Consider the following 72089-nt stretch of genomic DNA (forward strand, 5'->3'; position numbering starts at 1 on the left):
CTGATGACAATGCTTTGAGAGCCAGAATAGACTTGAATAGACAGAATAGACAGAATAGACATTGGAGGAGGCCACTCTACCTATCATGTTGTACAGAAATATAATATTATAATATAAAACAAAGCATCTCATCTCCTCTCCACCTTGTGCATAAAGACCCCAGGTGTTCCCTTTCTCCCATATAGCGCTTTTATTGACTATTTCCCAGGTCAACTTCTGTTCCAGAATGTCTGGCATCACCTGCTACAGCTACAACACACATCCCCTTTAAGAGGTGCAGACTGGTTTAAATAGTGCATGCTGACCTTAACTGCTGCTAGCCACTCATGAAATTGTTCATCAACCCCCACCCCAACCACCTGCTGAGGTGAAAAGCCAATCAACAGCTTCTTTTGCACTGACTGCATGTTGAAATCATTATAATGAGCAGGCAGCATGAATTTGCTGCATCAGCTCAAATGGGCATGTGTTAATCTGGCAGTATGATCCTCGTGCCTGTTTTCAGTGGCTATTGGATTTAACCTTTAAAGTTTTCTTGAATCTACTGTAAAGATTGATGTGATATAATGTTTAACAATAAAAATGTAGATAGCTGTTGACTAAATGTGCTAACCAACAAAAGGATGATAATGGCCTCTATAAAAGGTTATTTGTTTTAAATTCTAGAGATTGCCTGGAGTCATTGTGAAATAATTTCTATAATAATTTGATTGTAACATTGGTGATAGCTAAAAGAAGCATATCTTGCAATGAAAAAGTAACACTTGTTAACTGAAACCAGAAAAAGAATTACAATCTTTTTTCTTCAAAAACCTGAGCGTTATGTTGTTGTTTCTGCAGCAAGGTTCAGTAATTCTCTTGGAGTCAGCAATGATTCGAGCACACTCAAAAATTGGTGACAAATGTGATAGAGAAAAGAACTGAAAGAAGGTAAACTTTGGGGCTGCTAAACTCAATAGTCCCTGTAAACAGACATGGGGATCACAATTCAGATAAAGTTGTGCTTCTCCTGCAGCCATCATTTCTAGCTCTGCGTGCTCATTCATTAACATGATTGTTGAGTGGCTGCACACTTCAGCAGGGAGCCCAAAACTGTGAAAGGCAAAATGCACTTAAAACTAACTGACATAACTTAAACCCATTCTCCCCCTCTTAAAGGGGGATTGTATAGCAGCAAGAGAGTTTGCAACATACTGAAGTCCAGGCTCCTTGCCTCATTAAGGAAATTGGAAATTTTCTCCTTGATCACCATGGGTAGATATCTCTGCCTGCTGGGAGTTCTTCTGTCTTCTACCTGCTTGCCCTTTGTTGCCTCTCCTCATTCTCTTACTCATGCAGTTTTGCAAAGGCGAAGCTTACCAATCCATCCATATCCCAGAGTATGTGGTCTGTGCAGAAATACTTTCCGTATCTAGCATGGAATACAAAGTTCACAAAGTCCCTGTGGACTTGAGCAATTTTACAGAACTTTAGAAAGCAGTAAACACTTGTAACTTCACAACAACAATTCAACAGAGACTGCAAGTGCTGGGATCTAGAGGAAAAAACAAACTGCTGGGGGAACTCAGCAGGTCAGGCAGCATCTATGGAGGCAAAGGGGTAGTTGACGTTTCATATCGAGACCCTGAATCAAGTCAATAGAAACTAGTTAGAGACTAACCTGAAATAGCACTGGAATGATGTCCTGTAGCTTCTGAATATGTATTCAGAGAGGGTGTTAGGCCCAACATTGCAGTGGTGGTATTAAGTCGATCTTGTGCAATGATTGACGTCATTGTCTGATCTGCATAGTGCTTGCAAGCATCATCTGTGTGCGCTCATGTCCTTGCTAATATGGGTTCAGTGAAACCCAGGGTATAAATTTAAGTGTTAGCATCAATCAACTAAATGAGATTGGCACCCCTAACAAACAGAAACTTGGTGCAGCAGATCCAAATTTTCTGCCCTGCCTGGCACCTTCTAAGGTATTTTGTTCCCTCAAAATCGTTCCTTCCTCATATTGACATTTCTCAAAAAGACCTCACCAAAGCTGAGACTGTGCACATCGAAGGTATCAATGCTCAGTCCAATATCAATCCAACCAAAATACAGAGGATGAATTTTATAATTAGGAATGGGAAGCAGGGATGCTGAGAAATCTATCAGATTACCTGAGGTGAGTTAGCTAAACACAGACTAGTGAATGAGTGTAGGATTTCCAGATTATACATGGCATAGTTTTGCTTGAAATAATACAAATGGATAAATGAAATGTAAATCACTTCTTTCCTATTTACAAAATATCCTACATCTTACTCATAGTTGTTTTATTCATTAGAAATACTCCTACCCAGTTTGAATGGCTACCTAACATGAGGAGGATTGTTGTTCTGAAAAATCTAAGCATCAAACTCTGCAAGGTCATTTCCATGGGTGCCAAGGAACTGACATTGGATGTTACTTTGTGACTACCATGTACTCACTATTGCCTCTATTTCCTTATCCTACCCAGGCTATTATAGATAGCCTTGTGTCAAACTCTTTGTCGGACACATCCCTTGTTCATGCAAATCGCTTAGCAACTGTAATTCCCAGGAATTACTGCATTGGTTTCCCTCATGACATATCCTTTGTCAACTAACAACTCACACTTGCAAATAAAATATGAGAAAATCTCCTCATCTGACTCTGAAATGTGAGCCTGCCAGCTACTGGAAATGTATCTTGGCTAAAACTGAATTTCATATGATTACCCTGCCAATATGATCTGCAGTGACAAGCAACTCACCCACATATGAGAACTCAAATACATTGTCCCTTTTACTGGAGCCAGTAATTCTGGTATAGTATTATCATTGCTATGAACAACTTATCTCTGTACAATGCCAAAGCTATAAGCAGAGAGAATTATAGCTCACCTTTGCAATTGCACTGCAGCTAATGTGAAAGCTGGTACTTTGGATTCAGAGAGCTGTCAGGGACTTATGGTTAGTTGTGATAGTGAACCTATGAATGCAAAGATAGTCAGGGAACCTTTTATACCCAAATGTTAGGGACTGTTCTTCTCCTCCCATTTGAAGATAGTTGAGCCTTTTGGCACTGACAGCGTGAGATGCAAATATAATAGGTCTCTCTTCTCTATTAGCTGGCAAATTATAGATTACTGCTCCAATAATATTTGAAGATACAACACATACAAATTTCAATTTTTTTGATGTGTCAATGTGCACAAGAATAAGACCCTGTACAAGCTGACTTGAATGTTTTGTTGGAATCATTCATCCAATTCTGTGAACCTTCCTTCCTAAAAAGCTCATTCAATGAATGTAACAATATTACTAAATTTGATATGAATTTACTAAGCACATAAAGGAGCTTGAAAAGGCTAAAGTCTAAAGATGTTCTTGAGTACAGCACATTCTTGATTGTCTCAATTTTTGTCTTGGTATGATGTTAACCATCCTCATTTACTCCAGGATCCAAATATTCTATGGGCCTCTGAAACATCTTTTATTTCTCTACTTTAATAACACATTATCTCTTTGACTCCTTACAAAATTTAGTTCACTGCATCTTGAAGAAAGGAGAAACTTAAAATGGAAGGCTAGTAAGTTGAAAAAAGACTCAGGAGTGTATTGATGGTTAACTAGGACCAAGATTCTTCATCTAAGTTAAGTTGAATGTGGGTGTGTGTCAGATTTAGTTATAAATAGATCCAGTTTCCTGTCAAACTTATGAACAAATCTCACATTTGGTAAGTATCAAGTGGATTACATTCAAGAACTTTATCAACATTTGTTTTATAATCACTACATTATCTTAACATTACCATCTGACTTTGGCACTACAGCTGTGGGTGCAGCCCAATGACTTTCTTCAACCTTGAAATAATGTTCTCAGACTCAGTTCTTGTGCAACCTTCCCTCTGAGAGAATAGGTATTGGATATGGTTTACAAGAATCAGTGTTGCATTCCTCTCAACTCTCTTGCCAGTCTTGAATCCATGAATTGGACTGACCATTTCGCTGAAAGCCCTTTACCATTCTTTTAACTACATTGTCTTGTGTTGTGATTTTTACTTCAACATGAAATATATCATTCCAACATAGTTTAAATTAGCCTAACCAATTTTTTTCCATAACAATGATAGGCAAATTGACACATTGACTCCTTGTATAAGACTGAACCAAATACCCTTCCCAACCGTAGGAATCTTTTCTCCATTGTAGCTGCATAATTTCACCCATAATTTGTCCAGCTGCATATTACTCAGCTTCTTGCTATACTTTGATGGCACCAACTGATATACTGGTGTTGACATCCATGGTGATTTGAATTCCTGATAATGCTACTTGCAAAAGGATACACTGAGAATTGCCATTGTCACCTTATGCTCCAAATTGCACTATTATTTGCATTTACCTTTAAGAATGATCTGCCCCATGACGTATGAATTTGGATACACTGTTGTATCAGCCACTGCAGTTAGCTGGGTTTTGCTAGTCATCAGTAAAACATGTTTGGCTTGAAACTGTATCTTGATCACTTGCCTTTATTTACAACAATACACAGTGGAACCTGCTGATACTACATAAATAATGTGAAACTTAAGTGGATTCCCCATGTGCTGTTGTTCTTCAGTAGTTCCCAATGACAGTATATTCAAACTTACAACACTTCCTCTGCTACTCTTATGGCAATCCTTCAGAAAGCCTGTTTTTTTTCCCCCAGCTCTGATGTTCTGTCTTCCGGAAAGGACAAATCTGTGCTAAACACTGACCAGAGCACATTTCAGGATCTAGGCTTGCCTCTGCCCATGCCAGCATTACCATTAAATACATCACAGCCATCTCCAATTCAATTGGATCCATGATCACTAAATACAAGTTTAAGGGGAGGTTGCCTCTTGTCTGCAGTTTATTCACTTCTGCAGATATTTGTATTTAGGCATAACACTCACATGAACATAACACTCAGCTACACATATGTAGACAAACCTCTCCGACATGCAAAATCAAATGTCAGATTGGGAATTGTCAACAGTTTACTATGAATCCATTCATTCTGCAGCCCACACACAATTTGCCATCAAAGCTGCCCCCTGGAAATCTCCAGATGAGCAATATATTGAAAGTTTTTTGACTGTTACAATAACCTCACATGTGCCCTCATTTTGGAACTGATTCATTGTCAAAATAATACCTTCCAGTAGTCTTAGGATTCAGCTTCAACAATGTATCCTTCAGCTTTGTAGGGGTGAGTAATTTTTTTCCGTCAGTAAAGGTGGTCACCTTTTTTGTCTCAAACAAAATCCAATCTTGGTAGAGATTATTGGAAGCTTCCACCGTATTTCATGGAGTGAGAAATGCCACACACACTCTCTGAGTCTCTTGGCTGTGACTAAACTCTCAAATTCCTCCATGGGCAGTGCGAACTTGGAATGGCAGACCATCCACATGTATTCACTTTGACTAACCTCACTAACAAATACAGACTCATCTCCACTCTGTCGTCTTTGAAATAAAACGGGATTTCTTTTTACCTTCAGCAAAACAGTTTGAGTAAGTATAAAATGTACCTAAGAGTAGCTTTAAGAAATGAGTGACTTTGATACATGGTGCCACTCATGGCTATTTAGTTGAGAGTTACTGCCTTTAATGAAGAAATCTCTTTTTATAGCTCTATCTTGGTTTATTTTCTTATGCAAGCAATAACATAAATGAAACTCACAGCCACCACATTAGCGCTGAATGTGAGATATTGATGCTTGAGGGAGTGGCAAGAAAGTAATGTGAAGAGAACAGAGAATGATGTTTCCTTGGCAGAACAGTGAAGCTGGCAATCTGTGGACACGTTGGATACATTGGAGGGCTCGAAATGTGCAAATGGACCTAACCCTCCACTTGTATCTGTACAGTGTGGAATCCTGAAGGCAAGCAATATTTTTGAGGTCCCACTGGGAAGAACACAGAACAGAGAAATGTGGCAAAACTTGAAAAACAAAAATGTGAAATGTTACTATTTGATCTGAAGCTCTGTTTCCCATGATGCCGCCTGACCTTTTGAGTGTTTCCAGCATTTTTAATAATTTTATTTAAGGCAATATTGTTGTTTGTGTTAGGACTGGGGACATATGAAACAGTGCATCTCTTAGTGACAAAGAGAGCTACAGGAAACCTTGAAGGGATATTTCAACCTGGTGCCATCAGAAATTTTCAAGATCTGCAGGTTTGACTTGTGCAACCAGGGATCAGAAGGAACATCTGGTGAATACATGTTGGGATGAAGATCCCGAAAAAGGAGTGCAGTTTCTGAGCCTTGCTAAATTGGGTGGTGGAGGGTCACTAAGTGTGCAAACTGGCAGATTCACGAGAAACTATTTAATAGGTTAGCCTTAACATTCAGGAGGACATACGAAATAGCCACCAGTACAGAGATGGCTCTTAAAAATATGAGGCAGGGTTCAGTTTCAAGATGCAGACAGGGAATATGTGGATACTACAAGTTGGTTTCACCAGGAAACCAGTGAATGACATCTGTATAAATGCTAAGAAAGTTACATCACCTAGTTGCAAAAGACAAGAAGCCTTATCATGAATGTTATGGAAGAACATCTGGCTTTAGAATACCTGTTTAAGATGCTTTGGTGCTATAATTGTCTCAGCATTAGGAATATTGCATAGGAGTGCAGGTCTCTGAAGAAGGTAACAGCCAATGGTGACAGTAGTCTCTGTAAGGGAATGGGAATGCTTAACGGCTGATACTGCACTCCTCAGGAGTGTGATGAGGAAGGTACATTTAAGGCCACCTCATTGATTGCAGAAATAACCATACACATGCACATTGATACTGCAGCAAGTTGGTCCATCCTAGACCAGGATGTGTACCTGAAACACCTCCACCATTTTCTTTTGAGATGGATCAAAGCAATGTTGAATGCATATATAAGAGGGATCTTCTGAGTGATAAAGAAGTGGAGAAATAGATGGGGTCCAGTTCCCTATTGAAACTGTGGAGTATAAGCATGTATTGGTAATTGTTGGCATGGATTTGATTGAATTATGTGAATGGTGGTTTGTCTGTTTGAAAGGATAATGGCATGGAGACCTGAGACCACTTACACTACAGGGTGTACTTCTACGAGCAGAGCAAAGCAACCAGTCAGGTGGGCTTGGGAGGCAACAAGGAATCTTCATTGGCAGACAAGGGCCAAAGGTTGCGTCTATAACAAGATAGCTATAGAAAATAGTAGTTCATTGGGTCCTATACAACCACTTAGAGCTTGACAGAATGTACAACAGAGAAGAGATGCCCTGGAAGTACTGGAGACAGGAGCAGATACTTCAGAGCTGTCAAATACAGTCTGCGATGAAGAGCTTTGTGTGTGAAAAGACCAAGAGATTGAGTGAATTCGTAATTTTTGAGCTTACAACTGAAAATAGTTATTTTCTTTTGTGGAGAAAGCAATATATAAACCATGTTTAAGTATATTATTTATGTAACACTACCTTCATGAAACAAGTGTGTCATGTAATATGAATTTGATACATTGTTGCATTAGGCGCTATGTTTTGGTGGAAGTCACTGCAACAATGAAGAATACTTTTGTAGCTCTGCTTCTGTTTATTTGCTTATTTAACTGGTAACACAGAGGCATCCTACACAAAGAATACTGATATATCCGACATAGGATTATCCTCCAATAAAAAAATCTATAATTCTATCACATTTGTCACCAAACTGTGATATTTTCTAGGCAGTATACAATCACACGTATAAGTACACAGTCGTTGACAAATTCAGTCTGCGTAGGTCAGTGGTTTTTTCCTCCGGCCATAAGGGGATGTTAGTGCACTAATGTACTTATTGCATTGATAACTTTTGGTAATTTGTGATTCATAAGTAAAGCATAATTTCAATGAGTATCTTTACTAATGCAACGTTGTAGCTTTAGGGTAGGAACCTCCACTTAACTTCACCTAAAGCAGACTCAGCTAATATCAGAAAGGCCAAAATGAGTGAGAGAGATCTTAATGTGGGATGGGATTGACAAAGAAAGGAAGAAATGAAGCCAGCTTCACCATTTTGTCTCAACTGAAGAGTACCACTGGCAACTAATTTCTGTTTTATATGGACAGATGTTCTAAAAATTATATACCTCAAAGAAATGGTTGAAAGAACAGGATTGGTAACTCAATGTTCCAGGGTATAGAATCTTCCAGCACGATAGAGGAGGAAGTAAAAGAGGAGGGAGCATTGCAATATTGATTAAGGAGACCATAATTGCAGTAATGAGGGAGGATGTCCCAAAAGGATCTTCAAATGAGGCTAAATGGGTAAAGTTTCAAAATAAAAAAAGGGTGATAACCTTGCAGGAGTTATATCATCGTCAGTGGGAGTTGGAAGAGCAGATGTGTTGGCAAGTCACAGAGAGCAAAAGAGGAAAAAATTTGTCAAAGGAGGGGATATGAACTTTCTCAACATTGACTGGAATCACTGTGAAAGGCACAGAGGAATTGGAATTTTTAAAGTGTATCCAGCAAGGCTTTTTAATCCAGTACATAGATAGTCCTGCTGCAGAAGGACTGGACCTAATTTTAGGGAATAAAACTGAGCAAGTAATTGAAGTGAGTGAGCACTTTGGCAATATGAACATAACGCTCAAAGTTTCAAGGTAGTTGTGGAAAAGGATACGGATGGACCAGAAATAAAGATTCTGAACTGGGTCGAGTTCAATATTATAAGACAGGCAAAAGTAGCCTGGGAGCAGTTAACTATGGGTAAATCTATATCCAACAAACAGGAGTCTTTTTAAAAATTAAATGGTAAGAGTTTGGGTCAATGTGTTCCTGTAAGGATGAAAGGTAAGGAAGGCAAGTCAAGGAAATCCTGGATTTCAATGGATATAGAGAGTCTGATTTTTTTAAAAAAAAAGCATCTGACAGGCATAGAGTACTGAAAACAGGTGAGGCCCATCAATGTTGTAGAAAATTTTGGAGGGTGCTTAAAAAAGAAATTGGGAGGGCAAAGAGGGGCCATGAAATACCAGTGATGGACAAGATTAAGGAAAATTCCATGGCATTTTATAAGTATGTTACCATCCACAGGGTCACAAAGGAAAGAGGAGGATCTATTAGAAACCAATGGGGCAACCTATGCATGGAGCAAGAGGACGTGGCAGAGGTCTTAAATGAATACTTCTCATCTGTATACACTAAGGAGATGGACATTGTAGTTGCAGATTTCAGGGAAGGGGACGTGTATATTCTAGAGCATGTTAACATTAAAAGGGAGGATGTGTTAGACGTATTAGCAGGCATAAAGGTGAATGTTCTGAGAGCTGCTTTATTTCCCAGCTCCACCCCCAGACTCATGACACCTTTTGCCTCTAGAGATGCTGCTGAGTTCTTCCAGTGTTCTGTTGTTTGTTTGTAGAATATACGAGCATTATTGTCATGGTAAAACTTTATAAAACTTTGGTTAAGTCACAGCTGGAGTATTGTGTGCAGTTCTGGTCACTGCACAACAGGAAAAATGTGCTTACACTGGAGAGGTGCAGAGGAGATTTGCCAGGATGATGACTGAGATGGCACATTTCAGTTATGAAGGGAGACCAGATAGGCCAGGTTTATTTCCCTTGGAGTGGAGGAGGTTGAGCAGGCACCTGACAGAGGCAAACAAAATTATAAAGGGCATTGACAGGATGTTCACTGAGAAACATTTCCTCATAACAGATACATCTAAAACCATAGGGCGTTGGTTTAAGATGAGGAGTAAGTGACTTTGATGGAATCTTTGAGGATTTTTTTCCACCCAGAGAGTGGTTGCAATCTAGAATGCTCTGCCTGAGAAGATGGTGGAGGCAGATACTCTCACAACATTCAAAAAGTATCTGTACAAGCACTCAAATCACTGAGGTATAGAAGGCTACAGGTAAGTGCTGGTAAATGGGATTAAAACAAATGGGTACTTGATGGTCGGCATGGACATAGTGGGCCAAAGGGCCTGTTTCTATGCTGTATGACACTATGACTCTAAGTTGGGATGGAAGGTTCTCCCTCAGGACAATGGTATAGAAAATAAATTACTTTATATATTTGTAGACACTATTCATTGTAAACATATGCCACTAACATTTCAGAGATACACATCAGCTGACCTTATATGGATAGAATTTTTGGGTCCATTACAAATAAATGAGATCATATAAGAACTACTGTCAATAATGAAATGATCCATAGATGTTCTGCATCCTTTCCACTATTAATTCATTCCCAAAAATCATCCTAAACTAAGAGAATGACATGAAAATTGAAATCCTTTGACAGTGACTTTTCAATTTGAAAACTTTACAAAACGTTATGCTTAAAATGAAGATCATGCATTCATTGAAAAGCATGTTAGCTCTCAGGAGCAAAGGGGATATTTCATTTATTTGCATCCTCGGTATGTGATTTTGCCTTAACAGACGAATGCATTTAAGTATTTGTCACCCCCACATAATTTACCATGGAACTATTTTTATTGATTCGTGTCATTGACAAAGCCAGCATTTAGTTCCCATCCCTTACTGCCCTTAATATAGCGATACTAAGTCACCATCTTGAAATGCTGCAGTCTTTTTGGTGAAGGTACTCCAACACTACAAGTAGAGTGTTAGAGAGTTCCAGGATGTAGACTCAGTGACTATTAAAAAATCCTCAAAGTATTTCCTGATCAGGATGATCTGTGATTCAGAGGAGAACCTGCAAATGTTGATGTTTCCACATGCTTGCTGCCCTCATCTTTCTTGGTGATAGATGCTGGTGGCTTGAAGCATGCCGTAAGAATAACCTAGGCAGACAACTACAGTGAGTTTTGTAGATCCACCATGGTCGGTCAGTGATGGAGGGAATAAATGTTTAGGCAGTGAAGGATGAAGTGCTGATCAAGTGCTTTATAGCAGCAAATGGAAAATTTGTAAATCTGACTTGTAATTCCAAGTTTATGATTTGCACTGTCCTGTATGAACTCTCAAATCTGGAATAGAAATCTGCAAATATCTACCCTCAAATGTTTGCAGTCATTGTTTCAACAAGGCAGTATTTTAGAAATGTTAATAGCTTTGGCCAACAAGAAGCAGTTGCTCTGTCTAATCAGAATGCCTGCTTGCTTTGACACTGGGTATTCCCCAATGTCTTTTCATGTGTACATTTCCTGAAAATTTCTAGTCACTCCATCTCAAGTGGTTCTATTTATGCCATAATTGACTGGCCTTGCAAATTAATGTGAATAGCAGCTGCTGGTAGCACTGAAAGGGATGTAAATAATAAGGAAAATAATTTTCTATGTGCCAATGTTTCTTCTTCACTATACACATTTCGTGGTGAAATGTAATAATGCCTTTGTTGGCAAGTTTCACATTCAAGTCTAACAAAATGGCTGAATGAAAGTGTACATCTATTTACACAGAACATAACAGTGCACCAGCTGGTGTGAGCCTTCATATCAAATCTGGAGGTTTATTTGTTTGGAAATGATGGTGCCTAACAACACTTCATTGAATGCCATTAGCAATGTCAGATTTTCCTCTGCTCTCTTTTATATATTTGGGCCCACTTAAATTATATAAAACACCTTTCGTTATATGTTCTCGTAAATAGTGGCATAATTAGGAAGTATTTTTATTATATACATCTGCTCCCATGTTTGCTGAAGAGAGAAAGCTAGATAAATTGGCACTCAAAGCAGAGCACAATGGCCTGTAATGTTCCCCTTCATTCCTAATAAGGCTTTAGTTGTTATTTGCGAATGGTTAGAAAAAAAACAACTTTCTTCTTGAAAATGACAGGTGGTTCACTTGTCCGTATGTTAGGCAAAGTGAACCAACATTTACTGAGGGGAGAAAACAGACTCAATAACATGTTGATTTGGTATTGAGTCAAGCAGCGTATTTCTTCTATGGTTTTAGATTTGTTCATTACAGAGCTGATCTCATATAGCTTCTTTTATAATGCTGACTCCACTCCATCAGCTGAATTTTAATTCAGGCTATTTTGATCATAAGACAGGTGAGGTTTAGTATAATTCAATAAATCTCAATGTTTCACGTCAGGGATCAATAAACCTTCCTCTCTTTTGGGTTATTAAATTGCATCTGTAACATTAGCCTCCTCTCTTTAATTGATTGTCTTTCACTGTGATAAGAAAATCAATAGCGATCAATAGCACTGACCTGTTTTTTACCTAATAGATGTTTTCTCTTAATTGGCTGCCCGGGTAGCTTCACAGAGCTCCATGTGTTTCCAGAAGTCAAAGCGTATGTTGCAACCCTTGTAAACTATTTTACCTTGTGCAAAAATTATTGATTTTATAATGCAATCCCAGGGAAAGAAAAATCAATAGCAATCAGTGCTATAGATTATGATTTTCAGGTATGTCAAAGGCTAGGGCAAGCTTTCTTCACTAGCAATACTCACTGTTAACAAATTAAATGTATCTAAAAATATATACATACATCTGGGCCAGTGCAATGCAGAATGTTTGAGTTGTGCTCTTCTTAATAACATTGGCAATATCTTGTTTCTAAAAAGTAGAAACATTATTGTAATTAACTAGATGAACGATAATTAACAAATCAGCTTTTTAAAGTACTAGTAATGCCTTGCATTTGCTAACTTACATTTACGATTGTTCTCCTCAGATTAATGAAAATATCCCCAAATCTGTTGTGCCGTTACATACGTTGAAGTCAAGACAGAAAAAGAAACTTTGTCTGGTCAATTTAATGTGTTGATGAAGTAGTCACTAATCTGATCAATACTGTTTTCTAGCCAACTACCTGATACAATTGTAAACAAAACACTGAACAGATGTCTGGGCAAGCTCTTCCCTGCAAAATATTTAGAAAATATATAATCAAAAGTCATTTGGAGAAACTATCTTCACTGTCAGAATTTTAAGTATGTTATCTGAAAAATTAATTTTCATTTTCCAGGTATAAGGGAGAAGAGATTTGTCTTTGGTAACTGGTACTAAGTGAGAACAAAAGCTCAGTCAACAGTTACACTCACCTCTCCACATTGAAGTCATGGGACCAAATGTTGAGAGGTGAGTGGTCAATCCTCAAACACATGTCTAGCATGAACAAAGATAAATTTCTCTTTGGTGACATTTTAATTATAATATAAGAGTTGGTCAGATTCTGCAAGCCATGAACCTATTAATCATAGAATCACAACAGTGTGGAAGTTGGCCATTTTGTCCAGAAAACCACATGACAGCTCTTTGAAAGAGAAAGCCAGTTAGTCCTTTTCCCTGCTTATTCCTGGATTTTTTCCCCTACGAGTTTATCTAATTTGATTTTGAAGACAACAACTGAACCTACTTTTAACACCTTTTCACATTTTAGATCATAATTTCATTTGGCACGAGAAAGTTTTTTCCTTATGTCTTCTTTGGAACCTTTCTGTGCTTATATCTATCCACTGTAGTTCTCAATCATTCTGCTATTGGGAAACATTTCTCTTTATTACTTTGCCTAGATCCTTCAAATCACCTCTCAATCTTCTCTTTGAGAAGAATAATCTCAACTTCTGTTCACCTTCATAATTGTTTCTTCTTCCCATGCTTCCTAGCAAAATGTATCACCACCACACTATTTTGCAACATTTTTTCATTTGCCTATTTATCGACATCATCTTCAAAATATATATCTACATTAAATATAAACCTACATTATCTACACCATTTACTTTCTTCCAGTGTCCATGTCATCTATAGGTATTTTAATTCTCTCCTGTACACTCAAGTTCAAGTTAAGTGTAAGGCGAATTTAATTTTTATATATCTTCCGTTCCAGGATAATTGCACATGGGAGGTGCATTCGATGATCCATGGAATCCATTGATATGAGTTTACTGCCATGTGTTGTGGTTCACCTTTTCATAGAGTCATAGAGTCTTACAATACAGAATCAGGCCCTTTAGCCCATCTAGTCTGTGCCAATCATCAACTAATCCTACACCAATCCCATTTTATTCTCCCCATACTCCCATTAGTTCCTCATAAATTCTACAAACGACATACTTTGGGGCAACTTTCAGGAGCCAATTAACCTCCCAACCCATCTTTCAAATGTGGGAGAAAACATGCTGTCACAGAAAGAATATGCAAACTCCACATAGACAGTGCCGGAGGTCAGGATTGAACCCAAGTCGCTGGAACTGTGAGGCAACAGCTCGACTAGTTGCGTCACTGCGCTATCTACTTGCTCTCACTACTTTCTTATCAATGGCAAAGACTGGATTTGTGCTGAAACCCATGCAGCCACTGATCTGAAATTTGACCTTACAGGGAAACATCAGAGTGGGTGCTGCTGTCATTCAAAGGAATTAATGTGGGTCCAAGTCATTTTCATAGGCAAGCTACTTACTTAGTGAGTCGTCCATAAAAAATGTGCTCCCTGCAGACAGTTTGCCGATTAGGAAGGTGGAAAACAAAGTGACATGTGTGCTACCTAATGGACTACAGCAGCTCCTTAAAGAACAATTAGATTAGAACAAACTGGAAGCATTCAGCAAACGTGGAGGGAGGAATGAAGTTTAACTTGTGGAGAGGAGAATTTTAACACTCAAGAAGTCTGGATCGGTGAAAATAGAAAGGCAAAAAGTGTTGCCAGAACTCGAGGACCTGAGCTATAGGGAGAGGTTGGGTAGGCTAGGACTTCATTCATTGAAGTGCAGGAGACTGAGAGATGACTTAATAAAGGTACATAAAATCATGAGGGGCATAAATAGGGTAAATGCACACAGGCCTTTTCCCAAGTAAAGGGAACTAAAAAATAGAGAGCATAGATTTAGGGTGAGAGGGAAAAGATTTAAAAGAGACAATTTCTTCACGCAGAGGGTGGTGGGTATATGGAACGAGCTGCCAGAGGAAGTGGTTTATCTAGGTACAATAACAACATTTAAAAGATACTTGGACAAGTACATGGATAGGAAAGGTTTCAAGGGATATGGGCCAAATGTGGACAAATGGGACTAGCTTAGATGGGCATCTTAATCAGCAGGGACCAGTTGGGCCAAAGGGTCTCTTTCTGTGCTGCATCATTCTATGACTCGATGATAATGACTCTATGATGTCTTTGCAAACTAGACTTCAAACTGCTCCTGGAGAGCCAAGTCAAAACTGCAAATAAGGACAGAAAATGTTGAAAATACCCAGCTGGTCGGGCAGCATCTGCAGAGAGAGACAAACAGAGGTAATGCTTCAGATCTCTTTTGCAGAACTGAACAGATCTCTTCAGCAGAATCAAAACAGTGAGAAAGTAAGCATGTTTCAAGTTGCAGAGAGGGAATGAATTCCCAGCACTTTCTCCCTTTACTTCAAGTTTCCAGCATTATTTTCCAGCATCCAGAGTTTTTTTCTTTCCAGTACCGCTCAATTCACTGTCACTTCTCTTCCAATTATGTTCACCTTGACAAAGCTCTGTTCTTCTTTGGTGGGATCTCTGTTTGTCTCTTTTACCTCGCTTGGCTGCAGTGGTTTTTCTCTCTCTGCAACTTAAAACATGTTTGTTTTCTCACTCATCTAGCTCTGATGAAAGGTGACTGACCTGAAACATTAACTGACTTCCTCTCTATGCACAGATGCTAATTGCTAATTAGTAATTGGTTTATTATTGTCACATGTACCGAGATACAGTAAAAAGCTTTGTTTGCATGCCATCCATAGAGATCATTCCAAACGTAAATACATTAAGGTAGCACAAAGGGAAAAACAATAACAGAATGCAGAATATAGTGTTACAGAGGAAGTGCAGTGCTGGTAGACAAATAAAATGAAAGGGCTATGATGAGATAGATTGTGAGATCAAGAGTTCATCTTTATCATATAGGAGATCCATTCTAGAGTCTTATAACAGCAGGATAGAAGCTAAACTTAAGCATAATGGTACATGTTGCTTTCTTACTTGCTGAGTATCCCCATCCGTTTTTATCTTAAAATGCCCCATCATGTTCACTTCCTGTTGTATTAGCAGGAAGTCTGACAGCACCCTGGTCAAACCCCTCTCAGGTGGCCGTCAGTCATTAAAATCTTTTGAGGAAGGCATGTACTTCCATTTCACTTTATCTTTTTTAACCAAGTGGAGGTGAGATTTTCCAGCATCAGAACCCACATTTATAAAAGGGAGGCGTGCAGGATCATAGATGTGAGTTAACTATTCTTACTACATTGCTTGTGGACCAAGAGTGTTTCCCCTGAGTTTGCCTCTTCATGACTGAACTGCTGCCCTCTCTCCCCAAGCCAACCTCTCAAATCAGCCCACCTGTACCATCCGATGATGCCTGATTCACCCTTCTATGATGTCCGGCCACTGTCCCACCCACTGCCCCCAATAACTGGGAGTCAGACCTCCCCCAAATAACTTTCCATTTCACTGACCACTTTATGAACTCAGCAGGTCTACTGGTTCAAGAGACATGAAGCTGGCCTTCCTTATTCATCTCACTCTCAGCATATAGTTATTCAAAGCTCTGCTGCTCCTGGCCTTAACTGTAAAGTCCATTAATGTTTCACCTTGTTCTTGCTGATTTACGTTAGCTCATTTGGAATTCTCATGCTTGTCTTCAAATCCTTCTGTAGCCCTACCCCTCCCTATCTCCATGTTTTCCCAATGCCCTACCTCCCACCAGGATATCCATCCTCCCCCAGTTCCAGCAGCCTGAGCATTCACAAACTTAATTGCTCCTTTGGGTAGAAGCTGTATCTTCAAATGCCAAGGCCGAGGGCCGGAATTTTCTCCTTCAAACTGTTCACTTCTCTAGCGTTTGCTTCTTCTTAAAACCTACAACTCCAACCATCCTCTTCTGTGGTTTGTAATTACTTTTCCATTCACCTGATGGTGCTCCTTTGGAAGGACTTTTGATGCTCTGATTACATTAACAGAAACATGTTTTTGGCTATCAGGTGGAAAGTCATTAAAAAATTGTAATAGTTTGATTGTTCTTAAACCTAGTAAGACATACCCCAAAATCTTGGCCATATCCCACCTCCTTCCAGCTTCAAGTTTGGAGCCTGAATTCCATTTGAATATAACATAATTGAAATGAAACATAAATTCTGTTGTGCTTTCCGAAGATGCTGTCTGACCTGATGAATATTTTTTGCATTTTCTGTTTTAATTCTAAATGCCCAGTATCTGCAGCATTTTGGTTATGTTGTCTTTCTAAGGAAAATACTTTTTTTAAAAAAAGTTATTTTCCCTGCACGACCCTGCTAGTCAATGTGCCCCATGACTTTAAAGAGGGTGCCCATGATTCCAATGGCGTGGTGGTTGTACATATTGACCATTTAAGCTGCAGGAAGACGGTGGTCTTTCTCCCCGAAGGGTATTGGTATTGGTTTACTATTGTCACTTGTACTGAGGTAGAGTGAAAAACTTGTCTTGCATACTGATCGTACAGGTCAATTTATCACACAGTGCAGTTATGTTGAGTTAGTACAGAGTGCATTAAGGTAGTACAGGTAAAAACAATAACAGTACAGGGTAAAGTGTCACAGCTACAGAGAAAGTGCAGTGCAATAAGGTGCAAGGTCACAACAAGGTGGATCGTGAGGTCACAGTCCATCTCAGTGTATAAGGAAACCATTCAATAGTCTTAACACAATGGAGTAGAAGCTGTCCTTAAGCCTGGTGGTACGTGCCCTCAGGCTGCTAAAAGAAACAGTCACAAGAAATGGCAGAAAAGATCCATGCCTTTGTTTCCACACATAGACTTTATACAGAGGAAGATGTAATCCTATGGCCTGAACTACCAAGTGGGGACTCTCCCACACAACTCATATACTCTACAAAGCCTTGAAGTGACTTACGTTAGCTTCAACAAGACCAGTCTTTCTCTTTCTTGTTTCTTGGCCCTTTTGTCAAGTTAATATATGTTAGTTGTTTTACAGCATTTCAAATGCAGACTGATCTACTAAAAATTAAACATGTATTTGATTTGGATTTGCAAAGAAAGTAATGTGCTTTGATTTTTAAAGTAATTTTAAACTTTAAGTATTTTTATTCTCCGTAACCAAAAAAAAGAATGAGACTGTATGCTATTATAATGTCTGCCTACACCCCAGCTAATCTTAGATAATATTGGGCTGGATTGTGCTGAATCCAGCTGTCAATCATTGTTGTCTCCCATTCTATTTCCATAGTCGCACTAATTGTTTGTAAATGGTGCTTCCATTCGAGCTTAAAGCCTGGTTGCCACATCATCTCTGTTGGCCTTTTGACACTGAAACCTATCAAAAGCCTTTGAACTAGTTTTAATCAGATAGATTAATGCAACTGATAAAAACTTTCAATGATAAGTGCAGGTAATTTTTCATTTGTTTAACTTTTAGGTTTTTAATTAATTTCTAGTAATTTAACTATTTTTAAAGTTAAACAACCCCATTATTAAAGCTAATAACCCCATTCAAATGAACGGAGTCTCACTTCTTACGCCACAGAGCAAAACAGCTGGATGTGAAGTAAGTCCAGCACCTCAGCTCAACATACTTATGATTCTAATCTGGAGTAAGTGATGAATCCAATGGTGGAGCAATTGTTACAATGCAGAGGTGCAGAAGTTAGAGATGAACTGACTTTTCTGAGAATGACATTGCCTGGCAGTACCCTGCAGAACCGTCATCCAGCAGTAAGTACATTTCAACCTACTGATTGAATGCTTAACCTGTAAGTTTCCTGGTCTGTGACATCTTGACATCAGTCTGTATATCGAACAATTAAGAAACAACAGGAGCCTAACATGTTTAATTGGTCTTTCTTATTTGTTGTTCAGCTGTTATTCATTGCTCTTTAATTCCTGTTGACAGAACTAATGTAGTTAAAACCTGCACAAAATCGCAGTGGAAGTGAAGGTGCAACTGATTTACCTAACTACTGCTTTATTGCAAAATGATTCATTTTTAATGGTTTACTAAGAAAACAATGTATTGGACTGAAATCATTTAACTAGCAATTCAGTAATGTCAGCTGTTTAGCTGGTCTTTTGGAAATGAGGAGGAATTTATTTTAATCACATCAAAAGCATCATCTTCAGCTAACAGTCGGTTTTTTTTCTACATGTATACAACTACTTCATGCTGTAATTTTGACCTGGGGCTTTGCACCATGTTGTAAAGAAAAATATACATAATTCCCAAATCCACACATAAGAATTGTTCATTCTGAAGTGCTGCATAATTACCTTCAAAAAAGGCTGAGAGCGGTTTTATTGATTAATTTTGCATTTGTGTTAAAAATTTGAACTGATTTCAAATTTAAATGAACTGATTTCACAGACTTAATGTGTGCATAACCCTATTTGTTAATCTGAACTCAGACCTTACTTTGTTCTGATCGGGTATTGCCAGTGTAGTTTGAATTAATGGTTAGGTGTGTTATTTGACCATATTGTTCATGACTTCTTTCTCTTTCCTCTGTCTGGTTAATTGCATTGTAATCTGATTTATTTAGCAGTCGCAAGGTAACAGATATAATGCAAGATCAATGAAGATTCCATTTGCTGTCATGGACTGTTATAGGTCCAATTTTGTGCTCACAATAATTCATACAGTAAGTTACCAGCTTCAGCTGTGCTTGATTAGAACGGTACCAAGGATACTTTACAGTGAGGAAGGGCAAAAATCAGTTAGAAGTCACAGGAGACTTTTCTTGTAGGCTCCTAAAGCATTTGTTTGAACAGTATAAGCTTTATGTATGGAGGCAGGAAAGAAGAAAGACATTGCATTTATACAGGACCATTCATGATTTCATGTCATCCCTATGAAATCAATTTAAATAATGTGCTGTCAATGTTGTACTGCAAGAAATGTGACAGATAATTTGCAAACAGGAAGATCACACAAATAGGAATGATACAGCCAGATGTTCTCTTTTACTAATGCAAGTTGAAGGATAAATATTGGGAGAAACATGGAGATATCCCTGCTTTTCCTTCATTAACGCCATGGGATGCTTTTCATCTACATAAAATGCCAAGTAAGGCTTCAGATTATCACCTCATATGTGCCTTCAAAAATGCAACATTCCCCATGTAGGCACTGAGACTTTAACCAAAGTCATTTTGATTGCTCCCAAACTAAATGCTGCTGTTAACCACAGTGAAGTGATCCATGTCGTAATTTATTGCAGAAAAAAATCAGGAACAAAGATCTGAAAATATGATAATTTTCATTAACTTTCTAAAAAAACGTTTCTTTTTCTATATTAAAATGAAAAAATACACTTTATTTAATGGTTGCAAATAAATTGCTTTTGATATTTCAGATGTTAATTTGCTTAATATAATTACTTTAATGCACAAGCTGATATTGGAATTGAGTCTTCTAACCTACTTCAAAGGCATACGTTGTAGGCACAGCCAGCACCTGAAACAGTTGATATACCAAACCTGAATGGGAACTGTTCATACAGCAATTTATAAATGGAAATATTGATATAAATGTGTAATCAAGAAATCAGAAGTATTCTTGTGAACAGGGCATGTATGATCTAGGCAAGATATAGTTGTAGTTATAACAGATCAGACAACCAATAGAGTTTTGATTTTACATAAATGCCAGGGTCTGTGACTAATATCCATCTCTGATCTTACTGTAGGCTCAACCAAGAGCTTCTAAGGTATGTAAAAGAAAGAGAGCAGCTAAAGTAAACATTGCTCCCTCATAACATGAGATTTGGGAATTAATAATGGGAAATAGAGGAATGACAAAGATACTAAATAATTATTTTGGATCAGTCTTCGCAGTAAAATATACTAAAAATATTCCTACAATAATAGATAATTAAGGTACTATAGGGAGGAACTTAAAACAATCTATCAATGGAAAAGTAACAAAGCAAACAAAAAGGGACCAAAAGACTCAATGACTCAACGGTCTTCATCCAAGTGTCTTAAAGGAAGTGGCTGCTGAGGTAGCGGGTGCACTGGTTGCTAACTACGAAAATTCCCTGGATTCTGGAGAGGTCCCAGGGGCTTGTAAAATCACAAATGTAACTATTCAAGAAAGCTGGGAGACAAAACACAGGAAACTGTAGGCCAGTTAGCCAAACCCATCAGTGAGAAAATGTTGGTAAACATTTTACTAGAAAATAATAACAAGATATTTAGAAAATGAGGCAATCAATCAGAGTCAACATGGTTTTTAAAAAAGCAAAATAGTCTGATAAATTTACTAAGGTTCTTTGAGGATGTAACAAACACAATGAATAAAAGGGAAGCAGCAAATGTAGTGTATCTGGATTTCCAGAAGGCATTCAATAAAATGTCATCTAAAAGGTTACTGCAAATCATGACGGGCATAGATAGGGTCAATGTGCACAGTCTTTTTCCCAGGGTTAGAAAATCAAGAATTAGAGGACATAGGTTTAAGGTGAGAGGGGAGAGATTTAATAGGAACCTGAGGGGCAACTTTTTCACCTGGAGGATGGTCAATATATGGAATGTGCTGCCAGAGGAAGCGGTTGAGGCAGGTACATTAACAACACTTGAAAGGCACTTGGAGAGGTGCATGGATAGGAAATGTTTAGAGGGATATGGGCTAAATGTGGGCAAATAGGACTAGCTTAGATGGGAATCTTAGTTGGCATAGACCAGTGGGCTGATGAGCCGGTTTCCATGCTGTATTACTCCATGATCCTGTGATTCAATAAGAGTGCGTAGGGTTGGGGATAATGTACTGGGGGGGGTGGTGGTTTACCATCTGAAAACAAATTTGATGCTCATTGGCGCAGGAGGCAGTGTTTCTGCTTGGTCTGTGGGTCTGTTGGTTTACATCAGAAGGACAATGTAGACACCCACTTTGTACGAGAGCCAATCTTGACAGTAGAATTATTTCTTTGGGACTCCAGGCTGCATTTTACCCTGGAGGAGGTCATTGTACAGAGCAGTACTTTTGGTTTTTACTCAATGTGTTGGCTCACTTCCTGACTGCTGATGCATAAACACCAGACTCCTGGCCCAGCCATATCCGACCTGTGCCAGAAGTTTTGAAACATGAGGGCAAGTTCTCTGATCAAAAAGCAAAACTTAATGCCAACAACTATATTTTAAAAGAAAAACGATGGAAGATGCTCAGACAAGAAAGCAAATTAATGTTTTGGGTTAATGACAGTTCACCAGAATAAGACAGAAAGAATCATAGAGTGATACAACATGGAAATGGGCTTTGTCCACCAAGTCCACACCAACCATCAAGCACTAATCTACACTACTTCTATTTTATTCTCCCCACATTCTCTTCAGCCACCCCCCCCCCCAAATTCTACCACTCACCCACATACTAGGAGCAACTTACAGTGACCAATTAACTTGGCATCCTGAACATCTTCGGGATGTGGGAAGAAACCAGGAGACCCATATCACACGGAGAGCATGCAAACTACACATAGGAAATACCAGGGTTTAGGACTGAACCCAGGTTCCTGGAACTGTAAGGAAACACCTCTACTTGCTTTGCAACAGTGTTGCTCAGAGGAAAAGTTGCAGAAAAACTGTTTGAAAATGCAGAGAAGATAGAGAGCGGGAGAAGAAAGCAAAAAGGAAGGTCGGTGATCACTTTGAAAGCAGGAAAGATTGACTGAGAGTGCAAGGTTAAAGAAGGTGGGAATGGAACTATTTAAGAAGCAAAATGTCGGTCTCTGGAAGTTGTAAATAGAAGAAGCAGGATCATAATTTCACTCGCCAAAAGTAAGCACTATGGATTTAAAACAGACAATGCTGGAAACTCTCAGCAGGTCAGGCAGCATTTGTGGAAAGAGAAACTGACTTAATGTTTCAGGTAGAAGACTCATCAACAGGAAGTGTCTGCCTATATTCTCTTTCCACTGGTGCTGCCTGAGCTGATGAGTGTTTCTAGTGCTTTCTGTTTTATTTCAGATTTCCAGCATCTGCAGTTTATTTCATTTTCAAACATTATGGATGCAAGAGATTGAAATAAAACTGCAGATCACCTAAAGTAATTAAACCCAGTGTTGAATCTGGATGAGTTTAATGCCTTTAACAGAAAAGTAAGTAGCAGTTCCTTGACCTTGCATTGAGTAAGAAGGTTGAGGACAGAAAGTCAGAAATAGGTATGTTTGGCCCCTGTTGTCAAAGAGACCAAAACTTGTACAACAAATACATTATTCCATCTGGAATAAGTACAAACAAATCATTATTTCAAGTACAAAGTGTGTTTGGGTCCCTAGATATTAAGGTGACATTCTATGCGATTATCATTGCCAAGTCACTCACTGTCAAAAGTCCTGGTGGTGGTGGTGGTGGTGGTGGGGTGGGGGGGTTGTTACTATTCACCAGAAATTCAACTGGACTTCATAAATACTGTGGCTACAAAAGCAGGTTGGAGGTTGGCTATCCTACAGTGAGTGACTCACCTCCTGACACCCAAAGGCTTTGCCACCATCTTCAAGAAACTAGTCAGGAGCATGATGCCTGGTTAGTACAGCTTCAAGAATGCTCAAGAAGCTCAGCACCAACCAAGACAAATTAGCTCATCTGATACTCTCTCCATCAACAACCTTAAATATTCATTCCTTCTACTATGGGCAGACAGTGCTACAGTGTGTACCATCAACTAAATGCACTCCAGTTACTCATCCAAGCTACTCCAATTGCATCTCCCAGACCTACAATGTCAACCGCCAAGAAGGACAAGAGGGGATGGCGCATGAGAACACCACCACCTGCAGGCTCCCCTACGTACCATGTACCACCACTGTCTCTTCATCATTGCTGGGTCTAAATCTTTGTGCTCCCTCTCCAACAGCACTCAGGGAGTACCTTCAACAGAAGGACTGCAGAGGTTTAAGAAGGTGAGTCAGCACCCACTTCTCAAGGGTAATTAGTGACGGGCAATAAATGCTGGCTTTGATAGTGATGTTTGGATCCCAAAAATAAATTATAAAAAAAGGGAACGTGTTGCAGCTCCCTTGATTGCATGGAGGGTGCCTTGGGAAGGGGTGCAATTATTGGTGAATATGGAAAAGTGAACCCTTTGGAATCCTGAGGGATCAGTTGATCCAATTCCTATTCTGCAAACACTGCCCACATCAAATGAAATTATCAGCCATTTGTCCTCCAGCCTCTGTTGTTTATTACCATGGAAGCTGTAGTTGCTAGTTCCAGTCCCAGTAACAATTCATCAGTCCAGATCGACCTGTTTAGCTGCTGGCAATGTTCTAAGAACTGTCCAGGGTGGATGGGGATGGAGTGTATAATTTAATGATCACTGATTTGACAGTCAAATTGTTGAAAATTTCCAATAACATAATCAAGAAACCTTTTACTCAGGTGACAGCATCATCCACCACACAATAATAGGATTGTGCAACATTATTATTTGCTATAGATGTACCTTGACATACTTTTTTTTTACAGATGACAGAGATTTGTAGATCTGATTAAGATTTTCAGTCAATATATACTCATGATGTTAAAAATATTAATTATTTTTCATTGGGAATCTGCAAATAGAGATGTTGTGCACCTAATTCTGGCTGGAGGTCTCTGACTAGTGGTGTTCCACAAGGATCCATACCAGGACCTCTGCTGTTTGTGATATATGTAAATGACCTGGATGAAAACATGGATGAGTGGATTAGTAAATTTGCAGACAATACGAAGATTGGTGGTGTTGTGGAGAGCATAGAAGACTGCCAAAGGATACAGCAGGATTTAGACCAGTTGCAGATATGGGCAGAGAAATGACAGATAGAGTTTAACCCAACCAAATGTGAAGTGTTGCACTTTGGGAGATCAAATGTAAAGGGACAGTGCACTGTTAATGGCAAGACCCTTAACAGCGTTAATGAGCAGAAGGATCTTGAGGTCCAAGTTCATAGCTCCCTGAAAGCGGCTACACAGGTTGACAGGGTGGTAAAAAAGGCATATGGCATGCTTGTCTTTATTCGTCGAGGAATTGAGTTCAAGAGTAAGGAAGTTATGTTTCATATTTATAAAACTCTAGTTAGGCTGCAGCTGGAGTATTATATTCAATTCTGGTCGCTCCATTACAAGGAGGATGTGGGGGCTTTGGAAAGGGTGCAGAAGAGGTTTACTTGGATGCTGCCTGGTTAGAAGAAATGTGCTATAAGGAGAGGCTGGACAAACTTGGGTTGTTTTCTCTGGAGCGGTGGAGGCTGAGGGGAGATCTGATAGAGGTTTATAAGATTATGAGAGGCAGACATAGAGTAGACAACCAATATCTTTTGCCCAGCTTTGAAATGTCTCATACCAGAGGGCTTGCATTTAAGGTGAGAGGGAGTAAGTTCAAAGGAGATGTACGGGGCAAGTTTTTTTTACACAAAGAATGGTGGGTGCCTGGATGCGCTGCCTTGGGTCTTGGTTGAGGTAAATCTGATACAGGTGTTTAAAAGGTTCTCAGATAGGCAGTGGATGAGTGGGAAATGGAAGGATATGGACATTGTGTAGGCAGAAGGGATTAGTTTAGTTGGGCATTTGATTACTAATTTAATTAGTTTGGCACAACATCATGGGCCAAAGGGCCTGTTCCTGTGCTGTACTGTTCAATGTTCTATGTTCTAATTTTAAAATACTATAATTTATTCAGAATAAGAAATTGTGTGACACCAGGCAGCTCAAATTTAAATTTACATAAATTAAAATAATATTTTTAAAATGCTAAATTGGAAGATGAGGCCATTAACCTGTTAGTGATATGTTTCCATCTTTCCCATTTCATTTGTACAATGAAGTTATCGCATTTTTTTATGGTAGGGTGTAAGGTACAGAGGTTAATTTCTGAATTTTATGCACATTATGCATTTAGGTTCAGATTTCTGACCTGCAGAATTGCATCTTCAAGTATGAATGATAAATATATTTAAGTGATTTAGGAAATGTTCCATAATTTATGAATTTACCTAATGATATTTTACGTTAAAACATTTAATCCTTTTTATTAGAAATAGCATTCCAAAACTTGGGACATTTCTCGTAACCAGCTTCTGAGTTCAAATGTCTGGAATTTTAACATTAAACAAATGGGAATTCAGAGAGAAATGCAGCTCCAATGTGGCTTTCCCAATGCTCTGACTTCTTACTCTGACAGTATGCAGCACAGACCCAATGTTCCATTCATTCTCTCCTGTCTATTACCAATCTACACATTCAGGTCAGTTCTTGTTAGATGAGTGAGAAGTTAGGAGCTTGAGTGGGCTATTCATCCTCTGCTGGCCATTTTACGTTAAAACATTTAATCCCTTTTATTAGAAATAGCATTCCAAAACTTGGGACATTTCTCGTAACCAGCTTCTGAGTTCAAATGTCTGGAATTTTAACATTAAACAAATGGGAATTCAGAGAGAAATGCAGCTCCAATGTGGCTTTCCCAATGCTCTGACTTCTTACTCTGACAGTATGCAGCACAGACCCAATGTTCCATTCATTCTCTCCTGTCTATTACCAATCTACACATTCAGGTCAGTTCTTGTTAGATGAGTGAGAAGTTAGGAGCTTGAGTGGGCCATTCATCCTCTGCTGGCCTTCAATTAGCTCATGGCCACTGTTATTTCCTTCCTTAGATCCATATCCCTTGATATTCTTAACTAACAGTAATCTAGTTATCACAGCTTCGAAAGCTCCAACTGTGTTAGCATTTAAAGAGTTTGGAGGGGAGTATTTCAGTGCACATATGATACACTAAAACCATGATTATTTTTCTCTGGAAATTTGAGGTCACCTTGCATTCTGAAAATTGCATTGTTAAACAATTAATATCTATGCAATCATATCAAACTCTTAAGTAGGTTAGTATTCCCATTTAATTTACGAAAGGAGCTTGGCAGTAAAGTAATAAGTGTCATTAAATAATCTTGACCACAATAATAAGCACCTATCATCATCTAATTAAAACAACAGAGCAAGAGAATTATAGATTTTGGATTTTACATAATGGCCTGGATTTTGTGATTGAGTGCTTAGTAAAAACAATTCCCCAGTATTTACAGTGAGATTTGGGCCATTAAAAGTTCTGTTTTTGAATCAAGACCCCATGTGCTCCTGAAACTGTCATCCAACTAAGAGCCTGGAAGCATCTTCCATGCACCAGAGAGGGTGTAGGGTGTCTTAGTTTGAGTTTGGAAACTCTGAAAGAATGGCTTTTCCATTTATTCTGGAGCTTCCACTTGTGAGGCTCCTTTACTTTTGTTCTTTTGGCTTCTCACTGGGCAGGATTGATGACTGTCAAGGAAAGGAGCTTGTATGCTGAAGCTTAATGGAACTTGTGTGTAGAGTGGCAGGTGGGTTTGTGAGAGATGACATACCATCTGAATGGAAAGCAGGAACTTACCACTTCATATCAATTTAGCTGATTATAATTATAAATTGCAGGTGGCAAGGACGTCAATCCCAAATTAGCAATTTTCAAATTGGGCCCCGATTATGTAATCTGGGAACAAGTATAGCGCGTGGCCTGACTGGACAGACATTAGCCTGGGACACCAAGAAAAGGGGTCAGGATTTGTGGACAGTGGCAGAACTCCTGCACTCACTGCTTTTTTCAAACTAAACCACAAATATCACCAAGACAAGAGCCAGGTGGATCCCTCTGAATGAGACTCTGCGATTTCGGGGCTTGCTGTCCTGTAACGGGACCACATGGCGGGGCCAAAACGAGGTAGAAAATGTTGATGCCCAGCTAAGCCATACCTCCTGAATGCTACTGGAGTTGTCTAAAATAACAAGCATCTAAATCCAAATGATTCTTAATGTGTCAGACATTTGAAAGCACTCAGAATCATTCAAAAGCTGTTGAAATATTCAGAATATTAAAGGCATCAAAAATGTTTAAGTTCTTTAAAAGTGAAATAAAAAATCAAAAACAATTAAACAGATTTAAGAGGACACAAACAATTTTAAAATCTAATTTATCTAATGTTTGTAGCTGTTCCCTTCTGTTAAAATTAGTAGCAAAATTCTCCTGATAGCTGTTCTAACCTGGTACAGAAGATCACTTGTTTTTCAGTCATAGCTACCGAAAGATCTGTACAACTTTTCAGGGTCCAGCATTGGTGCATGGTGAATTTAGATTCAGATTTAGATTAGATTCAAATTAGATTATTATCATAAACACCAGGGTGCATTGAAACTCCTTGCTCGTCTGAAGCTCACAGAATAACCAACGTGGGGAACAGATGACTACGATATTATCTATGTACATGTACACAGAGAAATGCCAACGGTTTCACGAACATTTCCTTGCAAAGTCTAGGAACACTTGTTTTATTTTCTTTTGGACCCAGACTGGTAAAAAGACTCCACTGAACCCAAAGAAAACCTTGTGATTCTGTCCTTGGTTTCCACCATCGACCGCTGATCACATTTCCCCTACTGTCCAAGCTTAGCTCTGGGCAGCCTTTTCCTGCCATCTGCTTTGGTCAGGAAATCTACAAATGGCATGTTAATGAGGTCCAGCTGTTGAAATTGACTGAGCCTGCTTCTCCCAGATGGTCGGAATCATCGCTGCTTCTTTCTTGCCCAGGAGTTTAAAGAAAAGAATCACAGCTGTCCATCTTGACACCATCCATATAGTTTACTATACGAATAAATGTGTCTGATATAGTATGTCAGAAGAAAAAATCCTGTTATACCAATCGATGCAATTTTGTACTCAGTCTTGTATTTAAGATACAGACTTAAAAATCCATTCCAAGGTAATATCAGTAAAGCACTTTGAAGAAGTATCATAATCCCATATAAGAAGATGTGAGCATGATGACTAACCCAATGAAATGCATTATATTTGCCTTATTCCTTGTGAATAATTATTATTATCATCATTTTCAAATGAAAATCAACTTTTCATTGAAATAAGTATGCAAAATTTTATCAGCAGTTGCACAATACACTGTATATTTTGGGGAAACATTTTTTTGATAAAATAATAAAGTTGCAATTCTTTTCCAATAAAGTTGGGAAATGTATGATACCTCACTGTGATCTTTGTAATCATATTCCTACGTTTGCTTATTATTAATACTACATTATTTTATAGATATATGCACATTGGTTTAACAATACGTGATTGAAAGGTTGCTGTCCTGGATTAGGTGAATATTTTCAGAAGTTGGTGCTTACTGGAAGTTTTTCTTGTATTTTCACCCTCAGCTATTCAAGCATTCAGACAACAGATCTGTTGGGCTCCTCCCTAGCTAAAACTGCTGAGAAAAATGTATTCTGCTATCATTCTTGGATTATTAATTAAGGGTCATGCAAAAGTCAGCCAAAAAATTTAGTTGTGCCAAAAATAGTTTCAAATAAAAATTAAAAAAATAGTTGCATGCACCAGAATTTTGGAGAAATCAGTTTGGGGGGAATGTTTGGAAGTAAACTTATCAGCTGATGATTTTGATATGACAGCCCTGGTGAGGCGTATTGATTTGACTGAACTGTATTTGATCAGACAAGGACAATATGGATAATATAAAAGATTTTATACAACAAAAGGGCCAATGCCACTTTACATGCAGAAAGCTTAGCTGAATGTGCTGCAGAGTGACAGCAGGACAAAACCCCTTTCAAATCAAATTTTCTGCTTCATTTTTTCCACCACCAATACATAACACGGAGTTCCATGTGACTCAAATTAGCAGGATGTGAGACAGAGTCCATCCTCTTGTCAGTTGGTGACTCATGTCACCAGTTTTTTCTGCAGTACTTGACTTGCATGCCTGCTTTAAGGTGTTGGATATTGTTAAGACTAACAAAAAAGGACAACCTGGACTAATCAACCAAATTGAATGGAATAAAAAAAATATGTTTCATCAAGGTGCTTTATGTGTCTCTCCTACATGTCTCTGGAACGATGAAAGAAAAATCCTTCCATCTGCTAGGTCACGCCGACAAGATTCATTCTGTCAAGTCTTAAAAGCAACAATAGCTGTGCCTGTGGGATACCTATAATTATTAGTCAGAGCAGCCTTGTGCCTGCTGTAATAGCATTGTTCCGGTAACACAAGACCAAATGAGAGCACTGGCTTCAGGCTGTGAGTTGATAAAGTGCAACTTTTCGATTTTGTTCCTCAAAGGCTCTCGTATTGTACAAAACCCACGAACGACATCTTTGGCCTTCCTTTGGGTTCAGCAGATTGAATCTGTCAAGCTGAGTTAAACAATGACTGAAGGACATAACCCTACCAGGACTCATCATTTTTTCTGCTAATTCAATCTACATTTAATCAATGAAAGTAATTTCTTGTTTGTTTAAGTCTCATATCAACTGAATCTTGAGGTTTTTGAAGCACTGTGTCACTACCCTGACCTTCCCCCTTTATGAACTTGAGCTCATTTATCAAGGATAAAATCGAGGCAAGTGCACATTACCAAACTGTCACACATTTTCCGAGATTTGGTGAGACCAATGGTTTGTACTTCAATTTTGGATCAATGTGTCAACGTGTTCTTGATGGTTCAAAGACAAACCAGCAGCCCATAAATAGATTAAAGTGCGAGAATAAAATCACAACTTAACACAATTTTAGTAAAATGCAGCACAGCCCTTTGTATGGAATCTGATGTGACCTATCATAATAGCTTTGCCCATTTACCTGTATTGTAGAGGGATGTTCTGCCTGAGATCTCAATGAATAAAACATCGCAGCTTAGCAATATAGAAAGTAGCAAGCAGTGACTCACACAAGTTCAAGGACTTTATTGATCTGCTGGCTGATCTTAATCAAAGGCTGTCTCCTCTTCCACTTGTGGTGATTAAATAAGTCTAAGTAAGTGTGATGTAAGGCCTTTGACTTTCATATGGGTACTATATCAGACCTCTGGCACATGTTAGTAGTCTCGGAAAGTTTGAAATGTTCAGAGCTGTTATTTCTTAGTGTATATACTTAAAATATATAAAATAACTCCCTAATGAAAACTGGACAGATTCTTCATGCACTTGGGCTATTTTTACCTGAGTAAATTAATATTAATGGTGTAGTCTCAAATTGTGGATTTAATATCAATGATCCATCTTTTAACATGCTTTCCCTAGAATGACTGGATTAGCTATCAGTTTCAGGTGGTATTCCACCTTTTCACGTATATTGGAACCTTTTGCCATGATTAATATATTGTTGACTACCCTAACCATGCTAAAGCTAACCATAACAGAAGAACCTAGTCTGCACAAATAGGAAGCCCACTACCTGGAACTGGTGGTCTGGATCCTACCGCTTCTTTCACTACATCCGGGTTGGACATGACAGAAACTGTTATCTTACCATCCCTTTGTTTGACTGCTGAGCTCCCTCCAGCCCAGAGAGGGCTTTATTGTAACAAGCTCAACTATGGCCACTGACAGAATTCTATTGAATGACCTCATACTTGTCCAGGTGATATTCTATCTGTGATATCCTTACCCATTAATTTTGCTTGCCTGTACTCCTGAAGCCTCCCAACCCTCCTCATGGAACACTATCACCTTCAGTGTACGAGTGCAAGCTTTAGCCATTTAAGAAAAAAGGTGCTTGGAGATCAAGTCCTCAAACCTTGCACAAAGCTCATGGTCTACTGGGCAACAATGATCCTTGTCATAGAGTCATAGCATGGAAGCAGGCCCTTCGGCCCAACTTGTCCATGCTGATCAGGGTGCCTATCAAGCTAGACCCATTTACCCATGTTTGGCCAATATCCCTCCAAGCCCTCCTATCAATTTACTTATCCAACTATCTTTTAAATGTTATTTTACCTGCCTCAGCCACTTCCTCAGGCAGCTCATTCTATATACGCACCACCCACTGCATGAAGTAGTTGACCCTCAGATCCCTTTCAAATCTTTTACCTCTCACTTCAAACCTATACCCTCTAGTTTTTAATTCCCCTTCCCTTGGAAAAAGACTGTGTGCATTCACCTTATCTATACCCCTCATGATTTTATACTCCTCTATAAGTCCACCCCTCAATTTCCTATGTTCCAAGTATTGTCCTTCCGAATGCCTCTGAGACGTGGATTGCAGGCACTTCAAAACACAAATGAGATATGACCAAAAATGTCTCCACAAAATCTTCCAAATCTAGAACATAGAACAGTACAGCACAGGAACAGGCTCTTTGGCCCATGATGTCTGTGCTGAGCATGATGCCAAATTACCCTTCTGCCTGCACACGATCCATATCCCTCCATTTCCTCAATATTTATGCACCTATCTGAGAGCCTTGAATGCCACTATCATATCTTCTTCCACTCCTGGCAGCACATTCCAGGTACCTATGATTCTCTATGTCAAAAACTTCCTCTTTAAACTTTCCCCCTCTCAATCTACTTGCAGGATAAGTGAAGCAAAATCAGTGTGCTCTCCCAAGCAATAGTCCCAGCACAAAGGCCCTTCATTAAACTCAGCCAGCTCTGACGGGCAAGCTTCATTACTTACATTCCCAACACCTGATATTTGTTGGAAGCACACAGAAGCCGAGCGTAAACGGCAGAAGGAGTCTACCACCTGACATACTATGAACCCATCCACAACATCAACCACCTGCAGTCTCTTGTGTCTCCATTAACCACCTCCTACCACCTCCCATGTCAGCTGGCCCCACCTCAGCTCATCAGCCACCTCAGACTCAATAGAATTAGAGGCAGCATTGACCACAAGGGACTGCCTGAGAAGAAAAAGACATCTTCTGAACAAATAGATCAATGTGTTGTGATCAGTCAATATTCATGATTAATTTATTTTGAAACTTTGACATAATCATGCCTTTGATATAAATACTATGGATTAATTGATTTAGTGTCACATACTTGATATTAAATTGATAATTTTGTAGCTGGATTACTGAATAATGGAAACCTAAAACCTGCAATAATTATTGTCTATAATTCAATTTAAACTCGATAGCAGTGTTGCACACTTAGTATGTATTTAGTTATTTTCATGAGGATTGAGCTGGATTGCTGTGTCTAACCTGCACCTGCATGAATCTTATTCTTCTTTGGTAGTCTTTCAGAGTCCAGGATGACATGCTTCCATGTTATCTTGTGGGTTCTGAGGTGGCTGATGAGGTCAACGTGGTTCTGCAAACTCTGCTATTAGTCTGACACGTGAGGCTTCATGGAGTGGACGGGTGAGTAGTTTGGGAAGGGCTTCCCTCTTCCGCTGTTGGTTCTTGGTCTCCGCATGCTCGTGCTGTGAAGACTTAAGGTGATTAGTGACTTCCTGGATGCTCACTTTAATTCTGAGCAGTCTTGGGCCAGGGAGTTAGTGAGGATGTTATAATTTTTGAAGGAAACTTTGAGCATGAGCTTGAGGTGTTTTCTCCTTCCTCTTGGAAATCTCTGGCCATGACACAGCAAGAACTTACTTTTTTTTGTCTAAAGTAGGGAACTTTTATTTCCACTTGTGAAATCAGAAGGAACCTTGGTCATCTGAAAAATTATATCTCAGGTAATACAAGGCTCCCTTAACGCTACAATGGTGTGTCAGCCTAGATTTTATGCACTCATGCTACTGGATTGGAACTTGAAGTCACAAACTTCAGACACAGTGCCACATGTTACATCTCCAAGCTTCTTTTAGGCACAGTGGGGCACCTTGTATTGCATGTTATCATGACAGAGCTGAACCGTCACAATGATCCGCTTAACAGGTACTGGACAATTGAGCCAATCATAACTTTTTACCCAGCAGTAATCCAAAGAAGCATAAAGCCTTTGGATGTGATATTTGTGAGGCATGAAGTCTTTGTGAGAACTAATGCTACAAAGCACAATAGATAACAAGACTTTTAATTGTAGAATATGCCACAAAATGGATTTCTGTCAGTTTTGAACTTTTGATTTGCAGTCCTTGAAGTTAGAAACTACTTCTGAAGGTTTATAAAGCTCATGGTCATACAAATAAAAGGCCTAATTTCAGAAACTTGACAAGTTAGTTATAATAGGTTTCACAAGGTGATATGGTAGAGAAGCACAGTAGTAGCCTAAGGTGCTAGATGGGTTAAATGGTCAGAGATGATTTATTCCACAACAATCATCATATGCTATTGTCAAGGTCTGACCACAAGAAAATAAGCATTTATTTCAGCATATCTTTCAAGAATGTCGAGTGACATATCTGGATGATTAAAAAAAATATTTTAAAGCCCCATTTTTCAGCTTCAACATTCATGTTTTATCTTGTGTCAGTAAAACTGAAAATAAAACAGAGTAAATGATGTGGCATTCTTCTTGGTTATGTTGTTGGTTATCTTTTGCAAAATTTGTCATTTCCCTACTAAGAAACATACCTTACGATTTGAAACATTTGCAAATCAAATTCAACCCAGTGAAACATGGCCATCTTTACAACAGTAGTGGGATCAATTTATTTCTTGATACTGGCCACATGATATTTCAGCATTTTGAGCAATATTCAGTTGGGTAATTTTCAAACAACACTTTTTCTTTTTACGGCTGATTGAAACTGGCATGTAAACAGTAGCCAAAATATTCTACTCAAAGACTCAGCTTGCGTAACTTTCACCTGAGTTTACACAAGTGAACACAGCAGTCTACCCATATCAGGCAAGAAACTACACATTTAAGAAAATTAAGGCCATACATTGTTCAGCTATGTTTGTGATATTCTGATGTGTATTCTTCATGAAAGATCTGTCCACTTGAATCAGGCAATTAGTAGACTAGCTATCTTTGCTAACAAGAAGCCCATTAGAAGTTACATCAAAAATGGCAGGAAACTATTTGAAGGAGAATATATGTGTGGGGACAGTGAAAATAAGGTTGTTGGAATAAAGATACTACAGCTCATTATCAAGCATCAGTGAGACCCCACCATAAATCTTCCCCTTTTCACACAGAGGGTGGTGGGTGTTTTGCACACAGATGGTGGGGGGTATGTGGAACGAGCTGCCAAAGGAAGCTGTGGCAGTGGGAACAATTACAACGTTTAAAAGACATTTAGATAGGTACATGGATAGAAAAGGTTTAGAGGATGTGGGCCAAACACAGGCAAATGGGATTAGCTCAGATAGACATCTTGATCTGCATGGATGAGTTGGGCCGAAGGACCCATTTCTATGCTGTATAACTCTATGAGTTTATGATTCTTTCCTCATTCACTTTAAATGACAGCTTTCAGCTCAGCCATTGGTCCAGAAAGCTCTCTGCTGTGCTCTAAGGGCAAGGGACTGTTCACTAACTAAACTCCAATGAGATCAGAATCTAAAAATTCTTCAAAAGCCTCACTGAATTGATTGGATGAGTCCTCCAGATGCACTGTTGACTTCAGATCAGGTATGATTCAAAATCATCTCTTCTTTGTAGAGACATTGTTAATACATCAATGTTAAATTCCTATTTTCATTTCACAGGAAATATCAACAATTTTTTTAAACTTGGATCAAAGTATCAATTCTCACCTCAATCAGAGGCTTAGATCAGCAGGCTTCGGTGTGACAAATTTAAATGATTTCAACCTGCATGTTATTAATTGTTTTAATATGTTTTAACAGCAGAGAGCTGGCAGTAATTTATTTGGATTTGCATATTCAGTATTAAAGAGTTAGCAGTTAATGTAGATGTTTAATATGACTTAGCTCATTGAACTTGCTTTAATACACAGCAGTTCTAACATAATGGCATTAATTTACAATAAAGCAGTCAGTTTTTTAAAAATATGACGATATTTGGGGCTCTACTACAATGAATTGAAATTGAATCCAGGGCTTCTAAAGTCTAATAACCTTGAGAAAATATATGTTCAGTTTTTTTAAATCCGAGCATCAATTTGAATGAATTTTAATGAAGTTTCATGAAAAGTTCCTTTAAAGTACCAATGATTTATAAGTGAGTTATTGTCCATGCTCCTAAATAATTTTTGGTAACTTTTATAAAGTGATACATTTCTAATGCAAATCAAAAACTAGAAAACAGAGAATATATTTCCACAAAAATTAACATATTATACTCCAAAGCTACCATATAGATGATGGCTACAAAATGATGGCTGCAATAACTCCACAAAATACAATTAGGATATCATTGGCTTTTAAATACAACACTGCAAAGATTCAAGGCCACCTAACTGGTGGATGGACTTCAGGGTAGGCCAAAAAATTGGGTTAAACTATATATTTCTACTGAACAATGTTTGACGCCAGACAGTTTTAGTTAATCTGTTCGTATAGCTCAGGTGCTGTTTCAGAGAGACATTTTTAAGTGTTTTTCATGCTCTCCTGACATTTTTAACATAAATTGTAACTATTATCAGCTAATGAGAGCCAAGTTCCATTAAGTGCAAACCTAAGCCTTGCTATCCAGTATCTGATCAGACCCAGCTGGCCCAGAAGACAGATGGAAGGTGTAGATGAAATCTAAAGGACAAAGTTACTCCAGTGTAAGTTCCAGAAGCCTTTGAGGTTGTAAATGAAGCCTTTATTCCTAATAAAAGTCTCCAAAATCCCTCATTTGCCATTAGCAACAAATATTACAGGAAACGTATTGGAGTCAAAAGGATTCCAAATTTTAAAATTCTTTGTCTCTCTGATTATACAGTGAAATTCTGGAAGCAAAGATTTTTTCATTCATCATATGCAATCCTCTTAATTATGTGCAGTAATATTATCAGGAAAAATATTAAACTATTGTATGGAGTTGTTTAATGGCTTAATATTAAAAATCATTTAATATCAACCTTCAGATAGAAAATACCGTAAGTTTATTAGAATGCTTTTCCCGTACATTATTCAAGCTTGCCTGGAAGATATTATTCTTGGTCAAGTAAGTATAATATTAAAGGCAGTCCTGGTTCTGAAATGGCTGAAATTACTGAGATTGTTGATGAGCTCAATTCAGCTGCCCAGTTTGTTTGCCACAATGCTGGAGCTTTCTTCAGATTGGAAATGATGTAAAAGATGTTGAAAGGCAGAACTATGTCCCAACAACCTTCACTTAATTATATAAATCTGCTTCTACTTTTAAGATATCATGTAGAGAAATATTTATTTTGCCTGTTGGACTGACATTTCTTAATTGGTCAAGAGAGTTAATTTGACCTATTTACACAATTCCAAGTTATTAGGACATGTTTGTGGATACAAATATTTGCTATTGCACAGAAAGCTTAAACTGAAGTTCTGTGGACCTCACTGCAATCATTGTCTCCACAGGTCTGTTACAGTGTAGATTCTTCTGAAATGGATGAGTGTTCATGAATAAGAGGATAAGCTCCAAGACCCATTTGGTCTTTTCTATTTCCAATCCTTTTTATGTATTAAATCGCTGTAAAGGAAGGAAGATTTAAACACTCACTGTTATCTGCAACATCTCATTTCATATAGAAAAAAGAGTGCAGACATTGTATGGACGGTAAATGCATGATCCCATAGAGTGGGATGGGTGTCATTTGGGACAGAACCTTGATCCGCCAGGTTTTCGTTCCATCTTAAGTGCCTAAAATATTACACATTGCTTCATCAGAAATGTTGGGGTATCTGTGGGCTTCCATGAAAACTGTGCATGGTCTCAGCCCTCATAGGCCTTCCACTGAGAGTTGCTAGAAGTACTGCTTGGGGCTAAAGGTTCAAAGAAAAATAACAGTCAGCTTCAGAAAGCTCATTTGCTTGTTTGAGTGGCCTCTTTCTTTCCTGACTTTACATGAGAAAAAATGTAATTTTCATTTGAGCAGTTGAGGCCTTAGGATCCCTCCAGAATGTTACCCGGAGTTTTCCTCTGTTATTGGAACGCTTATCTCCATAAACACGCATATCTGCTGCAATTGTTTCAATGATGCCATCTCGGCATCACTGAGAGGGGAAAGCATCTGTCACAAGTCATGCTCTGTACAGCTTAGCCAGCACAGCAATCTATAGACTTTCTTCTTTTCACTGTGTCACGGTGGGATCATTAGTAAAATGAGTACCATTAGAAACTTAGATGAGTTCACTCAACAATGTCATTTTGCTGATTGTGATTTATGAGTTGTGAAGTGCAGCCTTTGTAATTACCGGGAATGACCAGCAATCTCCCACCATTCTTCTTTTTCTCCAAACACTAGCTTTCATTTATATTAAGGTGGCATGGTAACATAGTGGTTAGCGTAACGTTATAACAGCGCCAACAATTGGGGTTTAATTCCCGTTGCTGTCTGTAAGGAGTTTGTACGTTCTCCCTGTGACCACTTGCGATTCCTCTGGGTGCTCTGGTTTCCTCCCACATTCCAAAGATGTATGGGTAGGTTAACGTGAATGTAATTGGGTGGTGTGGGCTCGTTGGGCTGGAAGGGCCTGTTACTGTTCTGTGTAAGTAAAGTTTAACGTTTAATGGAGGAAAAGGAGAAAAACTACATGCATAACATTAAATGTAAGTTTTGAAATCAAGTGGAATTGGCATTAAATAATGCTCAATCATGCACACTGCCGGTACTTGCAGGGAATAGGTTAAAATCATGTCTTTTGTCTGGTGTGTATATTGGGGAAGTTGAGCTGAGAATGTGAATGTGTTTTGGACGTATTGTGGCAAATGATAATATTAGAAAATTGAGTACTGGGATTGCTGTTTTGGGGAATCGGAGGCAAATATGTTCAGGCAGAAATTCTTCCTGCACCAAAGATATACCGATGATATATTGTCAAATCTATTCTACATGAGCATCATTGAAATTTCTGCTGCACAACTAGTATTGTGTACAGAAGTTCATAACTCAGAACTCTTAAATTATCTTCAAGAACACTTTTGGGACAATGGGATAAACTTTTGGCTTCACAACTCTCGTTCAAGAGTTTTGTTTGTTTGGAGTTAATGTCAGCATGTAGTTTTCTCAATATTGTCCAGTCAAATAGAAAGTAAAGTGTGGTTGGGTGAAGAATGAGACCAAAGCATACAGACACTGAAATTAAAAATTGACAATGTTGCTATGTCTCTCTTTTCCTTCTACTTTTCTCCCATTATCGACTCAGTCATTGCACTATTTTATGTCTTCTGCTTTTACTATTCTTCTCTGGTTTTCTCTCTGTAAATTCTTAAGATCATTCTAGTTCTATGTTCCTGGATCTTCTTCTCAGCTAGCTAGCCATGTAAATTACTTTCTTGAACATTGTTGAAAAATGCTTCTTCTTCCAGTGCATGTATAACATGGAATTTAACTCAAAGCACTTAAGAGATTAAAGGACCACATGCAAAATTCTGGTCACTTTCAAATTAATTGCTGTTCTCCTTTATCTGTTCTATTCCAGAATTGTTTCAAAGAGCCTTGTGAACATAGCTTGCTGCAACATGAATGTTTGATGATCAGCATTGTCTTCTTCGGAATTAGCTCTTTGGAAGGCCCAACTACACTAACAATGAAGATTGAGTTAAAATCGAATGTCTGGCAATTATGATCTCTAAGTGCAGATATAACAAAAAGGAAAAAAAAAGTTGCTGACTGGAATCTGCTCATAAACTTCATTCCAGTATTGCAGATTTAGATCTGATTCTCAGGATATGAGGCAGCAGTAGGGTTACAACAAAAACTTTCATTTTAGTTGTGCCTTCAAAGTATAAAATGTTGCAAAGTTTTATATTTTTTCACTACATAATTTGCCATTGAGTCTGTCAACTCTCAGAGAAATTCCATCTATCCTATTTACCCGTTTATTTTTCCATCGTCTGTGCTCTCTCAAATACTATCAATTCTATCCTGAGGTCCTTTTCAGACGTAACATCAAGCTTTGCTGAGATATGTTTCCATGAATAAGGTGACAACCTCTTTCTTTCAATCCTATCAAATAACTGCTGCTTCATTCCACCACACTAAAAAGACCTGAGGTAGGAATTATTGCAGGTGAGATCAATGAAAATTGTCAGTACTTTGAATAACTTTCCTTGATATTTTACCTGTGATATTAACATATTTAAGATGAATGGTCTGGAAATAATAATGGGTGGAGACATACTGTTTGTTAAAGATTCACCTGTTTTGTTTTTTCTATGTCCCACCTGTTCAACAATACTTTGTTACACTACTTGACCAACATGCTGGTGGGCAACAATAATTTCCTGGAAGTGAACATTTGAAAAACCAAAACTATCAGGGGGAGATCTTAAATGAATTTTTTGCATGCATATTTACTCTGGAGACAGAAACAGAGGCAATGGAACTGAGGCAAAAGAGTAGTAAGGTCATGGATCAAATCCAGATTACGGAAGAGGAGGTACTGACTGTCTTGAGGCAAATGAAGGTGGATAAATCCCCAGGGCCTGACAAGATGTCCCCTCAGACCTTGTGGGAGGTTAGTGCAGAAATTGCAGGGGCCCTGGCAGAGATATTTAATATGTCCTTAGCCATGGGTGAGGTGCTGGAGGACTGGAGGATAGCTAACGTTGTTCTGTTGTTCAAGAAAGCTTTAAGAATAAGCCAGGAAATTATAGTCCGGTGAGCCTGACATCAGTCGTGGGTAAATTATTGGAAGTTATTCTAAGGGACAGGATACATAAGTATTTGGAAAGACAGGGACTGATTAGGGACGGTCAACATGGCTTTGTGCGTGGTAGGGCATGTCTCATCAATCTTATAGAGTTTTTCAAGGAGGTTACCAAGAAGTCAATGAAGGAAAGGCAGTGCACGTTGTCTGCATGGACTTTAGAAAGGCCTTTGACAAAGTCCCGCATAATAGGAGGCTGGTCCAGAAGGTTAAGTTGCTGGGAATCCAGGATGAAGTAGTCAAGTAGAATCAACATTGGCTTAGTGGGAGAAACCAGAGAATGGTAGTGGATGGTTGTCTCTCTGACTGCAGGCCTGTGTGCCACAGGGATCGGTGCTGGGTCCATTGTTGTTTATCATCTATTTTAATGATTTAGGTGATAATGTGGTAAACTGCATCAGCAAATTTGTGGATGACAGCAAGATTGGGGGTGTAGTGGACAATGAGGAAGGCTATCAAAGCTTGAAGCATGACCTTGGCCAGTTAGGAAAATGGGCTGAAGAATGGCTGATGGAATTTAATGCAGACAAGTGAGAGGTGATGCACTTTGGGAAGACAAACCAGGGTAAGACTTACACAGTGAATGGTAGGGCACTGAGGTGTGCAGTAGAACAAAGGGGCCTGGGAATACAGGTCCATAGTTCCTTGAAAGTGGCGTCACAGGTAGTTAGGGTAGTAAAAAGAACATTTGGCACTTTGGCCTTCATAAATCAGGGCACTGAGTACAGGAGTGGGGATGTTAAGTTGAAGTTGTACAAGGTGTTGGTGAGGCCGAATTTGGAGTATTGTGTGCAGTTCTGGTCACCTACCTACAGGAAAGATATCAATAAGTTTGACAGAGTGCAGAGAAAATTTACGTGGATGTTGCCAGGACTTGAGGACCTGTGTTATAGGGAAAGGTTGAATAGGTCAGGACTTTATTCCCTGGAGTGCAGGAGAATGAGTGGAGATCTTATAGACGTATACAAAATTATGAGGGGTATAGATAAGGTGAACGCATGCAGGATTTTTCCCCTCAGGTTGGGTGAAACCAGAACCAGAGGACGTAGGTTTAGGGTGAAAGATGAAATATAGAAGGGGAATCTGAGGGGAAACTTCTTCACTCAGAGGATGGTGCAAGTGGGGTATAAGCTGCCAGCGGAAGTGGTAGATGCGGGTTCAGTGGTAATACTTAAGAGAAGTTTGGAAAGACACATGGACAGGAAGAGTTTGAAGGGATATGGTCTGGGTGTAGGCAAATGGGAATAGGCAGAAAATCAAATCGACATGGACTAGATGGGCCAAAGAGCCTGTTCCTGTGCTGTAGTACTCTACGACTCAATGACATCATCAAACTCTTTTTCGTATCCATTGTATCCAGCTGTATCCCTTATTACTGAGGCTGAACCAGATCATTTGCTACCCAGGCATCCCATCTGTCCCTTAACTGGTAGGTTCTAGAGAAGAATTAATATACCACAATATTCTGAATTTAAAGCAGCTTTGATCAAACAAAGGGCTTAGGTCTGAACAAAGCAAATAACATACGAATGAGCAAAAAAACAAACTACTACAGGAACTCAGCGGGTCAAGCTGCATCTGTAGAGGCAAAGCAATGGCAATTAATATACATCCCCCTGAGAGAATAACAATTTGGTGGTTCAAGCATGGCTAATAAGAGATATTTACACCAATCCACGCTAATTTTTGACTTCAGTGAATTTTGGAATTCTATGCATATGGAATTGAACTCAGAATTTTGAGACTTACTGGTACAAGTGGCAATACATTGTTACTGCTCTGCTGCTTGGATCCACCTGGAGTTAAATGGTGAAGCTCATATTTACTGGGATTTCCCAGTATTTCACTGAGGAAACAAAGTCTGAGCCAGTCAGGATCTGAGACTCCACTGATGTTAATGGAAGTTCCAGGGCTGCAGGTGAGTAGACAAAGATAAGTATTTTTTATTAAAAATATTTTACTTTTGATCAATATGTTTATTACTAATCACTTTATGTATTTTGATTAAGTTTGTTTCCTTTTTATATTTACTAATATTGATGTAAATTATTTAAAATCTGTTAAAGTCTGCCAGGATGCTCTTGAGATGGGCATCCCTACTTGACCACCCAAGAACCAATTGCCAAGCAGCCTCATTGTCTGGTGTGAGGGTGAGGAGGGTCAGTGATATCAGCCCTCTGCATCTGGCCCAGGTGAGTGTAGACATAGGTCTACACTCCATGTGTAGAATCATAGGTGGAGACTGGGTGATAGGATGGTTCCAGCACAATCCACGCCATTAAAGTTAGAATTGGATTAAATGAAGAGGTGCATAGTATTGTCAAAAGGGGCTGCTATGTTGAGGATTGTGAGGATTTTAAGAGTTCAACAAAAGATAAGCAAGAAATTGATAAACAGAGGGAAGAAAGAATGTGAGTTTAAACAAACAAGAATCAACATAAACAGATTATAAAAGCTTTTATAAGTATTTAAGAAAATACATTAACATTAGCATTAAGTTAAACATGGATAATTCGCAGGCAGAGACAAGAAGAATTATAATGGTGAAAAAAAATTGCACAGACATTAAACAAATACTTGGATCATCGGACAAGATACAAAAATTACAGCAATGGTGGGGAAGTGAGGGTTTTCTGAGAACAAGGGACTTGAGGAAAAAAAATAACAAAATAGCCAGAGAAATTAATGGGGCCTGAAGATGTCCTGAATGACAAGTAAAAACAAACTGCTGGAGGAATTCAGCAGGTCAGACAGCATCTGTAGAAGCAAAGGGATAGAGGACGTTTCAAAAACAACCTGAAATGTCGACTCTCATTTGCCTCCACACATGCTGCCTGACTCGCTGTGTTTCCCCAGCAGCTTGTTTTTGCACCAGATTACAGCATCTGCTGTCTCTTATGTCTCCATGTCCCAAATGGCAGCATATTCAATGAAATGCCTGCTGAGGCGGTGGATGTATTGGTTTTGATGTCCTTACGTTTTGATGTCCAGACTTCCTTAACGTTTTTTCTCCTTTATAATCTCTGATTTCTGCCAGGATTTTCATCCCTGTCCTGATGTTCCAAAACTGATTGATCTTCAGCTGCTAGTTCCATAGCAAAATGCAGGCTAACTACAGAAGGGGGAGGTCAGTTCATTCTTGACCTCTGTGACCGTGGTCATATTAGAGAACAAGCTGGAGGTCAGATGTCAACACATATGAATATCTCCTCCACTGTTGGACTCAGCATTAATTCCAGGGATGTGAGCACTTCACATCGGCTCCCTAGCCACACATCAGGGAGATTCGGCATATGTAGTGCATCTTCATTCATTTGAGCAGAGTGACTGATTGTGAGTGAAGAGTGAAGTGCAGAGATAAGTTTTCTTTTAATATTTTAATCAATTTCTAGCACATAAAAACATCCTTAAATAAATTTTATTTTTCATCTGATCTTTTATAATTATTTACATGCACCTGAGTGACATCTAAATATCTCTGGTCATCAGTTCAAAGGTCCTTGAGAGCAGTGAACTATCAAAATGCCTTTGGTCAGTCTGGGTGTAGGGCCTCACGGTCTGCCACCAGAAGCCTAGTTGCTGTTTGTGACAGTTGGAGTGCACGGAAGTCGGTCCTCCAGGACAATTGGGCCACTAGGGTCCCAAAATGTGTAGCTGTAGGAAAACATCAGTGGGCAGACACAGGTGCCAAATGCCAAGTACAAACTGCCCTCGTTTCTTCTTACTTGGCCCAGTGCCAAGTTCTGTTTTGTAAAATTCTTGTCAGCACTTTTATAAATACATTAGAACATTTTACTCTATTAATATCTCCAATATGATTTCTAAGCATTTATTTCAGTTGCATTTTGATTTTGCTTTTCTGTCAATGAGTTTTAGAAATATTTTTAATAGAATGAAAGAGTTTTTACAGTGCAGTCAATTTTCAGTTTATTATCTATTATATCAAATAAATGCTGGGGAAAATTGTTTCAGTCATTACACTGAAACAAATGCAATTCCATTTCATATCAAACTATTCCAGAACTCACCTTTATATGCTACTTATTAAAGTACTCTAATATATCTGGACATGTTTCATCTAAACTACAATCACTGTTGTCAGGTGAAGTCCAGAGAAGAAATAGAAAAGAAGGATATGTAAAGGTATACAGAGGGGAAAGAATCAGTTAAAAGGATGAAGGCAATCATGCAAGTTATAGTTTGCAAAGTATTAAATGTGGCAGCAGATCACATTCCAAGATATAGTGATATACCAGACAAGTAAGTGTAAAGATTACAATTAAGCAGGCATTACTACAGTGACAGAGGAACCGAAACCACTTCTGACTGAACTCAGCATTACTGGTGAACTGCCATTCAAATTTCTTTTTGATTTTTATTTAACAATGATTGGGTTTTGGTTGAAACTTTCTTATTTTCCATTCTGCCCAGGCCATGATGTTTCCGAGCAATTTCAGAAACAGACTGAGAGTCCATGACACACCAAATGGTTTCAATCTTCAGTTTCAGTTTCAGGCACCCTGCCCTGCACTGCTGTTGTCCCCTGGGAAAGTTACAGAAATAATAAAGGGCTCCAGCTTTCCAGGATGTTTTCCTTCCTTCATCCTGCTCGTAGAACTAGTTCTGTAGACAGATGGCTAGGAGTGTACCTGCTGGCAGAGAGTTCACGTCTGTCAGAAACTTAGCTAGCCTTTCCTACCTCAGGGTGTTTGAATCCTAACATGTGAAACCATCATCTGCACTCAGGTTTCCTGAGCAGATGTTCATCTGTTCACTTTAAACCCAATCCAACTCTGCTATAGATATCCACCATTGACAGTTAGGCCATTGCGAGGTCACCACCGCCTTCCTTACCCCCTCAGCAAGGGTTCAACAGTTAGATACAGTTAAGATACAGGCTGCAAGAACATTTTTGTTTAGCACTCTTTCAGGCTGCAGTTCATGCGAGATACTATTTCATCTTTAAATTCGGACTCACAGAAAGGCAGTCATGATGCTTTTTAGCTCCTGCAAGGTAACTGATCTCTGAGCTTTCTCTCATTAAGAAGTTGAACATACTATTTGCCATTAATTATTTCACTTCACTGATCTAGGGTTACATTTTCATTAACAAGTCAGCAGATAATGTTTTGCCCAGTACTTGATAGTAAATGATGTTATGACTGAAAATCAAAATTAAAAATAATAGTATGCTTTGCCAGTAATGAGAAGGAGATTAAGTTATATCTTTTTTTATAACTAGAGTCCATGACAGCAGAATGGTTCAGATTAACACATGTATTATTTACTATTTACTTGGCTATGATTTAAAAATATGAGTAACACATATCAAGGCATTGCAAACTTATTATCTGTGATTTGCAGCCATTAAACATAAAAACACACAAAAAGCACATCTTAATTAAAGGCCACAGGTGAAAAAAAATTGTTAGTGGAGTTTTATAACATCTTATTGTTAAGTCCTTTAAAGTACGAAATGCATACGTGAAACAACTTGAGGAATGCTCTTGCTTACTTCTATTTCTATCTACACTTCAAAAAGTTATCAGTAAGTATTTAGTACTGTCATGTTTTGTCATGGCAATCAAATATAAAATCTGGACCACTTACCTCAATAATTACAACATTTGGAAAAAATCTTTTTGAACAAGACAGCAACATGTAATTATCTGAAGAAAATCAATTTTTACCATGAAGTGTGTTGAAATAATGTAATAAAATTGGGGTTGAGTTTCATGTTGGAGCACTCCAACTCTCCTACTGGAAAAGCCTACAGAAGTCTGGAACAACAACGTAATCATCACTTAGGTTATGGATGGATTATGGCAAATGAGCAAACGAATCCAGTGGAAAATCAACTACAGAGGGGCCAACATGGCTTATTAAAAAGGGCATCACAGTTAAGCTACACATGCACATCGATGGACACTTCAGAGACATGTCACTGGATGGTTATTGAGAAGAAGAGTTCTGAATGATTTTTTAAAAAAGCATCTTTCCAGTCAGGCATCCCGAAGGTAACTATGGCACTTTGAGTGCTGCTTTAACTGCGATCAGCCATTTCAGCACAGGTTACATGTCAAAACTGAGACCCCTGTTCTACTGTTACATTAAGCAATACTTTTACCCATCAAGTCAGCTAATGGTAGACAATTGATTTTAAAACAGTAATTACTGCTGAATACTTTTGACTTCAAGAACTCTTGCATGGTCATTTTCTTCTTGAGCAGAGTGAGAAAAATTTGCTGACAACGAAAATGAGAGTTTAATAAAAATCTGAAGACATAAGAAAGGAAAATATTGTGAGTGGAGTTAAAAGAAAATAAGTACCATGGAAGGGTGCTTCCAGCTCCCCTCACACACATTGGATTCTGTATTTCATCAACTATAGTCAGTAGCTCAAAAACACTCTTAAGTCTGAATTCCATAACAACTTTCCCCTTTGTAACTGATATCCTCCATTAGCATCTGAGGAATAAAGGATGCTGAGCAACAGACACACCAAGCTCTAATTAAGAAACAATTAACCCACAGAGATCATTTGTCTGCTCGTGTTGACAAAGTGGAAACTATGTTCAAAAGCACACGTTGACCTCTGTGGCTATATAGTTTTTAGCTAGACACTAAGCACAGGGGCCCTTTTCAGTTAAAGGTCTGAACAGTTTACCAATGGATGTGGTGAAATGATATTTTTTCTTACACTGGATATTTGATCTGTTTGACCTGCTATCCACTGAAGACATTACATCATGTGGTATTTGGTCAAAAGACGGGTAAGATGATTGGTCATTACAAGACCGAGGTCACTACTAAAAGACTAGATTCCTGGACAGGACATTAGTTCCATTATAATTAAAAAATAATAAAAATTCGTGAAGTACTGCATTCCTTAAAGTTATCATTTTAGATTGAAAGCATAATTAGAATAATCTTCTTTAAGTTACAGGACTGAAATAATGAATCCTAACAAAAGCATTAAGTCAGTTTCCAAAGCAGTTTTAGTTAGGCATCTATCACCAAACCTTTTTCAGATATTGACCTGGATAACTCTACTCTAATTGTGGAACTTTACTTTCATGAGAATGTGTGCTTAACTGATTTATGCTGTTTTTATGCCTAAACCACCGTGTACAGATTTTCCCAATCAATGTGTCACTTCTACAATACAGCAACCAGGAATATCTGCCATTCATTTACAAAACTCGACTACATGAAAGTCACCAGCTTTCAGAAATTTCCCGTGTTTACACCATTAAGGAGCATTGCAAGGTTCATCCCTATAGATAGGAATGGTGCAGAAACCAGCAAAAAATGTGTCTTCTGCTTGAATAAGAACCAGGAAGTTGCAGTTTTTTAAAATTTTTATGATACAAGACTTTAATACTAATGCTTTGACTTGTGAATTTGCAACCACAACAAATGAGATTAACACAGCCTCAGACGGACCTGCAGAGCTATAGCATTCAGTCCAACTTGAAGAGGAAAAGGTTACCATAAAGACAGGTAGTGCATGGCCAAAGTAGAATATTTATCACATATAATTCAACTGCATTGATTTTATTGGAAACTTTTCTGCACTCAATATCATACAGGATGCCAATGATTAAAAAGCATCTTGCACTCCTTTTAGAGTATTAAGTTGATGGTGAAAGAAATACATTTTTCTGTATAATGCCACTGACTTTCTGGGAATATCCTCTCCAAAACAGTTTACACTTTGGCCTTGAGACTGCACCTCACAGGCAGAGAGACCTCCTGTCTTTTATTTGATCTGCAACCAACCAAGACATTCTATAGCATGCAGTGATGTAATAACATGTTGCACCTTAAGAATTTTGGGTTTGTTCAGAATCAGAATCAGGCTTATTATCACTGATATATGTTTTGAAATTTGTTTTTTTGCAGCAGCCGTACAGTGCAAGACATAAAAATTACTCTAAGTTACAAAAATAAATAAATAGTGCAAAAAGAAGGATAACAAGGTAATAAATAACTAGTGCAAAAGAGGGTTATCCCTCTTTTGTTATGGCTAAATCTGTAATACTGAAGTCCTGTGCCAAATTTCAATGTTACAAAGTTAAGTAAGTGAAGTCATTGCCTTCCATTTTCATATTATTAGGGTATAAAATATAGATAACTAGGATGCAACTCAAATATTTTAAAAGGAATGCAATATAGGAGAAGACATACAGGCATCGTCTGGTGGATGAGGCATTCTACTGACCAACACTGCTGCAAAACCTAGTTAAATCACATAAGCAATACACAGCAGCTGCATTATGTGAACATTTTATAGACTTGTTTACAGCAGTACAAATCATTATAGAGTCACACAGCACAAAACAAGCTGTGCTGCATTGTTTGTTCTGACTTTGCTGTCTTTCAGAAACATACTGCATTGAAATTTGAAATGGAAAATATAATCCCAAATTCTTTACATTACAACTTCAGTCCAACACACTACTTTATTTTGTTTTGTCATGTTCAGCAATAATGTTATTTATAAGTGATTCTTATGATTTTGTTCTTTGCAGTGAATGCTTCTCTTTACAACCATGCTTTAAAAATAGGTGAAATTCCATTCCTAGGTAATAGAGAGAAGAAGTACAGTGAACCTGCTGCTGGAAAGTACAGAATGAGGGCAGTTAGAAAAAAAACTTTCAATAAGTTTACAACAAAGACAAGTTATAGACTAATACAGCACAGAAATAAACGATTTGGCCCACCATGATTGTGGTCATCAAGTGTCTTTCTATATGAAAATATCTTTATACTGGTATGACAAAAGACAAACACCAAGGGTTCTTTTCTAGATTTTAAACCACTGCAAGGACATTGAACATTTCAAAATAGCCTTCCCAAATGGTCGTGATTAAAAAGTGGTTCCTTTACTGTGTTGATCCAGCATATAAAGGCAGGATTAGAGTGGCAGAGTATTGGTGGATATGAGAATTTTGATGTCTCCGTGTTTCAACTGGGATAATAAAACACAATCACCCAAGATTACTAAGTATGAAAAGGTAAAAAGACTTATTTCTGGTGGATGGTTTGGCATAAGAATTTAATGAGGATTTGATTTCACACTGACCTGTTAAATTCTGGTGGGTGACTAATGGTAATTTTCCATCCAACCCTTCTGATGTCAAAACTATGTGTCTGGGATCTTTGGAGGTGGAGTACATTGCCACTATATAACACATTCAACAATACTATCCAGGAATGAATTGCTACATGGATTAAAACTGATTGGGTGCACCAAACCCAATCTGTCAGAGTTGAGCCTAATCAACTTGATCTATTAATGTGCCTGCACAACTTTATTTTCCTATATTCACTGAAGCATTTTGAACAGTGCATGTAACACCTGCACTCAGACTGTGCTTTCATGGGATCCATAGTGACAAAATATTAATGACACAGGAATTTCAAATGGAAAAATATTGACACAAGAAATTGTGACCAAAATGGCAAGAGGATTCCAAATTATGCAGACAGTGATCACTTGAAGTCATTACATTTTTAATAATTTATTAACAAATACAAAATTGTTGGAACTACAAGATGGAATGCAGGCACTTCTTTGGAAAGGTGCAAGAGGTGACAGGAAAGGTGTTTCTGCTTCAAAGCTTCTGTAAGCCTATTTTACTAATTTAATCAAATTATTGGTTCTTTGAAGGGCAAAGGTATATTTTCTATGTCTTTTATTTTAACCACACATGCAGAGCCGTATTCAATTGATGTCTTCTATCAAAAAAGACCAAATGGCTGCCCAGAAGCCTTGTCTATTTAAATGTAAAATTGGTTATTTTGATTGCCTGCCTGTTGAGAAGAAATTGTTTGATCTTCAAAGAAAAACAGACCATATATAAACAACAGACATTGTCAGGATCGTTCGTGTTCCATGATACCTAACCTTCATGTGGAGTGAAAATTAAATGCTAGAAGCAATCTCCTCCCATTATCACCTCCAGAGATTATGACATAAAAAAAATTTCTTGCAAAAAAAAGAGAACATTTTGGCTTGGTCATTCTTTTCTTATTTAGAGCTCCTCCAACATTACATATTTGATTATTACCGTATGTTAGCATTTTGCAATGTTATTTTGCTTCAGCTTATCATCTGCAAATAAATATACTAGTAGTTTTAGCTGGAATCGACTGAACCAGTTGTCGAGTATTTTTAACTTCAGGAGGTAATGGAAGAATGTATTTTGCGTTCCACATATTCATCACCAAATAACACACTGCATTCACGTTAATTGTTAATATCAGTAATCCAATGCACAGTGAATAAAGGAACAACTTCAAAGGTCTGCTTATGGAAACTGTTGCCTGGCCATAAACAAAAGATCAGGCATTAGTCCCAAATGTAACATATTTCTGGAGTAGTACATTTTTTTTCCACTTTTGTCCCCAGAAGTGCATTGAAGTGGACTCAGAGACAGGGATTGGTGCAATGTGGTCTTGTGTATTGTGAAATCTCACTGAACAATATTGATAGTAAATAAGAAATTTTTCACTTTGCCACAAACAGATGAGAGAAATAAGGCACTGAGGAATTATTTCTGAAAGACAAAAAACATTCAGTCCAAATATAACTGAGATCAAAAGTTACCCCTCATATACATACGTTACAAAATCAAAAAGCAAAAAAACTGCAGATGCTGGAAATCTGAGGTAAAAGGAGAAAGTGCTTGAAATACTCAGCAAATCAACCAGCATCTACATAAGTTTTGAACTTAACAGGCATGCAAAATGAGGCAAAAGGAGTTCATGATGCATTTTTCAAAATATTCATAGGAATGGCAATTGAAAGTGAGAAAACATTATTTAATATGGCCTGTGAGCATAAAATGAAACACTGTGTACCAAAAACAAGCATCAGGTCATGTTAAAGATTCCGAGGAGTTGTTTACCAAAAGATTAGAACCTACAGAATTTGAAGTTTGAAATTAAATATCATTAAGAAACTGGGAATTTTTCAGAAGAGAAATAGATTGTGAATAATCATGTGGAAGAGACCAGATGTCTCATAAAATGCCATTACATTCTCTGAGGCAATTTCTCAAGACGGTGGCATCTATCACTAAGGACCCTCACCATGCAAGACATGCCTTCTTCATGTTACTACCATCAGGGAGGAGGTACAGGAGCCTGAAGACCTACACTCAACATTTCAGGAACAGCTTCTTCCTCTCCACCATCAGATTTCTGAACGGTCCATGAACTCATGAACACGACCTCGTTAATTCCTCTTTTGCACTATTTATTTATTTTTGTAACTTATAGTAATTTTTATGTCTTTATGTCTTGCACTGTACTGCTGCCACAAAACAACACATTTCACAACATATGTCAGTGATAATAAACCTGATTCTGATTCATCTAAGGCAGTGCCTTGGAACTGAGGATGATTTGCTTCCATTCTAGATCCTGGTGCTCTGTGATGGCTGATGAGCCAATGTAGAATCTGCAGATTCTACCATTAGTGGAACCAGTAAATAGGTAGTACTTGGCAAGACAAGAGGGTGTGTTCTTTGAGATGTCCTGCTCCCTGTCCACTGTTTTGCCCTGCCCTCCATTTGGACCTACTGTAGAAACTTGAGATGCTCAGTTCTTACCTAGATGCTTTTTCACCATTTTGAATTGTCATGAACCAGGGATTCCCATGAATTGAAGTGAATGCCACATTTAAAAAAAAACTTTGAGATCATCCTTTCAGTGTTTTCTTTCTCCTAGAAATTTCTTCCCACGATGGAGCTTGTAGTAGTGCTGGCTTCCGGACTCTTGTGTCAGGCATGAGGTGCTAGTTGAGCATGATCAGAATCTCGTTGCTGAGGATGTTGGCCTGGAAGAGGATGCTGATGTTGGTTTGTCTACCCTGCCAATGGACTCAAAGGATTTTGAGGAGGCAGCACTGGTGACGTTGGTTCGATTCTTATAGGTATATACAGAAAGTTCTCCATGAATCCAAAACATACAGTGGAACAATCACTGCTGCCTCGTAGAACATAAGTTTGTTACTGGATTTGAGGTATTGGTCTTCAAACACTCTTTACTTCAGTTGATTGAAGGGTGTGCTGGTTCACTGGAGGAGCTGGTGAATTTCATTATCAACCTCTGCCTTGAAAGCCGGCTCCTGAAATGTGGAAAGTGATGTATATTTACCAGGACCTTGCCATAGACCTTGATTGCCAGGGGCAGTGTTGTGCAGTAGTGGCAGATTGTCTTCTTGATGTTTAGTGCAAAGCCCATCATCTCATGTGCTTCATTGAAGGAGCTGACAACAATTTGGAGCTTGGTCTCCAAGTCAGCATGTGCACAAATATCACCTGCATCTGCAAAATTAGTAATTGAGGTTGGTTGATCTTCATTCAGGAGTGAAGATGACAAAGGTTGAATGGTCCTGGAGATTAACCCCAATCCACAGTAGACTTTGCTGTAGATAAAGTGTGATATTGCAGCAAGGGAGATGGAGAAGGTGGTTGTTTTGATAACACAGTCTTTCTTGATCCCACTGATTATAGCACATTATTAAATTAATTCCTGATCCAATTAGTTAAATGGCTTTCTACAAGTATTTCTTGATGATTGGCACCTTGCTTAAAAACTAAGACTTTTGGATAAGATACACATTCTTCAAAGGAGTGTAAACATTGCTGGAGATCATTTGACAACTGCTCAACATTGATAGTGGCTAGTCAGCGTTGTAGCCACAGTGGCTGGGAATAATTATACCACAATATATTGAGCAGATTGACATGCAAAGGAGAGGGAGATGCACTGCAAGACTAACATTTCAAACCAAAGGAATCCACACTCATTCACCAGTGAAAAATGCATTATTGAACTGCAAAAGAACTTCTTTTGAAGCCATTGTGCCAATTGGCTGTCTCAAAGTACAGTGGTAGGAGCCTCACATTTCACTTTGTTCAATGCAACATAGTTCCATGCTTCACTGCTGTTTCAAATTTGCTTTTGATGAATTTAGCACTTGGACTATAGGCAATAATGTTTTAGCCCTGTAAAAGTAGGCACAATCCAATTTGTAGATGTGTGTTTAGCACTACAAATCAAGACTGAACTTTAAGGCAAGCATATTTAGTTTGAAACAAGATTGATAGTTAATAAATAAAATCTTGCAAGGTTTCTCTCCAGCTGCAGTCTTGTTGGTGCTCCATACAGTTCAACAGTTGGTAATTGATCACAATTATCAAAGTCCTTCATTAAATATGTTATTCCTTTCCTTGATCCCTCTGTTTTTGTAGGGGATGACTCCATCTCCAATTTTCCTTTTATTTTCAAGGTATTACAGTCACCAGCCAAATCACAGGGTATGTTATGTGCCCTTACTACTTTCACTGCTCCTTCTAAGTGTTATTCAACCTGGAGAAGCACTGATTCTTCAGCTAAGGGAGGATGGTAGGTGATAATTGGGAGGAAGTTTCATTGTCTATGTTTGACCTGATGCCATGAGATTTCATGGGGTCTGGAGATGATGATGAGCGTTTTCATGTCTATTCCCTCCCCTCTGTATAAGACTATGCTGCTATCTCTGGTGGTTCTGTCATGCCAGTGAGACAGGACATATTCAGGGATTGTGATGGAGGAGTCTGGCATGTTGCCTGTTTTTTTATGTCTGTGAGCACGACTATGTCAGGCTGTTGTTGACTAGACTGAGGAACAGCTCTCCCAATTTAGATACTGATCCCCAGATATTTTTGAGGAGGACTTTTCAAGGTTGACTGGGCTGGGAGTAACTGCCAAGTCCAAATTCGATGTCAAGATCGATACTGGGTGCTCTTTTCAGTATTAATCCATCTCTGTTTAAACTATGTCATGATTGCTGCTCAGCAAACTCTTTGACACTAAAAAGTGAGCTTTACAAATACAAATTGTAATGGTGTCAGATGGATACTTAAAATGTATTAATGGATGCAACATGTTTGGAGTAAAAATTGTGCTGGTTTGCTGTCTGTGAGAATCCTTCAATGTGATCAGATGAACAGTCAGCTTGATGACATCCCTTCTGGACTCCAGGGATACCTTTGAACTGATGCCTGACAGTAACTGATGTCAGAAAAGGGGAAGTCTAAGCCACTTAGATTGCTTTGTGGGGAGTATTTTCAAGGCCAGCAGCATCATTGAGCACAAAATTTGAGTCACTTGTGTTAAAGAATTTCAAATCATCATCACTGTTCCAATTTTTCAATCAGCAAGTGTTGTTAATTGTTCTGTTCTTGTCATTTGCATCTCACTTGGACTTATCGTTTTTTCTTTACCCATTGCTTGATCATCCCCTTTTGATTTGCATCATTATCCCTTTGCCATTTAATCTCCTCTGTTTATCACAGAGCTCTTGTTTTTTTCTCCTCTGTCTCCTTTTCCCTGCCTCTAGATTTGCTTCACAACTCTAACTTCTTCCAGTTCTGATGAAAGATCATTGTCCTGAAATGTTAAATGTTTCTTCCTGCACAGACACTCCCTAGTCTGCTGAGCGGTTCCAGCATTTCCTGTTTTTACTTCAGGTTTCCAGTATCCATATTATTTTGATTTGGTCTTTGAAAACACCTTTGACCACTTCCCTAACAGCTCTTTTATTTTCTGTTCATTGCCTGAGGTATGTATCCCTTCCACTTTAGGAAACATTTCACAACATTAAAGGTGTGTTACCAAGAGTTGCTACTTAGGAGTACATTGATAATTTGGACGTGATCATATGAATGAAGACGGGAGCATTTTTTCATGTGTTATGTATAGACTTGTCCAGGAATCAGTGCAGTATTAATTCACTGAAATGATTCCTGGGATTACGGTGTTGCCCTCTGAAGACAGTTTGAGTAAGATTGGCCTTTATTCACCTGCAGGTTAGAAGAATTAGAAGTAATCTTATTGACACATAAGATTTTCAGAGGGATTGACAGAGTCAATACTGAGAGGCTATTTTCTCTCTGAGGAAAGACAAAAACCAGGGGACATAGCCTCAGGGTATGTGAGATGAGGAGAGAGTCCTTTGTGGATTGTGTTGTAACTTTTTGGAATGCTCTCCCTCAAACGGCTGTGGATATGCCGACATTCATTGTATTGAAGGCTGATATTTGTTGACTTTTGGACACAAAGTAGAGGGCAAAATGGAGCTGAAACAAAAGATCATCCATGATCTCATTGAATGTTGGAGCAGACTCCAGGAGGATGTGGCCTCCTTCTTCTATTTGATTTATGTTCTTGAGCAACATTAGTACCAGCCATCAAGTTCCTGCTGCAGAAGTGGTGGTCCACCGTAATAAAACATAGAAAATTACAGCTCAGTACAGGCCCTTTGGCCCACAATAAACATCAGCTTCTGTCATGAAACCACAGATGAGCTTTCAAATTTATCATGGAGACACAAGAGACTGCAAATGCTGGAATCTGGAGCAACGAACAATCTACTGGAGGAACTCAGCAGGTCGAGCAGCACCTGTTGAAGGAAAGGAATTGCCAATGTCTTGGGTGGAAACCCTACAGGTCCTAATGCAGGGTTTTGACCCAAAACGTCAACAGTTCCTTCCTTCCCACAGATGCTGCTTGACCTGCTGAGTTCCTCCAGCAGATTGGTTGTTGCTTTAAAGTTATCATCCTTTACATAGACCTGCTGCTTATGCTTTTTCCATAATTGAATTTTCTTAGATTCATTTTTTTAACATCTTCATATTTTGAATTTCATTGAGTATTTTCTTTCATTGATAAGCATAATTACTCATCCTATTGGGAGGATTTTGTCAGACGAGTCAACAAGGTTTCAGATTCCTGTGTAACTCTTTTGTAAGGAAGACAAGTGCAAACTGCTCAACATAGGGGTTAACTTGAAAACAGGCGTGATGCAAATGATATCCGATGACTCTATATCTCTGCAATCAATCTGTCTGTTGTTATCTAGCTTTATCTAGCAGACAAGGACCACACTCTGACATTTTGATTGACACCAAATAAAAACTTCAGGTAGTTAAACAAATAACAGAACATCCTGGTTTCTTTTCCAAAAGGAGATGACAATATGTGCAAAGCACAAGTATTCCTTTGATCTGAAGATCTATTTGGCAAGCTGTTGCAAAGATAAACCCATCTCCTGTTCACGAACTCATACACTGGGCTGAATTGAGAAGACTCACTGTGTGTTGAAGCACATCGTCTGAAACCACTGAAGTAATCTGCTTAAGCTGTCAGTTCTGAAAGCCACAAGCACGTTTGTTCAGATTTTCCCTTTTTTTGTCAGAAATACAATTGCCGCTGAAGCTGCCGCTTTGCATTCGGAATGTGGATACATGTCGCTACGGCCTGCAGAATGTCCCACCCACCTCAAAAGTTCAAATGCATTGTCAGTGCTGAGCCAGCTTGATGGAATTTATGTGAGGCTGCAGAAAAGCCTTGACTTGCCCATTGGCACTGCAGTGCAATTTTGTTCAACTCAGTTGTGATGCCAATAATCCATTAAGGTTAAAATGCAAAGAGCAAAAAAAAAGCCTGAAATGTCCCAAGCAAATCAACTCCACCTGCAGTCTGCAAGACAAATGTACAGTTTGTAAATGGTCCAAATTATGTACCTGAAGACATAGAATGGAACTGACTGGAAAAGGAACCAAATGTGCCATGAGAAAAGAACTTTTATACAATGAGCTGCATAATGGAATGCACAGTCATGGGTAGCAGTGGAGGCAGATTCAATTACCAAGTTCAAAGAAGAAGCCAGATAAATTACCTGAAAAAGTTTGCAGAAGTTTGGGGTGAGGGCATGGGAGTGGGACAAGCTACGCTGCTCTGGCATAAAGCCCGTACCAACTCAATGGCTGAGTAGTCTCCTTCCCCATTGTAACCATTCTGTAATTCTACAGAATTTAATACAACTGTAAGATTCTGCAAGTTGGAGAAAAGTGAAAAACAGACAAGATGAGGAATTTTAAAGGTTTGCTTAATTGCGCACAGTGTGAACCTGTGTTCCAATCCCACACTTTGTAATAGAGCCAAGTGCACTGGCTTTTCAGTCAAAATTGTTCTTCCATGCAACTTGCCCCATCCCCCTACAACTTTCCCTCTTAGGCAGCCCATGGGGATTAATAATGACTTGCTTCCTCTCCGACCTTGTGTTTCTGAGGTGGCTGATGGGACCAAGGTGGTATCTACATATCTTGTGGCTGGGATCATGGGAGGTGGAACTCTCCTTCTGCCAATTTTGATGAGCTTTCAAAGTGCTCCTGATTGGAGGTTCTCAGTGTCTTCCCAGGTGCTTCAACTCCTTTTTGAGCAGTCATAGGCTATGGATCCTCAATGGGGATGTAGCATCTTGTCTCCCAAGGAGGATTTTAGAGCATCCTTGAAGCATTTCCATTTTTTCTGCTGGTAATCATAGAGCTCAGAGAAAAACACGTTTTAGGAATGCAGTATTGCCTGCCCATCACTTCTGGTTGAGAGTATATACAGCCTTGCCCCTGGAGATGTTGGTTGAAAGAAGACAGGTGTTGGTTTGTTTATCCTGTTAGTAGATTTGGAGAGTTTTTCAGAGACAGCATTGGTGGTATCTTTCCAGTGCTTTTAGGTGCCAGCTGTGTGCTCTTCAGGCCTCTTGTGCATTGGAGAACAGGGATCACTCCTGCTCAGTAGACTATGAACTTTATGCCCAATCTGAGGCCTTAATCTCTGAAACTTCCTTTCCTCAGATGACTAAAAACTGTGCTTGTGCACAAAAGGCAATAATGCATTTTATCGTTAATGTCCACTTTAGATGAGAGGTGGTTTCTGTGATACGGAAGGTGATTCTTTTTTTCATTAATGTCATGATGTGGACCTTGATTGTAGAGGGGTAGTGTTTTGCAGCAAGCAGTTGTTTTACAGGTGCTTCATAAATCCATTCTCCTGTGCACTTCAGTGAACAGATTAAAAATGACAAAGCTTGGCCTCTGAGTGTGAATATAAGCAAGTGTCTTTGGAGTTCTGCAGCTCAGTGAGTGAGCTTGTAGTGACCTTTGTTCTGGAATGGAGGCAAAGTAGGTTGAACAATTTTGCATTCTGTAGGTTAGCTCCACTCCAATGGGAGGTTTGTTACAAACAAGGTACCATATAGTAGCAAGAAAGATTGAGATGAAGATTGGCGCAAACTTGGACATAGGACTGCTTGTTCATTTTCCATGCTGGGATTGGGTCTGTGTCAGATCCAACTATTCAAATCATGGCCTGCAAGCCATCTTGTAACAAATGTGGAATGGAGATGAGTTTCTGAATGCAACTAAATTAGAGGAGGATTCTCTATAGTCATTACTGACCCAGTTGAAAAATGTATAAAATTGAAAAAGGACATATATAATGGCTGATATTGCTACCTGCGATTTCTTGCAGTTGCCACATCTAGAAATCACGTCTACTAGACCTCTTGATGAACGTCCCACATAATTCCCCCGTCACTCGGATTGTGCCACAGATTCTTTCTTACATAGACTGAATTTTGAGGCAGCCCAAAGTTAGGACTAAAAGCAAGGAGAATCTTTTCTGATGATCAGTGCTTGGACAGGATTTCAGGACAAGCTGCAAATGTGAAAATCTTAAGTTTTGGCAAACTATTGCTTGGTGTAATGAGGCACTGTGTTATTTTAATTAGGAAGATGAACTGAAGTAGAAAACAAACAGCGTTAATCATCTGTATTCCCCTTTGCTCCATTTTTAGCTTAGGGACCTTAAAGAAAGCTGAAAGACCTCTATTTATAGAGTTCCTTTTAGATTGTGACTTGGACCTCAGAGCACTTTACAGCCAATGATTAACTTTGAAGTGTAATCACTACCGTAACATTGGAGTCATGGCAGCCAACTTGAACACAGCAAGTTCCTACAAGTATGAATGAGATATAGATCGGGTAATGTGTTTAACTAGTATTGGTGAGTAAACAGGGCTCCTCTGCTCTTCTTTAAAATAGTACACAGGCATCTTTCACATCCATTTAAAAAAGGACGTATTAAATTGCCGGACACGAACAGATGAGAAAGCTAAAAAAACAATTCCACGCTGAAGGGGAAAGGGGGCAAGATTGGAGCTTGCTTCCTTGATCTTTCCAAGAGCTAGCATGCATTTGAAGGGCCAAGTGACCTCCATTTATGCTGGTACCCTTCCATGATACCACTTAAACCCAGTTAACCTTCACAGAACACATGGAAGCAAAACTATGGATGCATAGAAGTTTATTGCACAAAAGGAGGCTATATGAGTCTATAGTTCTCTATGTTATTTCTAGAGCAATCCAAAACTGATCCCACTGCTCTGCATGCTCCTATTGCTGTATCTTTCTCCATTTCAAACAATTATCTACTTTTCCCTTAAATGATGACTACATCAACCATCCCAATTACATTCTCCAACAACACCTCATGACAATATTTCCAAAACTCTTTCCTTCCTTTCTTAATGATAACTTTTAATTGGGTTTTTTGCCTCAGCAGAAATGGTCCCAGTAGCTCTACTCTCATAACTATTGTTTTACAGTCTTATCATCATCTTAATCATCTTAGTGAATCTACGCTAAGCACCCTCTATGGCTTTATTTCCTTTCCATCGTAGGATGTCAAAAATTGAAGAGGAGCAGAGTTTTACTTAGATTGACTGTGCTTCCATGGATAACACCAGCTTTTGATGATGTTGCCTAAATTGCTATTCAGGATTCATTAGTCAGAATTTAAAACACACAGTTGGCTAGTGAAAGCAGTATTAGTCCAATGATAAGAATCAACTCAGCTCAGCATCAACAACACATGTGCTCTAGAACTGCTCAGAATAATTTACGTTACACTCATTATTGTAACCTAATAAAGCTTACTTCTGATGTCATCTATCAGATTGACGCCATTGCTGCCTGCATAGAATATTATGTCCAACATTTCATCATTCAGTTTTAAACACCCAGCTATTATTTATCAAAGATTTTCATTCCATTTCTAATACCATACTTGATTCAATATGGCACATAATAAATTATACAATGTGGTTTGCCCTGGATATGTCCATTCCAACAGTACAGAGGTGAGTTGCCTTCACATAGCAGAAGAAGTTGGTGGCATAGTGGCAGAGCAGAGTGGTACAACTAGTAAGCTGCTGCCTCACAGCTCCATCGATATGAGTTTAATGTTGACCTCCAGTGCCATCTGTGTGGAGTTTGCATGCGCACCTTGTGATCACCTATGTTTCCTCAGGGTTCTCTGGTTTCCTCCCACCTCCCAAAGATGTGCAGGAGTTGTAAGTTAATGGCCAATGTGAATTAACCATAGTGTGGGGGAATTGATGAGAATGTGGGGAGAACAAAGTCCAAATAGGAGAGGATTAATGTGAATAGTTACTTAATGTTTGGCATGGATTTAGTGAGCCGAAAGCCCTGTTTTCACACTATGATTCTATGACTCTAAAATACTATCAAGTGACTCTTGTGGCTCAATGAGCAAATTTTCAGTGATTCACACAAACAATGAAGAGCCAAAATATGGCTTTTTGACTTTTGTCATCTCAAACAGGTGTCAGAGAAACAGTGGAAAGACAAACAGTCAACACTTCAGGTCTGCTACTTTCCATCCATAATCTTTCCACAGAAGATGCCTGTTTTTTCTAAATCAAGATTTCCAGCATGCACAGAATTTTTGATTTCCATTGGCAACAGAATAGTTTATTTGTTACTGAAGGAACTGGTTTCTCATTCTTGATAGAAATGTTGCAATTCCTCCTGGAAAGCATTCTTGCCTGGATGCTAGATGAGGTTAGAATAGAGTTTGATGATGGCATGTGCCACGGTCAAGTAGCTCTGAAATGCAACAGGTTGAAACTCACATGAGGATTGTTGCGTGGATGAGGTACTGGAGGATTGCAAACAATCAGAAAATCTCAGTACAGCATGATCCATCTCCTTCAAAGGAAGAAAGGAACAGAGATGGAGTAAACTAAAGCATTTTCATTACCTCAAAAGCAAAACATTCATTTCAAATCTGAAATAAAAACAGAAAATACTAAGAATACTCAGGTAGCATCTCATGACAAAGGAACAGAATTAACATTTCAGGTCAAATACCTTTCTTCAAAACTGAGAGGTGAAAAATCAAACCGGTTTTAAATTGCAGAGAAGAGGGGGACTTGGAGAGACTGAAGGGAATGTCTATGATAGAGAGGAGACAAGAATTCACAAGTGGTGGTGATGGAAGCTTGTTAATAGCAGATGATATGTTTTGAGGAAAAGCATTCAGAAGATTTTGAAAAGACAGAAGGAGAGAGAATGAAAGAAAAAGAAATTCTGGAACTGGGAGATAGGAAACGCCAGAGGAGCAAATACACAGAATGCTGGAGGTCTGAAATAAAAACAGAAAATGAAGGAAATAGTCAGCAGGTCAGGCTGCATCTACAGAGGGAAAAACAGAGCTAAAATTTCAAATCAATGATCTTTCATCAGAACTAAGAAAAGTAAGAAATCAATCATAAGCTTCAGAGAAGATGAAGAGAACAAGTGTCAGTGATAGGTTGGAGAGAAGCCAAATGACAAATGATGAAGTTAAGAGTTAGAGTGATAGAGTTGTACAACACAGAAATGGGCCCTTTAGCCACCTGAGAATGAGCCAACCAAGAAACACCCATTTATACTAATCTTACACCAATTCCATTTTTTTATATCTCCCCTCATTCCCTTCCAGTTATCAATACACTAGGCAGAATTTACAGTGGCCAATTGACCCATCAACCCATACATCTTTGGGAAGCAAGTGGAAACCTGAGCACACAGAGGAAACCCATGTGGCCACAGGGAAAACACTGTCAGCACCAAAGGTCAGAATTTAATCCAAGTCACTGGTGCTGCAGGGCAGCAGCTCTGCTAGTTGCATCACTGGTAGCTGTGGTTGTGGAAGTGAGTTTTGCCACATACTACATAAAAAGCAAGGAAAAAGAGAAACCCGAGAGTGTGAACATGTTAAAAGAGATAAATAGAAATGTCATCGGAAAAAAGAACAGATCTTCTTTGGCATAGTTATTCCTGGAAGAGATGTGGTAGCAAATTAAACAATAACTCAAAAGCAAAATAATGCATATCCTGGGAAGAAAACAAAAAATGTTGGAAATTCTTAATAGGCCAGGCAGCATCTATGGAGAGAGTAACAGAGTTAATATGTCAGTTGATAAACTTCAATTTGATCTGGGGAACGTCAGTGATAAGATAAATTTACATAATAGTGTGGGAGGTCAGATTGCATCAAGGTAATTTTAAAATTTGATTTCAGCTTTTGTTTTAAGAGTCTGGAATAAAATAGATGCCATCAGAAAAATATTCATGATGTGAGAATGTCATTTAAATTCCAGTTGATACGATAATGCCCTTTAAAAAGAAAAATAAACCTGCCTTCTTTACCCAGTCTAATTCTTCTGTTGTATCAGAACTAGAAATGCTCAAGGGAGCCTAACAACCTGTTTGTCTTTAAACATAAAGAAAATATTTCTTGCAATTATAAAGATAGTTTCATTACCTTGCTCTTTCTTGGCAAATAAGTGTCCAGGATGCATATTCTGGGAAAACATGTAATACAAGAGCTATTACTCATGTTAAGTCAAGTTTATTATATTGTTATTTGTACAAATACACTGAGGTACAGGTGCAGTGAAAAACTTGCTTGCCGCAGCATCACAGGCACATATGTTCAGACAACACACAGGAAATAAATCATACATAAATTATACAAGATAGTGAAGAAAAAAAGACTGTAAAAAGCAAGGTATTAATGCAAATAAAAACACAAGCAGGGACAAGTCCATGGTAGTGCAAGAGGTGATCTGTATTGATCCATTGCTGAGGTATGATTAAGATTGTCAGGTTCCCCTCTGCAATGGTAAACACAGGCATCATTATCATTTAGCATGCTCAACCAGTGTCTCCAAAAGGTAGTACACAAAATATGTAAAGATAGACTAAGTTTGAATTTAAGAAAGAAATATTCAGTTAATCACTGGAAGAGATTGCAGACATAAGGTAAGGGTACAAAAGTAATGATTTCAGGCAGCAAGTGATTCATGCAGAAAGATAACAGAAGTGATAGAGATTACAGAAAGATTACAGGAATGATATTACAACGTGACTAAAGCTGCTATGAAGGTGTAGCATGTAAAAGTAGGAATGAATTATCTAAAATTCAATGTATGTTCATTTCTTTACCTCAACCTCAGAAATGACTGCGGCTGATGTAATAAAGACAACTTCAGTACTTTTATCTCCCCAAGAAAGGACTGACTGCAGAGAGACAGGGAGTGCAATGTAGTTAGAGTTTCAGATTAGATTCAAGGTCTATGAGAAGTTTGCTATGAAAAGAGTGGTGTGTGATGTAATGTAGCAAAATATACATAAAGTTGACTGATCTAAAACAAGACTTAGGTGTCATAGGTGCTGATTGGATTGTAGAAGGATGGAACAGTCACGCAGCTAGTAGAGTGGCAGCCTCACAGCTCCAACAACCTGGGTTTAAACCTGACCTCTGGTGCTGTCTGCGTGGAGCTGACAAGGCCGTTTCCATGCAGTATGACTAGCTCTTGAAGTGTTGAAATGGTTTCATCTCTGGGTGAATGGCAGTTTACTGAGTTCACACAAGTTCATTTAGAAATTTAAATGGGCATCCCATGGCATCATTGGCTCCTCAGTCTCATTTTTGAACTGAGCTGATTGCAGTCTGGCAGTTTAATTGAAGAGGTGCCCAATGGTACCCACTTCCATAATTTTGTGAACCAGCTCTTCCAGACTCCACATCACAAACCTGGGACACTATCATTCTGACTCTACCAGACTTCCAGCATGGACTTCTTCTGTTTCAGCGGCTGGTCACATTACCTGTTCTTTCACTGTGCTGCAGCGGGAGGGTTGGCAATTAATTCATGTTCACAGCACACTGTTCTGGAGCTACTGAGATCCAACCCTCACTGTACCCAATGTTGGCTAAACCCAAAATCTGTGGTCTCATTCAATGAGGTCAGAAGGTAGATTGTTTCTGGTCAGCCAACAGGTTCTGCATAAAATAAACTGCTGGAGAACTCAGTGGGTCAGGCAGAATCTGTGGAGGAAAATGGGCTGTTGACATTTCGGGTCGATACCCTTCATTCAGTCCAGTTGCAGGGTCTCGACCCAAAATATCAACTGTCCATTTCCCTCTGCAGGTGTTGCCTGACCCGTTGAGTTCCTCTAGCAGTTTGCCTTTTTGCCCCAGATTCCAGCACCTACAGTCTCTTGAGTCTCCAGGTTCTGCATAAAGATTTAGCATGAAAGCTTCCAATTTGGATTACTTCCATGCTCTGTTATGACAACAGTGCATTATTAATTCCTCCTATTACAGTATTAATTAATACTAGCAGCTATGTTCCTTGTAATAATCAGTCCAGTGCTTGCTTGTCAGAGCTACATGTCGTGTTTGCTCTGCTGTTGTTATATCATGGAGAATATTGTGGCATTGTGGTGATACGACTCATTTCAATGGTGTGATTAACTGTTTAAATTACCATGAATTGAGGAAGGATCAAAGCCTGCTTTTAATAAAGGCTGAAAGTTCTGTGGTTTTCCCACAGACAGTTCAATTCAATGTCTGGTGGAAATAAGAATGAAGGTAGAATCTGACTACTAGTTTCTACAGAGCTTTGTCTTCAGAGGGCCTTTCACAATTCCTGACAGTGCCATCTGAATCAGTAAGTCAGGGCTGGATTGTGCTTGGACTCAAAGAATTAAAAAAATTTCAAGCCTTGTTAACTGGGACAACAACCTTTCAATGCCAGAGAGATTGAATAAAATTACTGAGTGATACTGAGAGCCAAAGTTATGACCAGTTATTAATTTGCACTCTCCCTTCCAGGTGAAAGCTCCAGTTTAGCTGCGGCTATGTCTTAATGCTGTGTTTAAGGCATAAACGATCGTGAAAAGTTCAGTGTGCATGTTACGACGTTCACTTGGAGGATAATGGGAAAAGAACACTCACCATTCCACCGTACTGACAAAAGGGTCTTTGACCTTAAATGTTAGCTGTTTCTCTTCCCACAGATGTGGTCTGACCTGCTGACTATTTCCAGCATTTTGTTTTTTTTTTATTTTAGATTTCCAGCATCTGCAGGTTTATTTTCATTTCACAGGTTAGAATGCAGTTCAACTTTTTGCATAATATGACTTGCAGCAATATAAATTAGAGCCTTGATGAAACCCTTATAGTTGAGCAGCCTAACTGGTTCCAGTTTCCATTTTGCTACCCTGACCTCAGGGCAGGTTCACATGATTGGCACCTATCTCACCCTCTGGGTTACATCAAAATGGACAGGAAATTCCTTGCAAGCAATCCAAGCAAGGCCTCAAACATACAGCATAATTAAAAACAAAACAGCAAATAAAATTAGTCAGGAAATTCCTTCTTTTCTCAGTATCTCCAATGTAGCTTATTGGATAGGTTGACAAATTTCTACCCTGCACCTACCACAATTAACCATAACTACAACCACCACAATTAATCATAACCAGAATTAGCTGGAATTTTTTTCAAGTTAATTTCTTAAATGTAATGATTGCCTCTATAGTGTAGTTAGATAATGATAATGTATCTAATTTAAGAACTCCATGTATCTCCCGTTTAATAATATCATGTGTATTGTTCTTTTATAAATATTATTGCAATATGTGTAGTTGTATGCACACAAAAAAAGGCAAGCATATTATTGTGCAGCTATCTGTATGTTTTATCATTGATATAGAAGTAACCTGTTGGAATTAAGATTCTTCCTACAATGCATCTCTGTGATCAAGATATGGGCCACGTTACTAAATATTGCTCAAAGTCCATATTTTGATTCTCAGCTACTTTGGAGCATCAGTCTACACAGCAGATATGATATAACTTTAAAGTGTGATTCATATTACTGTTTGATCAGAAAATGATCAATGGAAGATTATGGGAAACAATGCTTGGAATTTCTAATTTGTGCTGTTGCTTTCAAAGCACTGGCCTGACATTATAACTTCATAAACAAAATTCAAATGCACAGCCATTGACCAGTCTGACTGTAAAATGAACTGGCAAGTGACTCCTGGATGACAGTTTTCTTCACTTTCCTCCACAGTCTGATCTGACTCTTACCTCCATATTTCACCAGTACAGATTACCGTTGTCACAACCATCATTATACTGCAAATTTAACACCAGGATAATTATGTTTAATTTCATTTTATTCCTATAGTTTACTGAATTGCCCACAACTACTCTTCATGGATTTGCATATGGACTTGTACCTATTTTTGTAACATGATTAGCCATTCGTATAAATTTTAAATCCTGATTCAAGCCATGATTTTGTTTCAGGGGAAAGGTGGGTGAGACTAAGTGAAACCAGATGGTTGTTGATATGAAATGAAAATGAAATGGAAAGATAAACAGTTCTGATTAAACATCTTGTACCTGAAACATATCTCTGTATCTTATTCCACCGATGCTGCCTGACCTGCTGAGTATTTCCAGCATTTTCTTTTTGTATTTCAGATTTCCAGCACCTGCAGTTAATTGATTTTCAGTTTCTAACATGAACTCATTTAGAGCTTAAAGTTTAAGTCTAAGCTTAGAATCACATAGACATTCTGCTTTTTTTGATTTTTGATACTTAGCAGCTTAATGCTCCTGCTATTCACAACTGCAAAGCAAAAGGTTGTAAAAGTAAAAAAAATGTCAGTATTCTTCTAAATCAAAATAGAAAAAAGTGTCCTGGTTTCACATACAGGCCTTTAAAGCCAGATTGGGATTTGGCATAGCAATAGCCACTGACATAGAAACATATAACATAAATAGAAACATGTTGTATATCATTCCAATCTTGGAGTGCATTATATTTATTAATCTAATTTGTAAAACATAAAAGTCTTGATTACAGACTATTTCCCAATTTGTGCACCGTTCATTTCTTTCTTTTCTGAGTCATGTCTTCTTTAAGATATTCACTTCCAAATGTAAGATAAATAAAAAAAAACTAAAATTAAAAACGTGAAACTTAAGCATGCTTGGTAATGCCTCAGCTGGTAAGTGTTACAATTTTTCTCCTTTCAAAGGCTTTATAACGACACTGACTTGCTTATCAGTTGCTTTCATTCCAGATCTATATCTCAATCTACTGATGAGGGTAGCTCACAGGAAAAGCAACAGTCTTCCAGGGATATGGGTGTTTTTAAAACATACTTATATTGTTTGTTCACTGTCTCCAAGCAGCATGTTGGTGCTAATATATTTGAATGACACCAAAAGTTCTTGAAGTGTTTTCAAAACTATTGCGGTAGAAATTGGTATGTGTTTTACCTCTTTTCTGGATCCAGGACAGCAAGTCCAAAGTCAAAGTTTGCAGAGTGTCATTCAGTGACAGAGGTGTGCTCAATTCCAAATTGGTTCACATGCTCAGTAAGCACTGTTTGTGATTGTCTGGAATAATGCAAGTTTTATTAACACACGTTAATAAGGACTTTTCATGAATCAGGATCTGGCCAAGGTATGCCTTGCTCATTACCCAAGGCTTTTAGTATAAACTGGGGATTATATGTATTCCCTGTGAAATACTTCAGAAAATACTCGCATTTCTAGACTGCTTTTTAGGCTTTGCTTTATTTTTTCATTCACTGTTGCCCATTGGTCACCCCTTCCTAATCATGCCAGGCAAATAGAAAAAGCATTTAATAATCAGAGACCATTACTTTGCCATAGGTCTTGTGTCACATGCTAGTCAAAGCAAATAAGGAAGATCATCAATTCAGTGAAAGAAGTACTTTGATCTGCCCAAACCTTGTTAGTCTTCTAATGCAATGGGGTGTCTGTACATCAATGGCACATTCCAGGCTGCAGGAGTACATGCTAAGGAATGCACTGAAGCTCGGTACAGCCAATGCAAGGGCTTTGTGGGAAAGGACTGCAATCTAATGACCTGCTGCAATTAGACATTGTGTTGGGTCTGTGTAATGGCTTCTCAAACACTTGAAGGGTATATTGTTCAAAGAGGCCACAAGTGGCATTGGTGCGTTGTAATAAATTGCATTAACTGAATGATACTATGAATGTAACCAAAGACATATACTGATTATATGGTCTTTCCAGTATATATTTTTATAAATAAATTTTGATTTTCAAAAAAGTAAGGAAAACATCTGAAGAGTCACAGCAAACTAGATGGGCTGTTACATCAGTTTGATAGCTTCATTGTCCCTATTACTGATATTAGCTTTACAGCATAGATTCTTAATCAATTATACAGCTCCAGGTTCCCTAGCTTTCACAGGATTTGAACTAATCACCAGATCATTAATCCAGGATCCTGGATTTCTAAACCAGTTGCATAAACACTACTTGTCCCTTATTCACAACTGCAGTACATGTGTGCTTAACTTTGAACTTGCAATTATTTCATATCATTATTGTAGGAGAAATCCCAATGCACTTAATAAGAGGATAATCAGACAAGAAAAAGGATTGAATCAAAGAAGAAAAATGAGCGAGAAATCTCACTCATAAATGAAGATCTAAAAGAAGAGATGCTCCAGTCTGGAAAGTCTGGGGATTAATAGCTAGATGGCTGAAAACATGGGCAGTAATGATAGAGGAAAGGCAGTGGTGGAGGCACAGGAGGGCAGAATCAAGGACAGCAACATTGTTTTTCATAGGGACAGAGGAAGTTAAGGAGAGGGTTGGCGTTTAAAAACACACTTGGCGTTTTGAACATCAGGATGAAAATTTTAAATAAGTAAATCTTGTAAAACATTGGTTTATTACAATATGGTTCTAATCCAATCAACATGTTCAAGAAAAGTATTTTATTACACAATTAGTAATAACAAAGAGTTTACACTATTCCATTCCCCAGTCATGGCAACAGCAAATGTAAGAGTTTTCAATAGCTCTTGACATCACTTGACTATGGCTACAGTTTGAGGCAAAGTCTGCTCAGTCAATCCAGGAAACAAACAATTCCCAAGAGAAAACAAAAATTGGTGGAAGGAGTCAGAGGGTGGGTTATTTTTCAGATTGGAGGTGTGTGACAGGTGGTGTGCTACAGAGATCTGTTGTTTGTAATATATGTTAATGATTTGTTTGAGAATGTAAGTGGCATGATTAGTGAGTTTGAAGGTGAAACTAAAATTGGTGGTGTGGTAGATAGTGAAGAAGGTTATCAAAGATTACAACAGGATCTGGATCAACTGAGAAAGTGGGCAAAGGAAATGCAGATGGAATTTACCTCAGGCAAGTGCAAAGTGGTGCATTTTGGGAAGTTAAACCAGGGCAGATCTTACACAGTAAATGACAGGGTCCTGGGATTGTTGTAGAACAAGGAGACCGAGAGGAACAAGTACATAGTTCCCTGAAAGTGATAACACAGGTAGATGAGGTGGTGAAGGCAGCATGTGGCAAGCTTGCCTTCATAGGACAGGGCATTGAGTACAAACATTGGGACATCATGTCACAACTGTATATAATGTTGGTGAGACAGCAACTGGAATATTGTTTGCAGTTCTGGTCACCATACTATGGGTAGGATGTAGCTTAGCCAGAGAGGGTATAGTGACGCTGCACAAGGAGAGAGAGCAAGAAAGAGAGAGAATGACTCAGTCAGTCAGTCACATGCACTGTACATCAAAACACAGTGAAATGCATCATCTTGCATTACTGAGAATGTGCTGGGGGCCCCAAAGTGGGTGAGTCCAAAACTAGAAGACGTAGGTTTAAGGTGAGTAGGGAAGGATTTAAAGGAGACCAGAGGGGAAAGCATTTTCACACAGGGAGTGGTGGTTATATGGAACAAGTTGCCAGAAGCAGGTACAATTATAACATTTAAAAGATATTTGGACAGTTTCATGGACAGGAAAGGTTTAGAGTAATATGGACCAAATGCAGGTAAATGGAACCAGCTCAGAAAGGCATCATGGTCAGCATGGACAAGTTGAGCCAAAGGACTAGTTTCTGTGTTGTATAACTCCAACATCACTAAAACAAAGCTCTTGCAGCCTTTCTGCTGTTCCAAAGCCCTACTAACAGGAATTTATAGGCACACTTTCTCAGTTTTCAGCCCTTAATGACACTTCACACCCCCAATCCAAAAGAGCTCTCCCTAGCAATGGGAAAACCTCCTTTTATACACATGATCAAACAACTTCCAGTCACATGACAAATCCTTCCTGTCATGTGACAAATTACTCCAGCAAGCAGTCTTTAATAACGTTGATTAACACATTAACCATTACCATGCCAGTGCTTTTTTAAAATAATGTTTAGTTGCATAAATCTCAAAGTGTTGATAAACTAAGTAGGATATATCACATTATTATTCTAAACCAATTACAAAGTTCTTGCCATCTTCCGCATCAGACTAGAGAACCACAAAGAATGTGGGCATCAAGCACAAGCATGATTGGTGAATGAAATTTGGTAACCTGCTTCCTTTAGTGATGTGTCACATGACAAGAAGGATTTGTCATGTGACAGGAAGTAGTTTGATGAAACTTGGTAAATATTTGAATATGGGGCACAGAATTTAGGATGAGCTTAATTCATCTGGGGAGAGGGGAGAAGATAGCCAGAAAGTTGAGAATGAAGTTAAGAAAGCAACAATATTTCCAGCACCTTGCTAGTTGAGGCAGTGCTGGAGATGGGTTCTGCTGTGGAGCAGAAAGTTGGTGGTTTACATGATGATATGTAGTCAGAAGTCCAGCTTATATCAAAGGAAATGAAGAGAGTTTAAGTTCCCCTGACCTTCCAAATGTGACAGAAGAGCCGATGCAATAAAGTTGAAAATTCTGCACAGGCTGCATGGAGAAAATTGGAAGGCTAGGACATTGAAGGACTGTAACTTTTAGTTTTTTCTCTCTCTTCACACTTTAAAGAATGGGGCAACTTTACAATTCAGTGCTGCTTACATCAACTTTTTTCAAACATCCCATCCTGTGACCTGATCAAAAGTCAATGAGTTAGAAATTACTTGAAAGTCAGTTCATTGTAATGATGCATTGATGCCATTCACTCTTATTCATTTGTAAAATAATCCATCAATTTGCAGCCTAAAATATTCCATGAGTTTTCATTGTCTGCAAATTAATGGATAATTTGGCAGAATCTGTGTTTGTCTCACCAATGTCAGGTCCTCTTGCTGTTACTCTCCAGAGTGAGATGAATTGTGATTGAGCAACTGTGGGATTTACAGCCTGAATACAAACTATTCCCAGCACAGCTCTTTTCAATTGGTAATTAATAATATACAACACCCTGTTAACATTGTGTTTTCTGATCCTGACATACACTCAACATTGTATTCTCCTAAGGTCACCAATGAATTTATTGTGTCTCAATCTAACAGGTGATGAATTATTCCTGGAGACCTTTCTTTCCTCATTCATCTTGCAAGTTTCTTTGTGATGGTTTTGCCATCTACTGTCCTATGAGTATCATAAGACAATTTCCACGAATGAAAGCTGTTTCGATAGGAATTCAAATAACATATTTAAAAATACATGTGGAATTTCCATTCAAGTAAATTAAGATATGATTCATCAAGGGTAGCATACCTGGAGGATACAGGTGACTTTAGGTCTGTGTCTCTCTATGCCCTTCTCTTTCCGAGTCCATTGACTTTTAATTCCTTCA

This window comes from Pristis pectinata, chromosome 2 (genome assembly GCF_009764475.1).
Source record: "Pristis pectinata isolate sPriPec2 chromosome 2, sPriPec2.1.pri, whole genome shotgun sequence".
NCBI lineage: Eukaryota > Metazoa > Chordata > Chondrichthyes > Rhinopristiformes > Pristidae > Pristis > Pristis pectinata.